General features: G+C 36.3%; 1 protein-coding gene across 2 annotated transcripts; it reads left to right on the forward strand.

Annotated features, from left to right (window-relative positions):
- The first annotated feature begins 10,528 nt into the window (after positions 1-10,528).
- Positions 10,529-45,736, forward strand: DCN (decorin). 2 transcript variants are annotated; one of them, XM_032647039.1, is made up of 8 exons: positions 10,529-10,896; positions 14,774-15,020; positions 26,796-26,908; positions 30,519-30,732; positions 31,551-31,664; positions 35,924-36,017; positions 39,357-39,495; positions 45,017-45,736. In XM_032647039.1, exons 2-8 carry the CDS (start codon positions 14,807-14,809, stop codon positions 45,209-45,211), a joined length of 1,083 nt encoding a protein of 360 aa, XP_032502930.1. In that variant the 5' UTR covers positions 10,529-10,896; positions 14,774-14,806; the 3' UTR covers positions 45,212-45,736. The 2 variants fall into 2 exon arrangements, with proteins under 2 accessions (XP_032502930.1, XP_032502931.1); XM_032647040.1 differs by lacking the exon at positions 10,529-10,896 and adding an exon at positions 13,855-13,993.
- The last annotated feature ends 26,353 nt before the right edge of the window (positions 45,737-72,089 follow it).

Raw genomic sequence — 72,089 nt, forward strand, 5'->3', positions numbered from 1 at the left:
GATGTGGGTCATTGCTCAGATCTCCTCTTCAGTATTAAGGCAATTATTTCTCTAACTGCCAGAATTTTTGTCATCTGACAGTTCACATCATGGTCCCTTGGTGAAGGGAGCTACATTGCACAAGGTTAAGTCCCTTCTCAGAGGCGACTCACACACTGTATCTGGCTGATGTTGGGGTATAGGAGTTCAGCTGTCTTGCTGAATTCGAATCAAGTCTAAAGTCCACTCATCTTCAAAGCTTTCCACCGGATTCACCAAGGTTGTAGCTGTGACCTCAACACAGTTCAACTTCTCCTTCTGTCTAACCCCTGCTTCCCTCTCTCCCTTACAAGTGTTGTCTCTGAGAGCTTTTATCAATCAACCTCCTGCAAGAAAACTTTGTCTCAGGATCTACTTTCTGATGAACCTGACCTAAGGCATCTCTGAGTATATGTATATGTAAGAGTCTTAACTGTCAAAGAAAATATTGAGGGGCAAGTCTGGAAATAGGATAAAGCAATAATAAGGGAATCTATTAGGGAAGATCTAACACTGGATTGATAGGGCGTTAGAAGGTCTGTGAGATTTGGTCTAGATACTGTTGTTCCAGGTAACTTCACCCAGCAAAAGCATTATGGGTAACCAGCCCAGGATCCATACAGAGTAGATTTAACACAAAGAAAATAAGAGTAGTGTAGCCTTTAGATTGCTGTTATTGGGAATCTCTGTGACACTTGGGAAAGAGGTTTGAATGACCTCACAGACATGGAGAACTAGGGATATGTTTCTGACCTGACCCCAGCAAAATAAAGGGGCATCAGATAGGAAGCCCTCAAATATCTACATGCCTGATATCTATTATGGATTAATCATTACTAACATTGTCAAATATAAAATATTGGAATTTGGTTTTAAGAGCATTGGGTTAAGGATTATTAAATATTTTCCAAAAAGTAAAACCTCTCTCATTGATAGTAGGCAATGAAATTTTAGGGGGTTCATTGATAAATAGTTTTATTATTATAATTATTTATTTAAACATATAATAGGAAATATAACTACTATATAGAGATATGGTTTTTCAGACTTTATTTAGAATAATAGTCATTAAGTAAATAATTATGAAGTAAAACTAATAATCATTAGGTAAGACAGAGAAGATAAAAAGTTATGATGTTGGTAATCAACGAATTTTGAAGATCACTGAGTTATGGGGGAAATGACAGCTGTGAGTGAAAGGATGCAGGGTGAATAAAACTTGGGATACGGAAATGGAAGTAAAGAGGCACATAAGGAAGTTTAGACAGATGAGGTTTTGCAATTCTATGTGTGGGTACCTGGGGATCATTTGTGGTGCTTTGAAGAGCAATTAGGGATGGTGCAGTCTGAACTTGGGAATGTGGCAGGAAAAGCTGGAAGGACTATCTTCAAAATTACCAGTCTGAAGGAGGAACTTGGACTTGATCCTGTGCCAATCTAAGAGGTCTTAACAGTGAAGATAGGTTCTTCTAGGTGTTTAAGGGATGTAACATGGAAGAATTGAATGTTGTATGCCCTGAATTTGGGGAACCTCAGACCCTAGAGGGCTAGTGCTCCACAACTATTTACATTGGCCAACCACGTGCCATGCTTGTTTAAGCACAAGAAATATAGCAGTGAAACAAAAGGCAAATATCCCCGCTTTGATGGAACTTTCATTCTGGCACCCACATCTAGGATGCCTTAGTATAAATTAAATTTGGAGGGAACTGAATTTTGATTTTTAAATTATGGATGAAAGTAACTTCACTTCTCCCAGGGTAGCTTTTGTCTGGTACTGATATCTTTTTCTAAAAATCTTTGCACGGTGCTTAAATTATTTCTGTTGTTTGGAATTAAACATTTAAGAAGTTTGTTTTTAATTTTAACATACTCAATATTTTTAAAAGAAATATTAAAAGCACTTTATAGAAATAGATGCTATTCTTTCAGGAAAATATTTTCTTTAGTACTTTCATAAAAATAGTTGGTTCAGAAAGTATTTCTCATAAGACCAAGATTAAAGGTTTTATTTGGCTATGCCACGTTAGTTTAAGTGTATTTTATAGTCACAAAACATACCCTTTTGTTCCTTATTTCACAGAACTGCTGTGACAAGACACACATACTTACTATAGCTCAGTTACCAGCACTGAGCAAAGAACTGAAAATAAATGCCTACCAGTAAGGAGTGTCAATACCCTCATTCCAAATGCATTAGCTGGCCTGAAAATTATATTCTCAATGTTTATAAACAAACATTTGGTGATAAGAAAGTTTCCTTGGTGAATTATTTTCTACAGAAAATTAATATATCTTAATTGTTACATTTTTGTTTGGTGCTGATTTTAATAAGGAATGTTAGGTGCCTTCAAATTACATCTTTGACATAAACAAGAGTGAGTGAGCGCCCAGGCCCATCTATCAGGTTTAATGACTGAGGCCAGGGTTTTCCTCCTGGAAGAAACCCTTCCCTTAGAGCAACATGGTTCCAGCTCTTTCATTGTCCGATAGTTTCTTTGCATTCCACTCTCCCTCCACTTAAATACATTCTTTTTTTAAAAAAAACTAAAAAAAAAAAAAAAAAAAGAAAGGAAAGCTTATTTTTTTCCCTAAATTAAAATTTTGTTGTATGATTCCACTTTATGTGAGGTATCTAGAATAGGCAAATTCATGGAGAGAGCAAAGTAGAGGTCACTGAGGACTGAGAGGAGAAGGAAATGTGGAGTTGTTAAATGGGTACAGAGTTCCTGTTTGAGATGATGAAAAAGTTCTGGAAATGGATAGTAGTGATGGTTGCACAACGCTGTAAATGTACTTAATGACACTAAATTGAACACAAAATGTAAAATGATAAAATATATGTTATGTATATTTTTACTACAGTGAAAACATACCCAAAAAAGCCCTTGACACCACCAGATTTGCAACAGCATCATTAAGTACTTGTTAATGTAATATTGGTGCCATTACATTTTAATTGCCAGCTAGCAACCACTGGGGTTTGCAACTACATGGATTAAAAACAAAAAAAATCTTCCCCGTATTTCCTGTCATCTCTCAGCAGCTTTCACTACGTGGTTTTACTCTTCTCAGACAAGCACATAATGTTCTTATCATTCAGAAGGCAACAAATCTTTAAGAGCTTTCTTGATAGCACCAACTTGTATGATTCTTGGCCTATGGGAAGAATTAAATACTTAATTTCTAGTTGGATTTTGTATTGTCTCAGACCATGAGGAATGCCAGAGAAATTATTGAAACTGGCCTCAAGGAATGAAGATGTTTCATGAGAAGCCAACCTTTTGATGAAAAAAGCCCCAAAGAGAGTTTAAACCTGAAGCACCATAGTGATCAGGCCTCCATTTTCTGTTTTTTCCCCAGAGACTCATAATTATAAAGTAAGCTCACACATTGGTGATTTAATGCTTTTATAAATAATATGCTCAGACATCATTCTACAAAAAAATGGGCACATAAATTATTTCTAAACAGTAATATTTCTTCAAGAAGTTAAAATGGTTTTATTCAAAATAGAGGCTTGTTTCCAAAAATAAAAACACTAATGTGATTTAAATGGGAAAACGTGGTTCACTTTGTTGTCATGTTAATATCTATCTGCATCAAAACTTTCATCTCATGAATTATTAAAGAAATAACTTAAACAAGAAAAAACTACAAGGGATGAATTACTACTATTGAAGGGACAACTTGAATCAAGTCAAATAATTCTCAGGGGGCTATAACTATCTCAGAAAAATTTCCTAAACAAAGCCATTATTTTACGGTACGGACATTAGAATCGAACTTTTCATTCATTTGCCTACTTAAATTCCGGAGGACTGTATTCTGTGGTGGAGCATTTATTTTTTCCTAGGACACAGGGTAAACTGAAAGGAGAATATTTACAGACCAAATAGGTGCCCTGCAGTAAGTACACTGCACAGACATGACCTGCATTTGCATGCTCCAAACTAAACAGGACATAACTTTCAGGCGAGAGTATGAATAAAAGGCAAGACGAAGAAGCAAATAATCGCTTAAAATTCTCAATTTGTTCTGAAACTTGCGTTACTTGACAGAAACTTACATAGGTTATCCTCCAGGACAGGTTCTGTTCTAAACCCTTTGCAAATACAGACTCATTTTATCCTTCTGTGTAGTAAAGTGTGATTATTATTCCTGTGTAGTAAGGTGTGATCGTTAATGGGGAAACTGCCCGAGGTCACACACATAATCAGCGGCAGAGCCAAGAATCAAACCTGAGCGTTCTGGCCTCAGGGTGTGTGTGCTCAACTCACAATGCAGGCATTGCACGTTATTGTGGTCTATCTCATCTGCTTGGCTTCAACTTTCATCTTCACACAGAATGTTTTTCTTCATTTGAGAAGGAAGTATAGCATTGCCAAACTTTGGTGGGTTTGTGGTAGCAGGTTTCATTTCCGGCGGCACTAGTTAGCTAATAAGTAAACAGGCAGGAGCATGGCTAGGAGGTGGTCTTTCAGATAACGTCTGGCTTTTATCTCTTTCTTTTGTAGCTTCCACTCACTTTCGATAGGCACATCTCCAAAGGTGGTCTTGTCTGTAAAATGTCAACATTTCTTCCATCACTCAAGGTGGGAAGCAAGCCTTCATGCAACCCAAGGGCTTTTCCCATGTGAGAATTCACAGAGAAAGCTTCTATGTAAATCCTTCATTTCTTTTTTTTATTCCATAATTTAGATTGCATGATTTCTCCATAATTACTCACACTAGAGTCACTATCAAGATGACTGATTGGCTTCCCTGGGGGCGCAGTGGTTGAGAGTCCGCCTGCCGATGCAGGGAACACGGGTTCGTGCCCCGCCCGGTCCGGGAAGATCCCACATGCCGCGGAGCGGCTGGGCCCGTGAGCCATGGCCACTGGGCCTGCGCGTCCAGAGCCTGTGTTCCGCAACGGGAGAGGCCACGACAGTGAGAGGCCCGCGTACCGCAAAAAAAAAAAAAAAAAAAAAAAAAAGACTGATTATTTTAGTGCCTTAAAAATTGACCTCACATAAAATAGTTAATTTCTTATGACTTTTGAAGACATCAAGAGCTTTAATGAATCATCTCTGTTTGATGCTCTTTTCCATTTAAACAATGTTCTCCTTGGAGATAGAGATGCAAACAAAGAAGTTAACTATTAATTTCTTATGACTTTTGCAGACATCAAGAGCTTTAATTAATCATCTCTGTTTGATGCTCTTTTCCACTTAAACAATGTTCTCCTTGGAGATAGAGATGCAAGCAAAGAAGTTAACTATTAATTTCTTACGACTCTTGCAGACATCAAGAGCTTTAATTAATCATGTCTGTTTGATGCTCTTTTCCATTTAAACAATGTTCTCCTTGGAGATAGAGATGCAAGCAAAGAAGTTAACTATTTTCCTGCCATTGCTTACGTGACAAACGCAGCTGGTTGGAGTGGTAAAGAGACCAGTGGGTGGGGTACAGAGCTTCTTCAAGCCTTAGTTCCAGGCTTTTAAAATTGATTACGAACATTAATTATGATAGTGCATAACTGATATGGTTAACATGAGTCTTAATTGAGATAATGAATTTCAAGAACACATCACAGTGCCTGGCACAGCATAGGTGCGCTAAACATTTATCTTTAATATATCACACCAGCTTCCTGAGCAGTGGCCCAATTTTTGGCCATGATCATCTTCTTTTTACTAAGGTATTCATACTTCAAGACTAAAGCAATAGCCTCCTAATTTCCTTGATTCCAGTTTCACCACCCTGCATATACTTGCTAGATTTGATTTGTTAAAATAAAATTGTATCATGTTATTACCTCCTTCAAGTACCTTTGATGACATCCAGATGGTAGCACGGGAACTGACACATATTAATCATCAAGTGAATATTTGCTGAACAAATGAATGAGTAAATAAGTGCCCCATGGGAGACTTTCAAGTCCTTCCACAGTCATACTCTACCCTCATCTCTTTCCTTGTCTCTAGTTATTATCATAAACATGGAACATTTATTTATTGTGTGATATCCACATGTCAGACACCACTGTAGTTGTTGAATGTTCAAGGATGAGAAAAGAGCTCACAGCTTCTTTGAAAACTGTCCTTTTATGCCAAATTTATTTATTTATTATCTCTTCCTTTCTCATTGCCAAGGTTTTGATAGTGCTGTTCTGCCAGCCTAAAAGAGCTGTCCCTCTTCTTTCACACTCTTTTTATCCTTCAGGATTCAGCTCAAACTGTACCTTGTTTTGCAAAAACACTTAGCTAACCACCCATATGTAAGGTGATCTCTCCCCTGTTCCTCTTCTGACTTGCTAAGACAATTATTTTTAATTACATCATACTTTGGCCAGGAGTTATAATTGTATAGTACATTGTAAGTTCTATGGTACTACAACTCTAAAATGTTATTTTATATAGATATATATATATAGCTTATGCCCTATCTCCTTACTGCAGTGTAAGTCCTTTGAGGTCGTGCCCTTCACTTTATATTTTCTGTTTATTAGTATCCTCCACAGGGCCTAGTATTAACATTTTCTTCCAGAGTGCTTCATCAGTCAATATTTGCTGATTGATTGATTGCTTGATAGGTTACTAGATATTCAATAAATCTTGGCTTGGTGTCCCAGTACAACCTACTGATCAATTCTGTGAAAAGAATAATAAATCTCTTGACTGCACCTGACAAAAGAGAGGCTCCTGAACATTCAAGAGTCAGAGAATTAAGGAACTGAATACCTCCTTGTCATGAAAGAGAGCCACGTATCTCCATACCTTTATCTTAATTCATAACTTACCCTGTCCTTGTTTCTATTCCCACTTCTCCTTCATTGTTCAGAGTAGAGATTCTTTACCTGGAGTCTCTGGATCCTTATAAAGTCTATGAATGGATTTCAGCAGGGCTTGGAACCCACTAAAACATCATGCATGAAGAAAGCCAGACAGTTATTTTACAAGTACAAAGTAGAGGTTTAAACACAAGCTTATCTAACTGCAAAGTCCCTGTTTTTCCAACTATATCAAAGTTTAGGTGATATTTTGCGTTGCTAGGTAGACAACACCTTAGGCTAGGACAGGGGTGCAGTCTGCTTACTGGACTGGAGTGTCCAAGGAAAGGTTTGTAACAACCACGCCCACAAGAGTGGCAGCAGCAGAAGCAACGACAAACACGTATATATTGTTTGAGATGTGTCAGGTGCAGTTCTAGATGCTTTATGTATTAATCTTTTTCTAAACCTTATCACAAAACTATAATGTAGGTAGTACTATGTTTAGACACATTTTATAGATTAGAAACCTGAAAAACAGAAGGTTACGTTACTTATGCAAGGCACAAGGACACTGAACACAGTGGCAATAGGTTGAGGGAGTAGAGGCATATGGGGAAGAAAGAAGACGGCCAAGGTAATCGTTTTCTACCAATTTTGTTTCAAACTTGCATTCTAGGCCACCCTGAATTCCACCCTAGCCTTCTTTCTTGGCTAAAGAAGAAAATCTGTCTAGGGTGGCAAAAGAAAGAGCCAAACAACCCATTCCAGCTGCTGACCTTACTTTGAAGAGTCAGTCTGAGAATAAAACAGTCACATCAGGTTTGTGAAGATAATCACTTACTTCCAGACCTCTTTGAAAATAAAAGGGTGTCAGAAGGAGACCTTCCTAAGCTCTGGCATTCTTTACATCTTAGTATGCAGGTACAATTTACATCACTTGTATTTGATGTCGGTGAGAAAGAGTGACTAGCCTTGAAATGAACTTTGATAACATGCAGAATATAGTCACCCTGTTAACTAGTGGCTTGTCAGTAGAAATCACAGTTTAAGTGGTTTTAACAGCAGATTTGGTATCTGCTCTGTATTTGAATATTTCAAATATCTATACAGCAGCCAAGATTTCAGTGAACCCTACCCCCAAACATTCCAAGCCAGGATAAATTTCAGCCTCCTTTGCACAAGCATGGCTTCTAGCCTCAAAACTGTTTCATTTCCCATTTGATTGCAAGTGACCTAGGATTCTGACAATGGTCCTTATGGCTTCTTTGTGACTTGCTGTATATGACTTTGTTGTGACTTAATTTTTTCCATCTAAAAGTGGATATGACAACATATGTAATAACATCTGATTAAAGGTACAAATTTTAAATAATATGATATTCAGTAAAATCCTTGGGATTTTGGAGGTGAGGTTCTTACTAAAACTTAAAAGATAGAAATATTTTTTCCTGCACAAAGATAAAGTTTAAAAAGAATTGTAAAACTTGGTCACAGCTTTTAAACTAGTCTGCAAAGACATGTTACCCAAGAATTTTTATTATTGATTTCCTATAACTTAAGAGTTTGATCTTTCTTAAAATGCAGTATAGTAATGGTAAACTAGATTAGGTATGAGAAGGTTTGGGTATTCATTTCTGTTGGGCTTCTTACTAGCTCTGTGAGCTTGGGTAGAGCATTGGACTTCAGTTTTCTCATCTATAAACTGGAAAGAGTAAAGATGATTTCCCTTGCCCAACTCAAAGGATTGCTATGATATACATCAGAAAACAATAAAGACTAACATTTACAGGGAGCTTAATTTATCCCAGCCATGCTCTGAATTATATGCCTTATTATACCTTTTGCCTCATTTCATCTTTATTTCAACATTATGTATTAGGTAATGCTTTTCAGGTATTTTACAGATATGGGAACTGAGACTCAGAGAGGGTAAGAATGCTGAGTTCATATAGCTTACTATCAGAGGGAAGAACCTGGATGTGAAACTTAGCCAAAATGGTTCTGCTTTATAAAAGTAAGATGATCTACATATCAAGATAATGTGTCTTCTTCTCTTCCTGTCCTACATCTTCTTCTTCTTCTTCTTCTTCTTCTTCTCCTCCTCCTTCTCCTCCCCCTCCCCTCCTCCCCCTTCCCCTCCTCCCCCTCCTCCCCCTCCTCCCCCTCCCCCTCCTCCTCCTCCTCCTCCTCCTTCTTCTTCTTCTTCTTCTTCTCCTCCTTCTCCTTCTCCTCCTCCTCCTCCTCCTCCCTCTCCTCCTCTTCCTCCTCCTCCTCCTCCTCCTCCTCCTCCTCCTTCTTCTTCTTCTTCTTCTTCTTCTTCTTCCAATCCCCCTTCCCTCTTTCTCTCTCTGGTAACAATTACTACTGTTATTCATCATATACACTATAGCACTATAGTAGATTGGGCTTTGATAAGGAGCAAACCAGACCTGAGCAAAACAATAATCATGGTATGATCCATAGCTAATGATCTATCTTCATGTAATAGTCATTCATCAAGTGTTTCTTGAGAATTTACTATATACTTTGTGCTGAGTGTGGGGACTCTTACAAATATGAAGAGGATGTGCTTTATTCCTTGGGGTAAGAGATGTACATAAAAAACCATAATATGAAGAAGTGATTGCATGTTATAAGAATGAGATAAATGCAAGAGGAGTTCAAGTGGAGAAGTTAATTGATTCCAGGTAAGGGGAGCATGGATTTTGCACCAGTGTCCAGGGAAAATATTTACCTTTTCCTAAACCATCAGACTAACTGGGCATGGGTTTATTAAATGCCAAGGAGAAAAGGAGTGGGGTAAGGTGTTAAAATTATGGAGACTGGGCTTGGAAAATAAGACAAAATAGCATGTGATAGTACCCTTCCTCCCTTCTTTAGATGCACACTCAAAATTTTAATTTCTTCACATTTCATCAAGGCAAAAGTATATTTACTGTAGAATTGTGCACTTAGATAGCTAGAGGAGGGAGGGAGGGAGGGTGGAGGATGGGAAGGTTATCCTCATGTTTCACAGATGTTGATTTCAAGTTTCTACCTGGTAACAGCCTAGGGGCCAGGACATAAAGATACAAGTCAAAACATAGAGACACACACAGAGAACTGACAGCATCCAGCAAGGGAATTACAAAAACTCAAAAAAGCTTCCACTGGCTGAATAAATATCTTTCCTTGAATTTGCACTTTCTATTTACTGAATTTGGAAAGAGCCATAGACTTTATTGCCGTTTTCAAAGTTCTGAATTATATAAAAGTGTAGCCTATGAAAATAAAATTTTTCATATACAGGTTAAATTAAATTGTGATCAACTTCTAATATCTATGTGTTTCATTTAAGAAAAACACACACACAGCTGGCAGACAACAAGAAAGGTTTTAAACTATGAGTAAGGAAAGTAATAAATGACATGCTTTTCATATAAAACCATGGCTTTCTTCCAGGACACTTTAGAAATACGTTCAAAATACATAGAAAACCTCCACAGCGTAGTACTTGAACTTGCACAAACAGCCCAAGGCAAGTAAGAATCCGAATGACTACTCATTTATTTTCACAGACCACACTTAAAATAATTTCATTCCATTTGCTGGACTTACACATCCTGAAAGCAAGAAAAACTGTCATTTCGGTAATATGATAAATGTGACTTATAAACAAGACTAGAAAGGGTGGATAAAGGAGTAGGGTTGGGGGTGGGGAAATAAACCCTTTAGTTACAATTTTAGGGAAATGAATCCACACGGTAAAACAAATTCCAAGTCAAGTTGCTCCACTGCTATACTACAGAAGAAGTTTAGAATCTTAAGCAGATGAAAAAGGAATAAAGCATTTAAATGGGGAGAAAAAAAGGCCGATAAAATTTCTGGCTACAATACAAGAGACATATCATTACCATATGATCTAATGTGGGTGTCAGCCGGATTGTGTTCATTGAGGGAAACCTTATTTTTTAACTGTGCTATGGAGTAGAAGCAGGAGGTTTTCAACCTAGTGACAGTCACAGAGCAGCACCTGCCCCCTCCTCCTTTCCACACCTGCAAACTCTTTTGCCTGGGCTGAATATTTAGTGTAATTACATCTCAGCTTTGAGGGCTCCTGTGGCAGATCCCCGGATTAAAAGGTATGGTTTTCAATAATTGTCCTGAACTCTGCTACAGACTAATAAAACTTTGATCAAGTTGAGAAAAAAGGGATTATTTGGTAAGAGGAAAAAAGCAAACAATGTGTGCTAAACTTTTAGTAACCTTTATGCAGCATTTTAAACAAGTATTGCTTGAAAACAGAAAGTAAATATTTGGTAAAATGGTTGAATGCATTGCTTTAGTTCTTTCTCTCTGTTCTTGCAAAGATCTTTCTTAAGAAACTATAACCTAACATCATGACTATCTTTATTGATATATTTTTTATTTGTGCTAATTAAATGTTTAGCTCTTTGGGAAATGTTTATAGAAAAGTATTCTAGACTGGCGTATTATTCGTAGTTGGATTATATATTTAAGGATTTATTCTCCTCCTGAATTCTTGTATATTTTAAGAACTTTAAAACCTCAGAGAAGTGAACTCTAGTGATAACTTATAGAAGTCTAATGTATACTAGAAAATAATAGAAATTATCACCAGAGAGGTGAAAATAAACGCTGAATATATTTATGCTGATTATTAAGGACTGAACTAAGATAATCTCACAGTTAGCTACATAATTTCTTAAATGTAAAGAAGAGACCCTGCCAGAATTTTCACTGCAAGTAAAATTTTACTATAAGATACATTCACTATAAAATGAAAGTGTGGGTTATTTTTCTTTCTAATTTCAAAACAGGGTAACATGATGACCACTGGTTAAATGGACTCCCAGTGATGTAAATACCTGTGGCTTTTTCTTCAAATTGCTATTTTGACCAGAAAAAGAACCAAATGCCTCCTATAGTAGCCTTTATTTATGGATGGATACCGTTTTTACTGTTTATTTTTAACTTATTTCTATTATTATTGAGGTTTTAATTCACCTAGTGCTGGGGGATTTAATTTGCTCTGCATTTACAGCTTCCCTTATCTCGTGAGGGTTAAATTTTGACTTCGAAAATCACACCAAAGGCTTAAATGACATCATACAAATGTTGATCTGAATGGTATAATGAAATGAAGTAGTTTAAGAGACCAGAAATCATTATTTTTGATAGAACACATAAATTATGGCAATGAGCTTTAGTAAAGTAGTGACATTCTTAGCAATCAGCATTTTAAAAAGAGGCATACATTCTAAGAATACTTAAAACAGTTGAAATGAAATTTTAATAGCATATCGTCTCAAGAATAGTCTCCTTGCTGTCTACATGGGCAACTGCTGGGGTTTTTTTGTTTATTTTTCTGATTTATTAAGAAAGGAAGGAAATGATTAAAGAAATCATCAGTATCAACAGCCCACATTAATTGTTTTAAGATGCTGAGTTTTTAAGTACTATGACACTAATTTAAAGAAGTTATTTCATGGAGGACTTTGTATAAAGTATCTGGACACATATTATTCTTCCCCAGGACATTCAGGGTTAAAATGCATGCACACGTGTGTGCACACACACACACACACACACACAAAATGATAGGTAATGGAAGCTTAAATGCTGTCTGAGTTCAGCTTCAACCAAAAAGAATATTGTGTAGAGAATTTGTACCATTTTAACAAGAGTAAACAAGTGTAAATGATAATATTCCTCTGAGCTAATGTTTAGCATTTCCTTTTTTTGGATTTGTGAACCAGGCATTTTCTCCTCTGGAGAAAGATCAGAAAGTGACATCTGCATTAATTCTCGTTGCTATTTATTAAATCTGCAATTAGTTTGCTTCATTTTTCTCAAAAATTGTAAGACATTAAATATGCAAGGCTAGCAAACTTGTGGCAAACCATAAACATTGCATTTTAATGTGAAACAGACAGAAAACCACTCCCTTAGATCCAGTCCCAGGGAACACTGCCAAAACAATAGGGTCTCCTTTAAAAGGCAATGCAGTAACTGAGTGGGAATGGGTTTCTAAAGGAAACCTGATACTGAATTTAAAGGGGCAGTGTGAATAATAATCTTCGTGGTATTATTTAAATGAAAAGTCACTATTCTGTATTGCATACGCGCTGCCTGAGATGTGCGTCAGTAATAAATACAAACTAAGAATAAAATTGTAAGAAATTTTAAAACATTTTTTTCGCCTCTAGTAGATCTAGGCAAACATTTCCAGAAGTTACATTAAGGTTAGAGCATACAAAGACTTTTTCTTTTCTGTATATGCTATAATTGGATAATGACTGAAAATAATTCTCTAATTCTAATTATGAATGTACAACTTTAATGTGAACCCTTATAAATGTACAATTAAAGATGATGAGACTAAAGATAATATCTACAATGTGTTCTGGGAATATTTTGAGCAGTTTCAGTGGGGTTTGAAAATACAAGAACTCAAAAATAGACTGTTCGCCCATGATCAACTACTTTTTGTTATTCAGATTTATTAAGATTTTGTTATTCAGATACATTTAGTTCACTTCAGCCAACTAAACAACCGACTTAATAACATGGATGTACATATCTATAAGGGCTTGTTGAATGAATGGATTAAAACTGTCTGGATTTGTCGAAATCATACTTTCTGTTTGTCGATTTGTTTACAAAATAGTCCTGTTGGTAAAATCAGATAACATATAAGTCATATAAAAATCAGATAGGATTTTCCATATATGTTTATTAGTTTATTAAAAATGATTAGTTTGAGAAACTAGCCAATAGATTTATTTAAAAAACTGAATCTTGCTTATACCAAGTTGAGGTTATCAATTTGATATCTTTCTTATGCTAGAAATTTGATATTGAAAAAAGATAATCATATTTTTAAAAATCAGGGTAGTTTGTTGCCTAGAACAAATTGAATAACGTGTATTGTTAATAAATTGACGGTCAATTGAGTCATTTATGTGCAAAATATTGTGCAAGGCCCTGGTACACAACAAAGATTAAGACACGCCCTGAAGGAGTACATCTTCTAGTGGGGGGGCGGGCAGGCCAAGCATGCGAAACAAATTACAATATAATGTGATAAGATCTTTAAAAGAGGTAAGCAACATGCTTTGGGAGCATAGAAGAGAGAGCAGCATCCTGCCTGAATGAGCCAGGGAATACGCAAGGGAATCCCATTATCTCATCTAGTCTTTACAACACTCTTACAAGGTAGGTATTTTAAATGGTGATTAGCTTTGAGTGTCAGGTTTGAGGTGGAGACTGGGAGTAGAGAGAAAATGGAGAGAAATATGGCTAGAAATATCAGTTGGTATCAAATTATGTATGGTCTTATATGCAACAAAGGGGATGTAGACTTTATTGGCAAGCTGTGAGAAGTCAACAAAGGGTTTGCGGTAGAAAATTAATACAATGAAATTTAATTTTTAGAAGATGACTTGGGCAGCAGAATGGAAGATGGCCTGGAGCAGAAGAAATATTCAAGGCTGAGTCCATTTGGAAGCTCTTGTTCAGGGAGTGATGAGAAGGGTCTGGACCAAGATAAATACAGTGGGGTGGAGAAATGAGATTGGCTTCCAGAGATATTTCTGAAGCAGTAATTGGAGACCTCTCATGTGTACAGACAGAACTTTATTTAACTGTGGCATGGCTTGTGTTGAGTGAGCATTGAAAATTCCAATGTGGTTTATCATCATAACAGTTTTGCAGGTGGCTTGACTATGTAACCCATGGTCTTAATTCAGACCCAAATTAAACCAAGCAGATTCAAATACTATTCAAATTTTTCTTCATAAGTAAATAGCTGTGCGAGTTAATTTCTAATGTACCTTGTTACCTTCCAAATATATTTCTAACGCTCTGCTCCTAACAATAAATAAAATATTACTTTTTATGCTTTTCTCTATGCTCATTCCACTGTCAGGTGTTACTTAAGAGTAACCACATACACTAGGCAAGGCTACTCTTCTAAACCTTTCATTTGTTTCCTAGGTTCCTTGGTTGTGAAAATACATGAGATAAATCATGAAGGCAACTTTCGTCTTCCTCTTGCTTGCACAAGTTTCCTGGGCTGGACCATTTCAGCAGAAAGGCTTATTTGACTTTATGCTGGAAGATGAGGCTTCTGGGATAGGCCCGGACGACCGCTTTCACGAAGTTCCTGAATTAGAGCCTCAGGTGCCAGTGTGCCCCTTCCGCTGTCAATGCCATCTTCGAGTTGTCCAGTGTTCTGATTTGGGTGAGTGGGGTGCAGGCTCTCTTCACCTACCTTGTCTGCTTTATTCATGGGAATGGCTTCTGTGGGAGTTTAACATTTTCAGTTTTAATTTCTGCAATTCCAAATGTGAGAGACAGTGCCACCTAATGAGGAGTAAGGGAAGCAGAGCAGGAGAGAAAATTAGCTTTGAAGTTAGGGGACTTTCTTCTAAGTCAGGGCTCCATCACTTTGCAATCTTGGAAGAGTCACTTAAAAAGAAAAATCATCTTTCTGAGCTTCATGGCTCCCATTCTGTAAAATAAAATTTTGAACAAAATAATATCTTATGTTCTATGATTCCAGGGTGATAGCTTATTTTAATTTGATGATTTGCTCTCATGAAATCTTAGATATTAAGAAAACCTGGGTGATCTCTCTACTCTTGGCTTAGCCCAGATAAAAGTTTGAACATTACTAAATTGTAAAGTATGCAGAGTTATCAAGAGCAAAACAAGTAAACTTTTAGAACAGAAATTTATCTTTCAAGTACCAAAAGACTCCCTTAATCCCTGGGTCTTAGTTTTGCCTCTGCCTTTGGCGTTTTGTAATCTAGCTGTTTATATTCTTTAGAAAGTTTCAAAGGAAATCTTTATAACTAAGTTGTGGTATAAATATTCAACATAATCGTGAAGCATATATCTTTATCCTAACACTGTAAATACAGTTTGATTTATTAGCTTTCAAGAAAAATTTGGCCTGGGAATTCCAAAAGCAATATACTCAGAAGATAAATCTCCAGAAAGTTCGAAGCCCCAGCAGATGGGCCAAAAGGGAATGAATTTAGTTTACATGGCAGCTGATTCACATTCCTCTTTTTTTTGGGTTCATTTTTCTTACTGGAAAGAAAAAAAAAATCCACACAGAATGATTCTGCCATGGTGCATTTCCTTATAGAATAAACCCCATAGCTTTGTAGAGCACTTACTTTTGAAATCCTATATTTATTCAGAATATGCTTTCCAGGAGTATTTTGCAGGAAAATTTGCTACTAACTCCTAGAATTGGAATAAACTACATACAGGAACCCAGGAAAATGTAAAACATGTTAAATAGTGACAACTGAAAAACAAACACTTTGAGATAGGTTCTTTGATGCTGGCATGTACTGTATAGCCATTTAAACCCAAATAAGACGTGTAAATAAAGGCTTTAAAAAGGCTCCAGGATACTTCCACTAGATTAATTAATTGACTCATTAACTCAGAAAATATATTGAGATCCCATAACGGGTCAGATCTGTTCTGGGCCCTGGGGAGAAAGGGATGAGGAAGACAAATATGGTCCTAGTTCTTGTGGGTCTGATATTCTACTGGTGGTGGTTATTCCTTTTTTGAATTGTGTATTAGAGACAAGGGGAATTATATTACTAGCAAATTCTACAGAAACTTTTATGGCATCTAGAGATTACCTCCATTACTGGTTTAGACAGGAAAATAATGGTGTTAAAAATATCTGAAGAAGGGAATCACCCTATGATGGATATACTAGTGGTAAAGTTTTTCAAATATTGCAAAAATGGCCGAGTTCCTAAGAAATGTGATGCAAATTGAATCTCACTTTGCCTGAGAACAAGTTTAAAAGGATCCATAACTACCCCCCACTACACATATTATCAACAATAAAGAGTTGATATTTTTCAGGAAGCCTTGTCCAGTCACTTCACTGAAGTTTTATTCTTCCAAAAATATGGTTTTACTTTGCTTTCATGATAAATAACTCATAAAGCTTGACTCTGATTAAAGCATTGGGACAGTTTTCTAATTGTCTATCACAAAAAAACTCCCAAGCCTATTGCTCAAAACGAAACAGAAAAATGTAGCCTTAGGGAACATCAAGTTCACTGATGTGGATGTCTCATGATACAGTTTTTTGGTTGTCCTTGCTATTGTTTTGCTTTGTTTATTTTATGTTGTTTTCAGATGAGAACGTTTTCCAAGTTATCTTTTTCTCTAAGAGCCCAGAGTGTACATCATTCCTTTGGGCTTACTGATCTTGTATACAGAAGTAGTAGCTAAGATTGTAATAATGATTCGTTTTGGGGAACCATGTTTAAAGGGGAGTACTGAGTTCCAATGAGCAATGGCCTCAACCAAGTTACTTTTATTTTTTTTTTCACATGTGCATATTTAAATATATTGTCCAAAAAATCAGTCAGATATTTCTGAAACAGAAAATACATTTCTTAAAAGGAAAAGCAATCCACTGCCTTTAAAGAAAACACTGTATTCACATTTTCAACTACTGCATAGCCTCTGCTCCCTTTATGATCCCAGCAAGCTGTTCAGAGCCTTGACATTTTCATCTGTAGAGAAATCACAGTCAGTCTTAGAGATTCGATTATCTGTGTAAGGTACCTGACCCATAGTAGAGCCTCCATACATTTTTTCTATATGATGATTATGTGGAGTAAAAGATGAAAGAAGCATAGGAAAAAGCAGAGAAGGGGAAACGGGCAACCTCACTCATAGTAAAGGCAATGCAGTTTATTTTATTTTTTGTTTTAAGTTCTCTAGTAATCTGAACGTGAAGCTTGAATTATTATAGCAAAGAAAAAATGCAATGCACTTTGGGGTGAGAAATGTGAATGCCTGTTTATACCAAGGACTAATATTTTCTTAAGGATTATTCTTGCTAGAGCTTTTAATGAGCAGAGCGGAGCTTCAGTGTTGAAGGACAATAGAGCTTTGTCATCTTATTATCTACATAATGTTTAATATAAGCAAACATGTCTTATTCAAATGTCTGACTATTTTTGCCAGTAAGAAGTATTTCTGACAAAGTTAAACAGCATCAAAATTTTAAACAGTTCTTTCAAACCTAAGATATAAAAACTGTGAAATTAAAATTGAATAATCAGTCCATGGGAAACTTGAGGTGTTCAAGAAGATCCATTGACTGTTTTAGTCCCTAGTTCCAACTTATCAGAATAACATTATAATATGTTTTTCTAGAGCATGGGGGATTGAAAAAGTAAACACATATTTTAGCCTGTCTAAGAAAGTAATGAATTCTCCATTGATATTGGCCAAATTATTTGGCTGAACTTGTAATTTGAACCAGAATTTTATGAGACCCATATCTTCTTGTCTTTCTTTATCTATCCTCTTAAGACATAAAAAATCCACTCATAATTATAGCATTTATAAAAATAACAATATAAAAGTCAACGTAGGATTAGCAAATTCAAAACCCTATGGGTTTCCTTAAAATAATAATCCCACGATGTTACTCATTCTTGTCTGAATGCCCTAATATTAATCCTGTGATTGGATGCTTTGTTTTATGTACTTAGTATCTTAAAGGAAGACAGTTCCCTTACTTATGTACTCTTTGGCTCAACCATTCATCTGTGGATCAAGTGTCACCAAGAAGCATTATTTGGTACCGACCTTCATCTCATTTATTAAAGGCGCATCAGCCCTGCCAGGTGCAATAAGCATAAGTATGGTTTTTTAACTGTTCTTCCAAATTAAAGCAATATTTATTGATATATTTCTTATAAACAACTTTCAAAAGAATTGAAATACTATTAAAAACATTTAATAGTGGAAAGATCTTGGGTCATGCAGTTCAACACCTCTGAACTCAAGTCCTGAGTTACCATTTATTACCTGTAACTTTGAAACTTTCAAAACCTGTTTCCTCACTGGATAAATGGGAATATCTCTTACCTTATTAGGTAAGAATAGAAAATATTTATAAAAACATTTTTCGGGCTTCCCTGGTGGCGCAGTGGTTGGGAGTCTGCCTGCCAATGCAGGGGACGCGGGTTCGCGCCCTGGTCTGGGAAGATCCCACATGCCGTGGGGCAACTGGGCCCATGTGCCACAATTACTGAGCCTGCGCGTCTGGAGCCTGTGCTCCGCAACAAGAGAGGCCGCGATAGTGAGAGGCCCACGCACTGCGATGAAGAGTGGCCCCCGCTTGCCACAACTAGAGAAGGCCCTCGCACAGAAACGAAGACCCAACGCAGCCATAAATAAATTAATTAATAAAAAAAAAAAAATTTTTCATAGTAACTGTTATATTCAGTTGACCATTTCAGACAAAGTCAGCTAATAACACGAAGTTATTTCTCATCATGTTCTTTACTTTTATGTGAAATTGAGAAACACTAAGTATATGGCTTGTCAAGCTGGATACAAAATAGTACCCTCTCTCCCCTCCCCCCAAAGAAGGCCACATCACAAAATAGACAAAAATTAGAAAACTGTATAATTATCAAAATAGTATTCTCCAAATACTATTCCTTTGAACAAAATTGGTTTGGTTGAGTAGAGAGAACAATAAAGCTTTTGGCTATTTAATAATCACAGATGATTCATAGCCTGCATAGTTAGCCCTCTAGACATGATGCCAGAAGATGAAACATTTTATTTTGCCAAGCAAAAGCATTGTAAATAACTAATGGTCCCTGAAATGTACCTCATAATGCAAAGAATGTTTTACTTTTTAAAAATCTCAGGAAAATGTACAACCCTTTAAATTGCATAAAGTTAGTTTTCTTCTTTTTAATCATTTTGCCTCAATAGGTGGAAATTTTGTTAGTGGTCACCACTTGGGACACAGATGCCAGAGCTTGTCTCTTGTTTGGGGAAACTGGTTTTCCAGAAGCAAATCTCATGCATGAAGTAAATGAACCATTAGACTTCTTCCGTGAAATCATCCTAGAAGAATAAATTAGGACTATTTGTAAAGGGGCAGAGAATGCTGGAAGCTTAGTTGCTTTCATTGTTTATATCTAGCTTTACAGCAGCAGGGATGTGGGGTGACTCTCATTCAGTGTTTCAGATGCATCAAAAGGGTATCTCTAAGATGTGGTGCAAGAAGGAGGCTGTGCACAGAGCATGCCCATGGGTTGCCTAAAATAGTTTTGGGTAGGGATAGAGTATGACAGATCTCAGATGCAGCAAGAGGAATGCTCAGGTGTGATCCAGATAACCAAAGCCCTGACTCAAGGGGCTAAAGGTGAGAAGGAGGAAGAGAGGGGTCAGAGAAGGCCAAAGGAAGCATCTGTCTCCTTGACCTGACTGACAACTGACATTTCCCTGGTTTCCTTCTTAGTCCCAGGAGGGAGAAAGAGGCAGCTGTGTGGGATCAAGGCATTTGGTTAGACTGCAGCTGCGATGTATTCTCCTCTGGAAGATCATTTCTGGCTCCAGAGGACAGGATGGGAATAGGTTAGTCAGAATATCAATTTCCTGGATGAAAGAGGAAATGCAGGAGACCCTCTAATCTTAAATTTTCTCCTTCAAAAGAGTAGCAAGAAAATTATATATTTCCTTGAAAATAAGGATAAAGAAGAATTAACCCAGTTTGCAATCTAGTCTTAACAGAAGGAAGAAGCCCTGTAGCAGCTACAGTGTAACACTCAAGATTCAATTAACCCTTGACTCAGTCTGAAGATGGTTTTGAGGCAAATTCTGAAGCTTGTCTACTTCTGTGCTTTCACTGTAATCTATATTTGCTTTGATGATTCTGCAATAATCAATTATATGTACATAGATAATAATTATTCATTATCTTTAATTACTTATTTAAATATTTACTTTCTCTACCAGAAGAAGAGCATGGTGATAATTTATCTTTTGGTCTTCCACTCCAAAAAATGCCTTATACTTGGTAGGTTCTCAAACATCAATAAATGCTTGATAAGTGAATAAATGAACATATGCATGGCTTAGTGCTTGAATGAGTGCATAGTTCTACAATATTCTTGATTCTCTCAAGCTGGAAACAGGGTGGAACATGGCTGACTGGAAATTAGGAGTCATGGAAGTGTAGCATATCCTTTCTTATTCTTTTTGAGGATGACTATAGAACCAGGAAGCTTAAACCTTCCTTAAGTTATTTGGAAAGAGAGTCGAATTAAAATGATGTTCTATTATTTCTGAATCCAACTGCCATCAGAGTCGAATTGCTATTTTTTATGAGGAAAAGGGGGAAACATTCCTGCCTTTGGAAGAAATGGTTTTTGGTGGAGCTGGGACTCCTACATATTATTTTGATCATATGCCAAAACTAAAGTGTATCACCACTGACCTAATTATTAAATTGAAGACAGAAATATAAAAACATTTTGGAAATCAACAAGAATAAATCTTGGAGTTTGGACCCCTGCCACAGGGCAGAAAACAACAAAAAAAGGCATGATGTTTTAGGACGACCTGGCCTTTGTCCAACATGATGTTTACCAGATTGATGAAATTTGCTAGCACAACAATACCATTCATTCATCACTGAGACAACTAGAAAAAAAAAGTACAATTCTTATTAGCCTTTATTTCAGAAATGACTTTTTGGTAATGTCTTAAATAGAGTTTTATTTACTTTAATTAATAACCCTATTTTAAAGAAGATAAAGTTTCCTTTACTGAATTTGGAAGAGCAACTAAATAATTCAGTCTAGCCTTGAAAATAATTGCATTTTGATGGGAGATTTAGAATTATATTAAAGAATGCTCATTGAAAAATAATTAAATTTAGGAAACCACTTTTTTTCCTGTTACTATTGCTGAATAAATATTACCTCAAAACTTAGTGACTTAAAAAATCATTTTATTTTGCTCATGATTTAAGCTACAGGGAATTTGAGCAGGGCTTAGAAGGGCTGCTCTCACTCGGGGTCTCTCACGCATTTGTAGTCAGGTGTTGGCTGAGGCCATAGCCATGGGGAGGATGGCCCAGACTGGACCTAAGACAGCTCACTCTCATGACTGGCAGTGTGTTCTGCTGTTGCCTAGGAGCTCAGCTCTTCTGTCATCTGGAGTGTCTCACATGGCCTCTCCAGCATAGTGGTCTCAGTGTAGAAAGACTTCTTACATGACCCCTCGATGCCCCCAGAGCAAGCATCCCAGAAGAACTGGGTAGCAGCTGAACAACCTTTTCTGACCTAGCTCCGGAAGTCATGCTCTGTCACCTTCACCACGTTCCATTAGGTCAGAGAGACATCATAAGGCCATGCCACATTTGAAGGGATAGGAATTTGACTCCATCTTTTGATGGGGTTGTACAAGTGTGTATTGGATAAGAACATGTAAGATGGGAGATATAATTAATGCCAAGGAAGGCAGAAAGGATGGGAGGGAGGAAGGGAGGGAGGAAAAAAGGGAGGGAGGGAGGGAGGGAGGGAGGGAGGAAAAGAAAGGAAAGAATATCCTAATATAAACAAAGACTGATACTTTACAGATTTGCAAGCCTGTAGGATTTGCCATAATTGAACTAGGGTTAAATTGACCATGAACAGCTTTTTGGGGGGTCTAATTGTTTTTTGGGAATATGTGCCTACTAAACTGAGGGGTTATCATCCAAAAGTGGGGGGCTTGGTAGACGAGTTGTCCAAAGGTCTTGAACTTCATGGGAAAAATGATGACTATAACAAGCCCACAAAATGACAAGAAAAACCAACTCAGAATCAAGTGCGTTAGGTGAAAAATCTGTGTGCGATAACAACTGAAAAATAGATTGCAGCTTTCAGGATAATATGCATTATAATTGTATTGTACAGAAAATTAAAAAAACAATCATTTGTCACAGACTTACAGACTAATAATCAGCAAGTTAGAGTTTTACCCTCTCTTCTCATTATTGATAATAATTACAGGTACCAGGAGTTGGGATCCTGCTATGCACTATAGTAGGAAATTATTTTCTAGAATAGCTTGTTGAATTCTGACCCAGTTGCATCCTAACAATTTGGGAGATTTACTATGAGAATATGTACCTTTATGAAAGAAGGATGTGAAGAGATGGTTGTAACAAAACATAGAAGAAAAGATCTTGAAGCCATGGCCATGAACTTTTCACAATGGGACAGCAGAATACACTATGATTTTAAAACTAATCAGTCAAAAATGTATTTCTGTACATAGGGCAGTAAGATCAAAGCTCTCATGAAAAATAGTCATTTGTCCTTACTTACCCAGAACTTACAGAAAAGAAAGAAAACTAAAATGTGGTCTAATACATAATAAGTTGATAGATCAGAATTTTGGAGGAGTTTGTTTTCTGGAGTGGTTATGACAAATATTATAGAGGGGGGTTGGGATAGTGGGTGCACTTTAAAGGACTGTTAGAACGGAAGTGGAAGAAAATGAGTGGGTGGAGTATTCCATAAAACAAATTATATGAACAAAATGAGTAGCTGGGAATAAGCACAGTATGTTCAGGGGACAGTGTAGATCAGCATCTTTTAAAAATATGTACATCGTTTCCATGCATCCATGGCATATCAGGTAGTTCTAGAGTGAGGACTCATGCATCTTGTTCTTGGTTTAGTTTAGCCATGAGGCACTGTGGAGAAGCCACTTAACTTCATTAGGTTTCTGTTTCTTTACCTATGAAAAGAGAGTATTAGACTGGCTTGAAAGTTCCTGATTTCTGGGACAAGTAAAATTTTTTGAATGTTGAACAAGTTACTTTCTTATGAAGGTCAAAACCAAATCCAACAAAATAACAACAACCTGGCATCTGCTATCAGAATCATTTTTTTAAAGAAGGTATATTTAAAATGGAGGCAGGAGCTAGTCTCAGAAATGTGTGTGTGTACATGTGTATGTGTGTCTAATAATTTACATTAAAACTAACCAAATTGCCCTCATAGTTTTCTGATTATGATATAGACTGATAAGAACCTCATCATAGAGTCTACCTGATCAGAATTTGGAAACCATAGATTAGCTGATACTCAATGGTCCTTCCCTTTGTGACATTCTAAGAACTCATAGCTAGGATAATTTCCCCTTTGTATTCTGCCTATACTTTTTGAGTGAGCTAGTTAATACCTCAATACCTTGTCTAGCCCTTAAATGTACAGCATGTTATTGGGTCTGATGTCAGAATAATTCTTGTTGGGGATACAAATAGGTATGATAGGAAAAAATATATCCTGTTGGAAGCCAGGACATTAGGCTTTTCATCTGCATTTTGTTGCTCCTAGCTACATGAGCTTGTTTATGTCACTGAACTTTTTCTAAAAATCATCTGAAAAAATGATATTATCATACTGCCTTACCTGTCTCATTGGATTGCTGTGAGGTAAATGAGATAACATATTTTCAATTTTCTTATAAATTTAAAGCTAAATAAAGTTTTAATAGTAAAGTGCTGATATGTGATGTCCCTCAAATGAATATGAATTTTCTAGTAATTCAGAGAAGATTGTAGGGTTATGATTTTTTTTTATCATTATAACAACTCTCTAAGAACTAAGCTGCAGGAACCACAAGCCTGGTTTTTTTTATGCTAAATCTTCAGGGAAAAGATGTAAATAATTCACCCCAAGCAGTTCCTATTACTATAAAATTCTAGGATGACATAATCAAAATTGTCAGCCATCCAGATATATCATTTTCTCTTCACATCTGAAATGTATCTTCACTTTGGCACTGAACAATTGTTAAGGGGCCACTATAATATAAGTTCAACAATGTATAAAACTAAGCATAAGTGGGAATTAAGACTTTGACAAAGAAGCCCACGAAGTAATGATGAAATGTAGGCAGTAACTTTTCTCCAAATGAAAGGAAATGTGCCTTTTCTGCGTTGAAGAACACTAATTACCAAAGATTTGGCAGAAGTCTACCACTCTTAATTGCATGAAATTAGCAAACTGACATTTCTGAAAATGGCAGTGATCATGAGTATATAGCGCAGTTAAATATCCTCCTACAAGGTAGCTGTTCTGGTGGTTTGCTGTTCATCGCTGAAAACACTTCATTTTTGTTATTTCTCTGTGAACTATTTCTGTAGTGAGTTCTTGGAATATATTTATGCATGTACAGAATTACCTGCACTTTGATATTCAAGTTTATAACCATAGCTGATCACTGAATTGGGAACTAGACTTTTTGCCATTATCAACAGAACAGTGATAATGTGAACAAAAAAATTTGGGGGGGAAAGAAATCAAAAGTTGGTATTTCAGATACATTTTGTGTAATTTTCATGGCAATATGAAAATAGGAATATGGTTAGCATGATAATTTACCTGTATGCTTACATAAGATTGAAAATTGAAAAGATATCTTCCCAACATAGCAGTTATTATATACCCTGTTTCAATTTTCCTTTTAATTGAAAACTGTAGACTGAACCCTTTTTTCCATGAGGATGTGGGCAATTTCTGTTTTGTTCCTGCTATATCCCCAGAGCCTAATAAATTAATGGTGTCTAAAAGGTATTCAATAAGATGTTATTGAATGAATGAAAGAATGATCTTCAGCACTTTAAGTCTAAGATATGATGGAGAGGTTGAAAAGCATTTTTGATTTACGTTATGCAATCTTAAAATATGAAAATGACCATAGGAATTTGAGTTAATAAAATATCAAATTTTTGCTTACATCAATATGGAACAAAGCCAATGGAAGAAAGAAAGGAAAAAGGCTATATAATTTAATATTTTCTTCGTTAACATTCATAATGATAATTTATTTTATTTACTTTTTATTTTTTAATTTTTTATTTTTTTTGCAATACGCGGGCTTCTCACTGTTGTGGCCTCTCCCGTTGCGGAGCACAGGCTTTGGATGCGCAGGCTCAGAGGCCATGGCTCACTGGCCCAGCCGCTCTGCGGCATGTGGAATCTTCCTGGACCGGGGCACGAACCCGCCTCCCCTGCATCGGCAGGCAGACTCTCAACCACTGCGCCACCAGGGAAGCCCGATAATTTATTTTAAATTCCATACCTTTTGAATAAAAGCAGTTGATCCTTATACATCTAGTTGAATGACTATTGAACTGTCTTTTTTTAATGCCATAGAGCATTTGGTTTTTCAATGTGTTTACATTTATAAACTAAAAACAATAACTCAGTTATTTATATCTAAATTTAAAGTCCAAAAGTAAAGCTTCATATAATAATTTTTTTTTTTTTTTTTTTTTTTTTTTTGCGGTACGCGGGCGTCTCACTGTTGTGGCCTCTCCCGCTGCGGAGCACAGGCTCCAGACGCAGAGGCTCAGCGGCCATGGCTCACGGGCCCAGCCGCTCCGCGTCATGTGGCATCTTCCCAGACCGGGTCACGAACTCGTGTCCCCTGCATCGGCAGGCGAACTCTCAACCACTGCGCCACCAGGGAAGCCCTCATATAATAAATTTTAGAGAAGTTATATTAACAAATTTTGTTCATTTTATTCTGATTAGCTACATATCTATTGGTCATAAAATTGATATTGTTTTAATGTTCCAATTAAAACTGAAAGAACCATTCTCCTAAAAGTTTGGATAAACTTTCAAGTTTTTGACACATCAGCGTGGTTGCATATTCACATAATTTTAATTTTATATGTAGATCTGTGACAGCGTTAGGTTTATCAAAAGGATCTTTGATGATTTGGCTAAAGCTCTTCTCTACTGAAAGGATATCTATGTAGAAAAATACAGGTTTACAAATCACTCCCACTTAACACTTATCAAAGGAATGATTTTCTAAAACAAGAACAATGAGGTAAAACACACTGTGTACTGAGACATCTGAACCATACTTTACAAAATATTAATTTTCCTATTATGCAGAAGAGTAATTACATGGGGTAAATAATGTACCTGTTTATGATTTTTTAAAAAATCATTTGACTTCGTTGGAAAAGATAGAACAGATATTTTAAACTACAGTTGATATAATTCCTAGAAGAAGAAAAATATGGTAGCAGTAAAACTATCATTGAAACATTGATTTCTCTGTAAACCATCCTTTGTGATTCTGTAGTCATGTGTCCCTTTTCACTGAGTGCACATTGCTTTTACTCTCATGCTAGGTCTGGAAAAAGTGCCAAAAGATCTTCCCCCTGACACTGCACTGCTGGACCTGCAAAACAACAAAATAACTGAAATCAAAGATGGAGACTTTAAGAACCTGAAGAACCTTCACGTAAGAATTATTATTTATTTGAGTTATAACAAGATCTTACTCAAAGTATTTTTGAAAACAAAACTTAGGTAAGGCCAAGATTACCATACGGTAATAAATAAGCACGTAAGTGTTTATTAAATTCTCTTTTTAGGGGGTGATAAAGGAGCAAAGCACTATATTCATTAACCCCTAAAAAAACATCCAATTTTCTTACATATACCTCATATAACTTTAGTATTGGCTTTCTAAAAGATATGTTATATCTTAATCTTCTCACACATTTTATCAATAAAAATCTTTATCTTCCCAATCAGAATGTACTTCAATAGTGGAACAAAACACAAAATGGACTGATCTTAGTATTATTTTATTTCATTGTTTTTTTTGTTTTCTTTCATTCATTTTCTAGGACATGCAAATGGCTTTGTAAAGGCTCAAAGACTGGCACCAAGAGAAAAAAAATAAATGTCTATATAGCTATATATTTTGCTTTGTATTTAAGATTATGCATGCTGCATCCTTATCTGTATCTGTGTTTTTATTCTGCTTTTTCACTTACTTCTACTCTATTGTAATGTAACACATCCAGTCTACCAGTCAGGATTCCAGTAGAAAAGAGATGGCATGATCAAGGCAAGATTTAGTTATCAACTTTCTGACAGCCAAGATGAGAAAAGCAATAAACATTTATCCATTAGGAGAAAATTTACCAGATTTTTTCCCGTTGCGGAGCACAGTCTCCGGATGCGCAGGCTCAGCAGCCATAGCTCACTGGCCCAGCCGCTCCGCGGCATGTGGGATCCTCCCGGACCGGGCCACGAACCCATGTCCCCTGCATCAGCAGGCGGACTGTCAACCACTGTGCCACCAGGGAAGCCCAATTTACCAGATTTTTAAAAGGAAGCAAAGAATTTTTCCTTGAGATTTTAAGATTGCCCATGGAACAATTAACAAAAATAATAGCAAGTAATAAAATGGCATCATCAAATTACTGAAGTATCCAACAATATAAGCACATTACGATATAAGTAGTGAATATTTCAGGCACTAAGTAAGAGAAGAAAAAGACATGCTCTCATATCAGGTTACCCAGTTAATGTTATTGGAGAATATGGAACAAAGGCGACATAGAGGATTAGCAGAATTTTGAAAGGAAGGGAAGAGAGTTTTCTGTGCAAGAGGAAAGGAAAGGCAGAAGAAAATGAGCAGCAGACAAAAAGAGAAGATGGCTAAAGTGAAAGATACAGGCTCCAAAGTAGTGGAAGGTAAGGCTTGTGCTGGAGATCTCGAGCCCTGGACCAATGAGATCCTTCTCCACTGATAGGCTACTGGACATGGGCCCCTACTCACCTTCTCTCTGCTTTCATGTTATGATTTCACTGGGAGTGAAATGCTGGAGGTACCAACAAAGTTTGTCAGTGAGTATTTAAACTATCATTGGAATAAGTTAAAAGAGGTGATAATAAAAAATGAATATATTAGTTTCAATAAACTAAAATATGAAAAAGCTTCATTTTTTGGCATAACTTTAGCCTAAAGCTACTTTTTTAAGGAAGGAAAGTTCTCTTATACCCAACTTCCTGTATGTTTAAGTATAATCTCAATAATTTTTTTAAACTCCTCATACCTTAAATAAGAGATACCTAGTTTCTGTGACATTCTCACTAAATCTGGTGTTTGTAACAATGTGTTCTTTCTTTTCCCCGTCTCCTGCTAAGTATGTTTTTAGGCAACTTATCATCTTGGCAATCTCTTTCTTTCTGCTTTAAAGTATACACTGGAGGAAGACAGAGTTCATTAGAGTTTCTAACCATTTAGAGGGTGTTAAACAGCTATTTTTCTCTTACTCTTTCATTCATGACCATTTCTATCCCTGTTATTATGCAAGTAAACATCATAATTTCAGCCAGGAAAGCCACCCTTGAATGAGAAGGGAGAGAAATAAAAATTTACCAAGGATTAAAGTAGAAAGGATTTCTTTGCCTTTATAATTAAACATCCACCATTTTGGCTGCCTTTTAATGATGCAAGTTCTCTCTTCTCTCCTCTAGCTCTGGCTTTTACTGATTTTCTGGACATTTTGCTTGTTAATATCAATTTCCTATGACTTTAACCCTCATGGGTTTTTGAACTTTCTGTAATAGTCTTTGAAATTTCCTAGGATTTTGTTTTAATCAACCAATGTACCTGTTAGGATTAGTTAAAAGATTATGTTACTTGTAATAAGTTTTAATTAGTCAAATAATGTGAACTATATGAGGATGTACATGGGTCATTAAACCAGCTGTTACCTTCAGAAAGTAGTCCTGCATTTCTGAGACAGAAAGTTCTCACTGTTCTATTACTCTAGTTCCTATTTTGCCTCTCTCCATTTTCATATGCTCCTAAAAATGTACTACAATTGAAAATACAAGTTTCTTAAACCTTGATAAAATTATCCTAAATTCCTTAGGATTAGTTGATAAATTGACTTAAAATAATATCAGTGTTGTTCTGTATACATATAGATCATTGGAAGAGAATGAGGTAGTCCAAAAGTAGGTGTAGCAATATCTATAGTATAACAATAATGGATACAAGTAACTTCCTATATGAATGGAACTCAGAAACATTTTTAAATTACCCCAAAAATAACATATTTGACTACATAAAGCCCTTATATGTAAAAAGGGCAAAAACAGAAGAAAAATATATTGTCTCTGCATATCCTATTATCTATACCTTTATTCTGTAAACCAGTTATTAAAATACATTAAAACTTAAGAAAATGGGCTTCCCTGGTGGCGCAGTGGTTGGGAGTCCGCCTGCCGATGCAGGGGACGCGGGTTCGTGCCCTGGTCTGGGAGGGTCCCACATGCCGCGGAGCGGCTGGGCCCGTGAGCCATGGCCGCTGGGCCTGTGCATCCGGAGTCTGTGCTCCGCAACGGGAGAGGCCACAATGGTGAGAGGCCTGCGTACTGCAAAAAAAAAAAAAAAAAAAAAAAAACTTAAGAAAAATGTGAAGTTTTGTGAGCAAGCAATCCTTCTCCTCCAAACAATAAACGGTAGCAAAATAAAAAAGGAAATTTGTTTAACCTCTCAAGTGACAAGGAAATGCAAAGTAAAGCAATGAGCTGCAACATAATGTGCTAATTTGGCAAACTTTTAGAAGACGATTATATCTAACTCTGTGAGGCTGCAAGAAAATGTTACTCTCTTGCATTGTTTGTGATGTTATAAATTAGCGCCACCCCTTTGTAGTGGAATCCATGACAACAACCAATGAAGATGGACTTTTAGGTTGAAAAGCTGACTGGAGAATGGATGCCTGTGGCACACGATTCTTTACAGGTCACTCTAGTAATTTCAATATTTTGGAGTATTTATTGTTTAAAAATTAAGTATCTCTATCTATCTATAATCTGTATTTTATCAAATTTCTCTCCCCTTTACTCCTGATGTTCAGGTCCACATATGTTTTCAAGTAAAGGAAGCAGATCAGTTTAATTTTTTTCTGATTTCTTCCAATTTTGCAGATTTCTCTGCTAGTCCCATGAATGGAATGAATAAACCACACACTTGCTTTACATACATATTTATGTGTGGAAGGTTTTGGAATTAAGATGTTGCTTTTGTTCACTGCCTACAGACGTTGATTCTTATCAACAACAAAATTAGCAAAATCAGCCCTGGGGCATTTGCACCTTTGGTGAAATTGGAACGACTTTATCTGTCCAAGAATCAACTGAAGGAATTGCCAGAGAAAATGCCCAAAACTCTTCAGGAGCTGCGTGTCCATGAGAACGAGATCACCAAAGTGCGAAAGTCTGTGCTCAATGGATTGAACCAGTTGATTGTCGTAGGTACAGATATTCTTATAACTCTAAGACCAGGCAGGATTCAAGGTTCACCTTAAGAGATTACAAGTAAGCTTTAGCTACAGGAAGGTAAATTAGCTAGAACTTACATGTCTTAATACTATAAAAATAACAGTAGCCGGGCCAGGAGAAATGGGATTTTGAATCTGTGCCTTAAGACGTTTTTATTCTTGTCCTTGAGGATCTGAGAATGTGGAAGAAAGCTCTAGGGCAGATGCTACACTAGCTGCCGCATGCCCAAGGTACAGGATGGAATTAAGTAGTGCTTATTAGAGATATTTGGAGGATACCTTTCTGTTGTGGGAATTTGTTCTAGTCTGAACATCTATAAATCATTTGCTTTAAAAAAATGTGTTCTAAAGCTTTTCTCTATGTGTGGTAAAATATTTGTAATTTTATAATTGGCTTAAAAAATCCTAGATTCAAATTATTTTAACAACATTTTAATATATCTTAGTAAAGTAATTGCCCCGTAATAAGTGTGATTTGTAAACACTTACTTTTATTGATTTCTAGGCAGACCTGTGTATGGACCTTAAATAATTTTGTTGTTATCATTTTTGCTACTATTGCTTTCTCATACATCTTTGGGGTTTTTTGTTGTTGTTCGTTTTCTGATTGTTTTAATAAGGGAAATTTTTACCCTATTTGCCATTCCTTTGAGAAGCATGTCCTTTAATTTCTCTTTTGTTTTTCAGGCAAGTTGTTATTAACCCAAATTTCTTCTTGTTGAACAGACAGTACTCTGACTTGCAATATCCTCAAATTGTCCTCTAAAGGCTTTGCACTTATTGCATTTGTAGAACTTGGCACCAACCCTCTGAAGAGCTCAGGCATTGAAAATGGAGCCTTCCAGGGAATGAAGAAGCTCTCCTACATCCGCATTGCTGACACCAACATAACCACCATCCCTCAAGGTGACGAAAATTCTCCAAAGCAATTTGAATATCTAAATCCAAAGGCTTTGGCACTGAAAAATGGTTTTGGAAATTTGAATGGTGACTCAAGCGGCCATTCTCTATCCCTCGAAGTGTTTCTACTGAACCTAGCTGACCACTGGGCTCTCTAGGCTCACAGTAGAGCTGCCTACTCTTTCACCTATAAAGTCTCTTAAATCTAACATAAAATGTAGGTTAACACACAATGATTTTATATTATGGAATTGTGATATCACAGGGAAAAAGTACAGTTATTTAAAAAATAGAGTGCTTTAGTGGTACTTTGTTAAAAAAAAATGATATGTGGAAGTACCTCTGATATTGAGCCAATTTTTACTTTGAGTCTCTAATCCCTTAGTGAAATCCTTTCCATCTTAGGACATTCTAGTCATTACTATCTGAATAACAGGACTCACAGTGGTCACATTCTTATTTAAGAGTGGTGGTGTGTGCTGTAAAGAGTGTGGATTTTGGGTGTCATTTGCATGAGTTCAGACTGTAACTAATTGGCTCTACGATCTTGGACCAGTTATTCAACATGTATGGCACATTTTTTAAATCTGTAAAGTGGTAATAATATTAACATCCACTTCATTGGGTTGTTTTAAAACTAAATAAATAGAGAAATATCTGGCCTGTAGATAAGTAGTGGATTAATATTACCTTCTATTATTCATTAAAAGTGTTTTAAACACTCCTTTTGCCTAGGCAAAGTACAAACACTGGAGACAGGGCAGTGAATAGGATGTAGACCTGCCTTCAAGGATCTTATTGCATAGAACAAAGACAGGCAAATAAACAGCAATCATCATACAGTCACAGGGGTAAGCTCATCATGCTAAGGCTTAGCCAGGAGAGGCGCATAAGCCAATCCTTGTGACAGAAAAGGCATCAAATCACCAAAAATAAGTTTCTCTAAGTTTTACATTTTTCTGGTCCCAGGTTTTTCAGTCTCACAAAACTGCCTCTGTATTCTCAAATTTTCCCCTTAGTCTGGCCCTTCCTCAACTTGGATGTCTTGTTCTTGAATTGGGTAGAAAATATAGGTACTTGCCCACAGAAAACAACTTCCCTTTACTGTGCTTCCACAGAAACTTCAAGTCTAGAGAGTACGGAGTCCATAGAATGCTTCCTTACTACCCCTTGCCCTCTCCACAGTCTTTTTGCTACAAAGTATGTTTTTGATGCCCATTAATAGCAAGTACTGGTGCAGATGATAGATAGATAGATAGATAGATGGAGATTGATTTATAGTTCACAAAGTACTTTCATATTGAGTCTCTGACTTGTTACATGTAACAAGTAATTTTTTAATCCCAAGTACAAGGATTTTATATTTGTAAATATATTTTTAATTTATATTCACAATAGTATATTTTATTATATATATATACATATACATATAATTTTCTATATTATCTTGCCTAAAGCCTTAGAGCTGTAGGAGGTGAAGTAAAGTAGCTAGAAGTTAAAGTCCAGGTATTTTTCACTACTTGATGCTGCCAGATGACTTGCATTAAGTACAATCTTTGATTTTACTGTCCTTCTAATTACATCTCCTAAATATACCTCAGTAACACATTTCATCACTTAGTGATCAGTTTTCCTTGATTTCTTATATGTGTCTATCCCTATGCTAGGTGCTCTTTTCTCATCTTCTCTAGCTTGCTTTTATTTACTAAACTCTTAATAATATTAAAATCATAGTAAGTTTTATTAAGCACTTGTGCCCAATGCTTTTCATAGCTTCTGTTATATGAATCTCAAAACAATCCTTTATAGTAATATTATCACACCTGTCTTATAAATGAGGAAAATAAGTCTTAAAGAGATAGTAAATTGTGACCAAGGCCTTAGAGCTAGGAAGTGGCACAGCTGGGTTGTGCTGGGCTGACATCAGAGCTCATGTGTTTGACCATTTCACTCTGCTGCCATCTTAAGTCCTTCTTCCTGTGAATATTTATGCCTGTGTCATGTATGAGTCTACCTTTCCTAGGCTGGGACCCTTATGCCTGGATGCCACCACTTTCCAGGAGTCTTAATTTCCATATATTATGTCCCATCACTGAGGGACATGAAAAGACCATGGAGGAGTAGAGAGATTATAAATTCACACTCTGGAGTTAGACCAACCTGGGTGAGAGGCTTGACTCAATCATTTAGCTGTTTTGTGACTTCAGGCTAGTTATTCCACATCTCTAAAACCTCAGTTTTGTTACCTATAAAATGAAGGTATTAGTGACTCCTATCTTCTAGGATATTTGTGAGGATTAATAGATGTGTCAATAAATAAGACTTGTAATATATATAGAGTACTTGGCCCAAAGTAAGCTCTCAATATATTTTATCTTAAACATGGAAAAGGAAAAGAAAAAAAAAGTAATTTGGCTAAATGCTATAGTGGCAAAGGCTAATGATATTCTTTATAAATTTGCCTCTCTCCATCCCATTGCAAAATTTCCTTCCACAGTCAAACTTCCCATAACTTTTTTTTTGGAAACTGATGTCCCACAAGGGAAGACACTTAGAAACAAGGTAAGAATGATGGATGAGATGATAATTGGTGTTCCAGAGACACTACATTTTTTTTAATGTCTTTTCATAGTGATAGGGAAAAAAGGACATACACTCATTGCTTTGTTATATATTCACTTGCTTTCTTTACAGAAGTATTTTAAAAATCCACGTTTATTTATTCTAAGGAGACTCAAGTGGTTGAAATCCCTTATTCCGAGAGTGACTGATTTCCTGACATTTACTCATAAGAATAATGCCATTGTTATTCCATTTCCTCCATTTAAGAACATGTTATTTTAACTCTCTTTGGCCATCTGGGAGCATATTACTTTCCCCACTTAGTAGCTAGATAGCCTACAAAATGGGTAATTGTGAATCTCTGTTTCCTCATCAATGAAACGAGGTTAATGAAAAATAATTTATACATTGAAAAAAATTACATGAGCTAAGTTACGAAAATGCTAATCTCAGTGTTCAGCACATAACAGACATTTAGTAAGTAGAAGTTCCTTTCCTTAGTATCTCCCACACAAATCATACTACTATTGAGAAACTAATAGTCATTTTCAAATCAAATAGGGAATAAACTTTTACATTAAATAGACGATCTTGACAGAATTCAGTGGGTTGCAATGAAAATTTCAGACCAAACATAACCTGTGATTTTCCAGTTTTATTCTTTATGGACAACCAACCAATACTATTGGGTTGGCCAAAAAGTTCTTTCGGATTTTCCTGAAACATCTTATGGAAGAACCCGAACGAACTTTTTGGCCAACCCGATATCTGCTAAGCAGATGTTAGTTCTACATGTGACCCATTTGCTATTTTCTTTGTAGTTATTGCTGTTCTTGTAAATGGAACAATATGCCATTTAAAAAGCTGTATAAAAACCTAATAGAGCCACAGATGGCAGGATGAAATGAAAATAAAAGATTTAAACTTTTAAATTTACATTACTAAATTTTTAGAAGTCGTAGCCATTCACGAAGTACTATCCAGAGGTTTAGTGGATACTTTGGATTTAAAATATTTTCCCCAGGTGCCCCACATATGGCAGATCACTTGATTATAGGTCTCTGTACTCGTCTTGTATAAAGAAACAGTTTTGATTTTAAAGAAACAAGTCAGTGTTAGCTCTTGCTACACACTGTATTACAGAGGCATTTGATGTTTTCATGGAAAACTTGATTAAAACTAAAGGCAGCACAGTATATAAGTGTTAGTTATTAATTATGCTCATTAATAAAATACCTGGTTAAGTTTGTTTATAGGTTGAACTTATACATAATCGCTTTATTGTAGTGCAAATGCCCATCTCCTCAGTTTACAGTTATTATCCTTTGTCAATGGCAGTGCTAGCCCATTAACAAAGCTGTAAGAAACTAATGAGATTCAGGGTTTTTCTTCAGTTCTACAACTGTATCCTGGCAGTAGCTAAGACAAAAATCTACTACATGATAAACCCAGTCCATGTTTTTGTCATAATAAATCTAGGAGAAAAGCAGAAAGGGCTTGTACTACTTCCCAAAAGATATAGTATTGTATAAAAGGGATGAAGGAAAAAGATGAAAAGCAAAACTGATGAATCAGATGCAAAGAAAATCCTTTGAAACTGTATGTCTTTTGGAAAATTGATGGCACATGTTCTCATTAAGTCTTCGTACATTCTCTAATTACATTTATCTGCTAATTTAACTTCTTATATTTCCATATTGCAGGTCTTCCTCCTTCCCTTACTGAATTACATCTTGATGGCAACAAAATCACCAAAGTTGATGCAGCTAGCCTGAAAGGACTGAATAATTTGGCTAAGTAATAATATTCTTTCATAACATTCTATCAGTAAAATGGCTAGGTATATTGTGCCTATATGCTCAGAATTAGAAACGTGATGATTGATTCTTTTGCCTAAACCACATTTTTTATTGTTGTTTCTACAAACCTCAAACTTCAGCTTGCCCAATTATTAATATTAAAAAAAACTAATGAAATAGTGTTCTTATCATAACCCCGCCAAAATCACCCTTATTTTTTATGAATACCATATTGTTTTTAGATTAATTTAGATATATGTACAAGATATTTGATTAAATCAGTATATTCATTCAATCTGTTCTAACTTGACTGTATGAAACAGAAGGCTAAGTAAATTATAACATAGTATTCAGAATTTGAAAATGTATTAAAATGAAAGCTACCGGACATGGGAATATTGGGCATCTCACACTACAGTACAGAATAGTTATCATGAGATTCTCTAATTCCTGTTCTCTAAAGAGTTTAAAATGTCTCTGGACATTTAATGTACTCTAAAAAAACTTTTTTTCTGAGCCTTCTTAACTTTTTCTTTCCTTATAGATGATCACTAGTGCCCATCCTGCTTTCTAACCTAACTTCAGTCTTTCTGTATTTGCAATGTGGTGAAGCAATAAAAAACGAGTGCTGGCAGACCCTTTCAGCTGTCTTCAAGGAACACTCTGCTCTTCATCCACACGTATTGCTGAATGTCCTTACCGAGAAGCACAGGGTTGTACCAAATTGGCTCACTCCTTTTTTTGCATATACATTTCATAGTGGATAAATAAATATAAAGCATATCATTTGTCTCTGAGGAATACCTAAGAGCAGATGGATATATAATGCAGTTTTTCCCATTTCTGTGGGTATCCCCCAGTGACCCAGTGGAGCGTGAGGCCTGAAGGTGTCATATGCATGTGACTGTAGCTGCAATATATAACCCTGGTGTCTCAAATGATAAGAAATCCTTTATCTAAAGCTATTTTAATTACACTCTCTAATGAAGAAGATATTTTTCAAAATACTGTTATGCATTACCTACCTTTCTATGTTGATTAGGTCTCTCTAGCTGGAGAAAACTGTAGGAAGATAAGTTGCATTGTTTATTGTGTAGAACAATTGCATTGTTTAGTCTGCATTGTGTAGAGCTGTCTTTTGGACAGCTATTATTATTGGATTATTATTATTATTAGGAGGAGGAAGAGGAAGAGTAGAAGTTGGGATTGACCATAGTATAAAATTCAAAATATGGTAAATCAGTCGTAATATTTGTGCCATTTTAGAAAAGTAAGTTTTTTTGTACTGAAAGTGGTATGGAGATTTTGAGTTTCCTCTCTTTAATATACAATCATATGCTTTGTATCAAATAGAAGCGTAGAAGTATAAAGAGCTAATAAACTTTGAAAAGGTCAATAGAAATGAAGATTTCTGTTTAAATGGATTTTGAATTCCATTCATTAAATCAGAGGAAAATACCTCATTGGCCAACAAACTTTCCCAACTCTTGAATTGACTAAATACATTTCTCTTTGAAATCAAGTCCAGAAAAATCCATCTATTAAACCATCAAATCCTTATGTTTTTTGCTTCTCACTGATTTTGGAACATGAAGGGTATTTTGGTGATGAAAATCAAAACTGAGGAAAGGAGAAAAAAGCAGCCACTGATCTCAGAATATTGTTGCAGTGCAAATATTCTGATTAGTTACTAAGAACAAGTGAAGAGAAAATACTGTATGTCCCTCTGCAAAAAAATAAAGTGTTTTAATCAGGCAAACTTCCCTTTTCTTATTAAGCATATATATCATCATCTCCCCTAATAGGTGGAATATTCTTCGATAGAAAGAATCATGGTGGTTTTTGAGCCATGTCTCCTCTGCCCTCACAAGCCTAAGATAAAAGTCTTTAACAAAATAGGTTCTCAAAACATTTGATGAGTGAATATAAATTAATCATTGAAAATGTAGTTTACTTCAATAGATAATTAAGATTATTATATTCTAAGAAATGTGTTAGCCCAAATTGGATGTGGGATTTAGAGTGCTATAAGAAATAGAGACATGATTCTGAAATAGAAAAGGAAAGACCAGAAACAAGAGATGGAAGTTTAAGACTGGGAAAAAACAAAAGATTATGAGTCAAGATGCCAGGTTGATAATCAATAGGTAAGACAAACCAACTGTGCTATTAATAGCCTAAAATCAGTACACTTTAATCTCAGTTATTTCAAATACCAAGTCATGATTAAAATTGGAAGACTTTGGTTACCTAAACCAACATCTAAATCCCAAAAGGGCTCAAAGATCTCAACTAGCTGAAAGCAAGCAGGAATCATCCTACAAAAAGGACCCAAGTCTTTTCCACTAAATTTGAAGGAATCCAATAGTTTCTTCCCCTTTCTCTTCCTTGGAACTTTCTGGTTCTCTTCCACAGCCTTGTTGCCTCATCTCTCTCTGCCCTTTTGGATTGACAGAACCCAGTTCTGACGGAGATTTATTCCTAGAATGTTTGGTACACAAGTTTTGTCTTCAAGTCAACTTCTCCTGACTTTTGAATCCCATTTACTGTGAGGGGACATCACAGCTGCAGACTCTCACTTGTTAAACATCTAATTTAAAAAAAATACAACCCAAAACCTTGAGTGGCATTGTATAAGAAATGTCAGAGGGGCCAAGATCAGGGTCAGAGATCAGGGCTCTAGAGGCCAAGAATGTTGGCACCAGGCATATTCTGACAGTTAACAGATGGTCACTGATAAACTCAAACAAATGTAAAATGCTAATTCTGTTAACCTTTGTGGCAGGTAGGTTTATTGACTCATTAGAACCTTTCACTTTTTATTTACAACAAATAAATTTGCGTAATAAATATACAATTGCTTGGTTTAGAAAGTGCCAGAAATGATAACGTTCCTTTCATTTTTCTCTCAAATGAATTCACTGTATTCATTATGCAGTCAATTCAGCAGCTATTCATCGATCATATCAAGCTCTGTGTTAGTACTGGATATACCACAAGACAGTCACTTTTCTCAAGGCAAGATGCACAAGTACACAATCCTTAGAGTTTTACAAGAGGGTAATAACAGGATGCTACATGAGCATTCACTAGGGGTACACCGTATCCAGTCTGGTACTGTCAGAGGAGTTTTAAAGAGGGTAACTCTGAGCTGAAACCTTAAGAACCAATGGGCTCTATCCAACTCAGAAAGTTTGGAAAAATCACATTAGGCAGAGGTAACAGTAAGTACAAAAGCAAAACAAAATTCTTTTCCTATTGACTTGATTAATCACACAATGCCTGTAAGAAGGCATCCACGTGTAGTGTATCCATTCGTTTCTGTTTTCTGTTGCAGGTTGGGACTGGGTTTCAACAGCATCTCTGCTGTCGACAATGACTCTCTGGCCAACACTCCTCACTTGAGGGAACTTCATTTGAACAACAACAAGCTTATCAAAGTGCCTGGTGGGCTGGCGGATCATAAGTACATCCAGGTAATGCAATGCCACTAACTATTGTGAGGAATATCTAGGGAGAAAATCCTCCCTACTGGGATGCTAGGAGGCAGGAAGCTCTGCTTAGAAATTCTTTTGCAGAGATATTTTTAATGTTTCTACATATTCATTCTGGTTTTGTGAAATCTATAGGTTTAAATTAGTATTACTTTTTTAAAATTAGGACTACTGCCTTGAACGTACTATAATGCTTGCTTCCAGAATGTAATATTTTTTTTTTATAAAGCAGGGTAGTTTCAAGTCACAGATCAGTGTAACAAATACATACTTGTTGGAAAAGATGATATCATCTGTAGTGCGTAGATATGGAATAAAATAGTAATTATAACCTTTAGCTTCAGCAGATGTCATATAGGTCAAAAGACAGTGTTTATCTATTGATAGTAGTGTGACTGACTGAATTAACTTTATATAAATTATCAAGTTATAGTGTATTCTTAAAGATAAGAAGATATGGTTCAGTGGCCTACTACGGTAATATAGCTTTACAGTCCATAAATCTATAAATGTAAAGCGTGCTTATTACCTTAAATAATCATAGTAATTTCATATATAACAATATAAGATTTCCATTGTTACCTTGAGGAAATTAAACAAACTCATTATTTAAATTATATATTTTTAAAAGATCAATAATGTGGTCATCGACAGATTTTACATATTTGTATATTTCTTCTAATTTTTCAGTTTTTTTAAAGATTGTATTTAAATTGTTTCTTTCAGAAATTTCAGTAGGTACTTAGTGAAATTATGGTGATTCCGAAACTGTGTCTTAAACTGACACTCTTTTACAGATAAAACCATTATATAAAGTTGAACTTTTGGTAATCTAGTATCTCAACTTCTTTGTTTGGGATTCAAAATGGGTTTTTCCTTTACTCTGCTGTCAACAGTGTCAATAAACTTCTGATCTCTTTTATTTTATTGAGTTGTGCCAAAAACTCCAAAGTAAGTTTACAGATCAAAATTTACATTTGCTAGCTTTCAGTAAAGTGTAAGAATTCTACATATGAAGATGAAATTAAAGACGTTTTATTTCATGCTGGTTCATTTTCAGTGGGTCTTTGGTGGTGGTGGTAGAGTGGTGAGTATGCATAGCTTGGAGCCACAAGTAAAACCAAGATGCTTGGAAGACCTAATAAAAATAACTAATGTTGTCATTATTAAGGTTTTTGTTGGTGGTGGGCTTTCTTGTTTGGTTGGTTTGGGTTTTGTTTTTAGATTTCACAATAATAATTTTCATCTTCTTGATTACTGTTTTTCAAATTTTAGTCTGGACATATTACTGAGTTCATAAAATCAGTTTAATAGTTTCATTTGGAACATCCCATGGGATGGGATGGAATAAGTTGAATAGAATAGAAAATGTCACTGTAATTGCAAGTATTTTATAAAATTTTTGTTTCATATGCATAGATCCATATATACTAAAGCTCAATATATAGTGTGTGTCTTACTGTGGATCACAGAGAAAAAATTCTAAAACATGCCATTTTGAAATCTTTGTTGAATATCAGCAAATCTCATGGGCATTCACACAGAGCCCCACATTCAGAAGGACCTCACTCTTGGTTTTCCATCTCTAATTGGCATCCATGTACCCATTTTACCTGCACTTCTAGAGGGTCCCAGGGGTTTCACCTACTCTACTTTCTTTTCTATATCTATATAGTCCAATTATTTTTAGCAAAATCATGTAATTATTCAACCATCACCACAATCCAGTTTTAGAACATTTTGATTACCTCCAAAATATCCCTTTTATATATTTCTACTTGTTCTTAATCTCATCCCCAGCCACAGGGAACCATTAATCTACTTTCTGTCTCTATGGATTTGCCTTTTCTAGACATTTCATATAAATGTAATCATACAATGTATGGCTTTTGTGGCTGGCTTCTTTCACTTATCATAGTAATTTTAGGTCACCCATATCATAGCGTGTGTCAGTAATTCATTCATTTTTATTGATGAATCGCATTTCATTGTATGGATATACCACATTTTGTTTGCTAGTACTACACCTTTTGATAACTGTAGGTCTTGATTATGTTTAGAAATTAGAAATGAAGGCCCTCTAACGTTGTTCTTATTTTTCAAAATTTTGGCTATTCTTGTTTCTTTGCATTCCATTTAGATTTTAGAACCAGCTTGTTCATTTCTTCTCAGATAGATTGCTAGGGCTTTGATAGGAGTTGTGTTGAATCTGTAGATCAATTAGGGGAGAATTTTCCTTGTAATAACATTGAGTCTTCCAATGCACAAGCATGGGATATCTCTCTATTTTGTCTTTATTTTCTCACGGCAGTATTTTGGCATTTTTAGTGTGCAAGTTTTACAATTTTTTATTGTTTGTTCCTAAATTTTGTATTATTTTTGATGCTGTTGTGAATGAATTGTTTACCATAATTTTATTTTTGAATTTTTTGTTGTTAGTTTATAGAAATTCAGTTGATTTCTGTGTATCTTTCTTCTACCCTAGTGCTGTGCTGAAATTGTTTTTAGTTGCAGTAATTTTTTGTGAATTCTTTTGGATATTCTACATTCAGGATCATGTAATTTGTAAATAAAGAGAATTTTAAGTATTCTTTTTTATCTGAATTCCTTTAATTTCTTTTCCTTACTTCATTGCATTGGCTAGAATCTCCAGTACAAGGTTGAATAGAAGTGATAAAATTAGATATCTTTGCCTGGTCCCTAGTTTTAAAGGGCAACCAACCTTTTGCCATTCAGCATGATGCTAGCTATAGGTCTTTTGTAGATGCTCTTTATCAAGTTAAAAACATTCCCTTTGATTTCTAGTTTACTGAAATTTTTTATCATGAAAGCGTTTTTTCAAATGCTTTCTCTTTTCTATTGAGATTATCATGTGATTTTGTCCTTTATTCCTTTAATATGCTATATTAAATTAATTGATTTCCAGTTAAATAAGTTTTTACACCCTTGAGATAAATCATGCTTGGTCTTGGCCATGGTGAATAGTCCTTTTATAATGTTGTGAGATACAGACAGTTTCCTAATATTTTGTTAATTTTTTTGTCTATATAGGAGATATTTAATTGTAGTTTTCTTTTTTGTGATGATTTTTGTTTGGCTTTAAGAAAATATTGACCTCATAGAACAGGTTGGAAATTTACTTTCCTTTTTACACAGACTAATACTTTCTTTATGTCTTGATATTTCCTTCTCTCGTTTTCACTATTAGCCATAAACTCTCACCAAACACCTCTCTCCTTTCTTGTTAATCACTTCTGAGAAATGGAGAATGGTCAATGACAAGAAGAAATTTTCAAAGTTTGAGAATCACACACACACACACACGAACCTCAAAGATACTGTTTTGATTTTAATATTCCTTGTTTCTATTTTTGTAATACATCTATTGTTCTCCTTCTAAACCCTTTCTTAATCAAGACCCTTTTCACCAGCATATGAGTGCAAGTGTTCTGGTAGGTGGAACAATATTTCAAGTCAATTATTATTATTATTTTTTTTTGCGGTACGTGAGCCTTTCACTGTTGTGGCCTCTCCTGTTGCAGAGCACAGGCTCCGGACGCACAGGCTCAGTGGCCATGGCTCACGGGCCCAGCTGCTCCGCAGCATGTGGGATCTTCCCGGACCGGGGCACGAACCCGTGTCCCCTGCATCGGCAGGCGGACTCTCAACCACTGCACCACCAGGGAAGCCGTCAAATCAATTATTTTAAGGGAGTACCTCATAGGTTTTATAGCTTGCTTTAGAAATTATTGCCTTAGCATTATATTTTAGCCTTGGTTTTATGATCAATTCACTTCTTATTCTTCAGAATTCACATATAAATAATGGGAGTAAAAACTCATTTCTATAATTCTTTTTAAGTCTGATATTAATTTCCCTAAGAAAATCTATGAACAAATTACCATTATCTTAAACATAACCATAAAATATATTTCAGAAAAAATTTCTGATGAACTATAACATTATATTCATTGAGCTGAGTTTGTAACATAGAATACATTTTTGTTAAAAATTTCTTGGTCTATATATTCCAAATGCAGTGACATTCAAGCTTTTCTTAGAGTTTGTGATTTTTAATTTTGATTCTAATACTCTATACCCTCTCTTACTTCACTATATATTACTTCCTTATTTTATATAATTCATTAAAAGGTCTACCATTTTATCTTTGCCCTGAAAACATAACATTCCATGTAGACACAATTTATGAAATAACCATGAATTCATTCATTTATTCATTCAACATATATTTGTTGAACACCTACTCTGTTCTAGTAGACACTGGAGATACAGTCACGAACAAAACTGAACAGGTTTCCTACCTCATAGAGCTTTTATTCTAGAGGAGGAAAACAGACAAAAAGCAAATATGTGTTATATAGTGATCATTACACTGAATAAAAATAAATAAATATAATTGGAACAGAAAATGGCAGAATGGGATAGTCAAGAAAGACTTCTTTGGTAAGGATAAATGAATTACATGAGTCAGTAAGACTTGGAGACATCTTGGAGAAGTTTATGCCAGAAGGAGGAAACAGTGTGTGTCAACCTGAGGAGGGACCATCCTCTAGAGAAGAGAAACAAGTAGGTTAGGGTGGTTGGATTGAACAGTGAGGAGAGATGAGCTCAGAGTAGAAGGATGCCAGATCATGTAGGATTTGTCAGCCACTGTGAGAACTTTGGATTTTACTCTGCATAAGATGGGAAGCTGCCAGGGTATTGAGGCAAAGATGATATAACTTGCTTACATTTTAAAATAATTGGTGAAAGGAAGGAAGGAAGGGAGGGAGGCAGGCAGGAGGGAAGGAAGGAAGGGAGAAAAAGAGAAAGAAAGAAAGAACAGATTTCCAGAAGGCAAAAGAGGAAGCAGGAAGAACAATAAGGGCAACTTCAATAATCCAGAAGGAAATAATGGTGGCTTTGGATAAGGCTGTAGGAGTAGATATGGGGCAGAACTAGATTATATGTGCATTTTGAAGGTTGCACTAGCGGGATTTGTTGATGGTTGGGCAGAGAGTATAAGAGACAGGGAGAGTCAAAGATAATGTCAATGTTTTTAGCCTGAGTCATCTGGAAAGACTGAAATGTCATATACTGAGATGAGGAAGAATAAGGGAGGGAAAAGCAAGATTAAAGAGAGAGAGAGGGCTTCCCTGGTGGCGCAGTGGTTGTCACCTGCCGATGCAGGGAACACGGGTTCGTGCCCCAGTCCGGGAAGATCCCACATGCCGCAGAGTGGCTGGGCCCATGAGCCATGGCCGCTGAGCCTGCATGTCTGGAGCCTGTGCTCCGCAACGGGAGAGGCCACAATGGTGAGAGGCCCGCGTACCGCAAAAAAAAAAAAAAAAAAAAAGAGAGAGAGAAATCAAAAGTTTGGTTTGAGAAGTATTAAGGTATTTAAAGTGAAGGATGAGTGTACTAAAAAAGAATAAAGTATATACGTGTATGGTCTCAATATATTTAGAGGAAAATAACCATGTGCCATTATTTTGGGTTGTAGGTTGTCTACCTTCATAACAACAACATCTCTGCAATCGGCCCTAACGACTTCTGCCCACCTGGATACAACACCAAAAAGGCTTCTTATTCCGGGGTGAGCCTTTTCAGCAACCCAGTCCAGTACTGGGAGATCCAGCCATCCACCTTCCGATGTGTCTATGTGCGCTCTGCCATTCAGCTCGGAAACTACAAGTAGTTCCGAAGAAAACCCTCGTTTTTATAACCTGGCAAAATCCCGTTAACGTCACTACTCAAAAAAAAAAAAAAAAAAAAAAAAGAAAGCTAGATACTGGAAACCTAACTGCAATGTGGATGTTTTCCCCACATGACTTATTATGCGTAAAGCCAAATATGCAGTTTAAATAATGCCTACAATAAAAAAAAAATATTTTGCCTGCCATTTTCAGAATCCTGTTTTGAAGTTTATTATTGATGTTAACTGAGCTATTGCAGATATTCTTATTTCACTAAATGTAAAATTTGGAGTAAACAATTTAGTAGAGCTTTTAATTTCCAGAAGAAATCAATAAAAATGGTATCAATCTTCTGTAACTCATAGGGGGGGTTAGCGCCTTTAACATAGTCTAGCAATAATGTATTCATCCCCATTATTACTGATTAAGCCTCATTTGAGTGTGTAAATTCAATACAGGCTATGTAAAATTTTTGCTAATGTCATTATTTTGAAAAAAAAATAAATTCACAAGTACATTTTAAATTACTATTGTATAAAAGCGTAATTGTAAATCTTCCCTAACCTCAATTTTCTGAAGAGAGTAAACATCGCTTTCTTGATAAAAACAGCACACCTTTTCAAGTTCTTAGGTATGTATTCTACCTCTGTCCTTTGACATTTGTGCATTATAACTTACTTTATCTATATTCAGTATTAAGCTGATAAGGCACAAAACTGACTTTCTCTTATTGGTCTAAAAAACCAATATTTTTAGTTACTAAATACTAAACCAATTTTAAAACTATTATGTGTGTAATCAGGCTGAGCATTTCTGTACTTACTAGATGTATTAGAAATATTTCCTGCATTTAGTTAAACCTTCAATTTAAAATTTTTTTTCTGCAGGATTTAGAAATAGCTATCAAAGAAGACCATTCAATAAGCCTGGGGAATGGGCTGATTTACCAAGAGTAAATATTTATCAAAAAATACATTTATGCTATCACCATCTAATAAGTAAACATGAGAAAACAGTTTATTTCTTTTATAACCTTGGGTGTTTTCTGATTGTAAATACTGAGACCCAGATCCAAACTGGTAACGATAAAGGGAAATACAAAACAGTCCTGCTATTAGATGAGCCTCTAGTGGAGTTTCTCTGCAATTCTTTCAGCTTTGCCTTCCTTCATTACATTTTCAGGCTGGCTTCCTGTATGGTTGGAAAATATGAATCTCCTCCCTCATTTACCCACATACAAAAGCATATTAACACAAAATTTCAGGAAAAGTCATGAGATTCTCTCTCATCATTACATACAAATTTCATAACCCTATAGAGTAAATGAGTAGATACTATTGTTATTCCCATTTTGTAGAAAAGTAAACTGAAGTTAGGAGAAGTTTAATAACTTTCTTATAGTTAAATACCTGGTAAATACCTGGCAATAGAGCTTTCTCTTTTAACTTTTGTACAAGTCAGGGTCTGGTAGAAAACAGAATTTACCCCAGAAAATTTAAATGAGGATAATTTAATGAAGGGACTATTTTAGAGTGTGTGCAGAGTTTATGGCATGAAATTAGGGATGGTGAGGCACCTAGGAATGGGCAATGGAGGAAAGGCATTCTCACCCATGTGGCTAAATGGACAGCAGAAGAAATGGAGTTTTTGGGACTAAGTGAGAGGACAGCCATGGAAGGTTTCCATGCCCAGGCAGCCATGTCCCTGGAAGGATTGCAACATCTACCAGAGGTGAAGTACTGAAGCAGGGTATCAACCTTTCTTTCCTTCTACTTAACATCCTTTCACTGATCAAACCTAAAGGGAAGATAACCATCAAGGAAACCAGGAAGATTAAGCCTCTTCCTGGGGCAGAGCAGAGAAGGGAGGGGAATGGATCTGGTCAGGACACTCAAAGAGTAACTAGCCCAAACACTATAACAGTATCCGTAGGATGATTGAACAAATTCCACCAGCCTCAGCTAAGCATTACATTTACATTGTTTGTCATCCCAGGCACTTTTTATGACCCCAATTATTTTACACTTTTCTGCATTGATCAGAGGTGCTAATAAATACAAAAACAGTTGATGAAATTTTGTCAAATGATTAGCTAAATCTGGTTTTCCATTATGAAACAGCAGACTGTTTTTATAATGGCTCTGACTAAAACAGAGTTCACTTATTGAAAGAAATACGGTTAGTATTAAAAATCGAAGAGTAAACAGAAGATGCACACTGTCAATATTAATGGGCAGTCAATTATGTTTTGTACATAAATTTGGCAGAAAACCAAGATAATATTTGGATAATTATAAGAATCATGAGGGGGCTTCCCTGGTAGTGCAGTGGTTAAGAATCCGCCTGCCAATGCAAGGGACACGGGTTCAAGCCCTGGTCCGGGAAGATCCCATGTGCCGTGGAGCACCTAAGCCCTTGCGCCACAACTACTGAGCCCGCGTGCATGCCTAGAACCAGAGCTCCGCAACAAGAGAAGCCACGGCAGTGAGAACCGCGCGCACCGCAACAAAGACACAATACAGCCAAAAATAAAATAAATTAATTAAAAAATAAATTTAAAAAACAAGAATCATGAGAGTCAGAACACAGGGCTCTAAACTGTTGCAGTTAAAGTCATATTCTCCTCATACCAGTTACTGCCTGGAATGTACAAAGCTCTGTACGAGCTATTTAATTATCAAGTGATCATGTTAGTGATATTTATTCATAGTCTATTATCAGCCAATAAATGGAAAATGCTATTTATTGCTTTAGCATACTCCATTCATTTGTTCATTCATTCAATAAACTAGCACTGAATATATTGCAGACATGAGATAATTCCTGGTAGAAAGATAAAAACAACAACAGCAACAGTAGCAACAATAGATATTTATTTCTAGAGTTTATTCAATGCATACAACAAATTACCAGCTTCTGTGTTTGGCTCTTTTTGGACCATGTCTACTTATCACAAAAATTCCATAAGAATGTCCTATTTCCATTTCACAGATGATGAAATTGAGATATAGGAAATGCAGACTCAGAATCATAGCCCTGATCCAGTTAGGGTCAGCCCTTGCTTATGCAACAGTTTATGCAATTCATGGCATGTCAAGACCAAAGGTGATAGTCTTAAAAATTATGAAGGGAGTCTATCCATGGTTCTCAGCAGTTCCTCCACATAGTGTTAATAGGTTAGAGTGTTGAGGTGCAGGTGCCATAAAGATAATCACTATTATTTATTGAATACTATGTCTTAACTGTATATAAAGTATCTTATTTAATGTTTACAACAGCCCTGTGGGCTCTGTGTGGTTATTTCTTTTTTTTTTTTAATATTTATTTATTATTTGGTTGCACCAGGTCTTAGTTGCGGCAGGCAGGCTCCTTAGTTGCAGCTCGCCGGCTCCTTAGTTGTGGCATGCTAACTCTCAGTTGCGGCATGCATGTGGGATCTAGTTCCTTGGCCAGGGATCGAACCCAGGCCCCTTGCACTGGGAACGCAGAGTCTCATCCACTGAGCCACCAGGGAAGTCCCTGTGTGGTTATTTAATATCCCTTTTACAGATGAGCAGATGGAGCTGCAGAGAGGTCAAGTAATTTTCCCATGGATACACAGCCTGTAAGTAAGAAAGGCAAACTTTCTGTCACTTCAATGTGTTGCTTTCTGCTGCTTTAGAAAAGAATGTGCCCAACAATGAAGAATCACTGAGCATCCATAGCATCTTCCATCTTCTTTGCAATAGTGTGCAGGGCTATAAAATAATGGGCATCCCACCAGTCCAAATTAGTGTTTTCACATTTCAAAAAAGATAAATTTGCTCATAAAAATGGAAAATATTGTACAAAAACTGTTCAACTTTGAAAATGTTCTATATCGATACTGTTCAGTACTGTATCCACTAGCCAAATATGGCTATGGAGTACTAGAAATGTGATAGAATTGAAGAACTTTTAAATTTTATTTAATTTTAATGAATTTTAAGTTAATAGCCGTATGTAACTGGTGGGTATCATATTCTAAATACTCCCAATGACTTTAAATATGATTTTCATGGTACAGAGTGGATTTTTATTCATGGAAAAGTATTTACTAGGTCTGTGCCAGGCACTGGGGATATAAGAATGAATAAGATGCCAACTTTGACTTTAAGGTGATCAGAGTTTAACAAAGGACACAATCATTTAACCCAACAATAGAAATACAGAGGGATAAATTTTATCATAGGAGTATATACAAGTTACAGCAGTAATTCAGAGGATCTTCCAAGGGTAGGAGAATAAGCACAGAGGAACATGGAAGACTTCACTGAGCAGATAAGTGTTGAAGTGGATTTTGATGAATGTGTGAAGGTTCAACAGGGAGATTTGGTGGGGACTAAGTTCGACCACTCAGAAGTGTACATAAGGGCTTCCCTGGTGGCGCAGTGGTTGGGGGTCCACCTGCCGACGCATGGGACACGGGTTCGTGCCTCAGTCCGGAAAGATCCCACATGCTAAGGAGCGGCTGGGCCCGTGAGCCACGGCCGCTGAGCCTGCGCGTCTGGAGCCTGTGCTCCACAACGGGAGAGGCCACAGCAGTGAGAGGCCCACGTACCGCAAAAAAAAAAAAAGAAAGAAAGAAAAAAGAAGTGTACATAGCACGTCATCTCTGATCCACTGGCATAAAGGAGGATTTGCTCCTTTACTTTCTTCTGAAGCAGAAGCAGTGGTTTATATGTACATTTGATATACACGGAGCTGAGGATAACATTAGCAGAAGTGGCCTTTTTTCTCTTTCCACAGTCTTGCTGGCCCACAAAATATCAATTTCCCAGAATGTTCAATAGGAAGGAGGAAACGTGTATCTTCTCTCTCACACCTCTCAAGAGATCCCACTCTCATGACTACAGTGAAATGGTAACCTCTATGGGAAGGCATTTGGTGTTCAAGGTCTACGTCATCTCTAGACAATCTTTTCAGAGCTGGACCTTGAATGCTGCATTCTCCCCTCTAGTCTTGCCTCCTTCATGCTGTAGCTTCCTCTTGTAGGGGAAAAAGTGCAGCTACCCTGCTGCTTAATCTACAGCTGGGTGAGGAATGGATAGAGATAGAATGATGGGGAAGATTTTGGAGTTTCCTCTGCAAGGTAGATATGCCAGCACACCTTTTCCAGCAGTAAAACGGTTTCTAATTTTGTTCAGATCCATAGGAGAGAGAGGACTAACCCTTCAGCATCCCACTCTTAGGTATCAGCACAACTTTTTCTTGTATATTTTCTTTTGAAATAAAGATAAATGCGGCTCATTTCCTTGACTTCAACATTCGATATTCACATACTTAGGAGAGTTACTTTACCTTTCTGTGACGCATTTCCCTGTCTGTGAAATGGGAATAATAATAGTGCATACCTTATAGATTGGTGTGTGAATTAAGTGGGTTAACTTAGAGTGTAACTCTCAGATCAGAGCCTAATACATGAAATGGGTTTAAATATGTCGATTGCTGTTGCTGTTTTTCCCCAGGCTGCATAGTTTGGGCTGCAATCATCTCAAGGGAAATTATGTCTCAAGTCTAGGGTGGGGTCTGAGATTGTTCATTTCAAAAAAGCTCCCAGGAATGTTGCTGTTCCTCGGTCTGTACTTTGAGGGACAAAGCAATAGGGTCCTCTCATTTCCTATTGGACCATGTCTGTCTCTTGTCTCCCACTGCTTGGCTCCTGTGAACAACCCCCCCTGCCCCCTTGCCACACACTGTATTAGTGTCCTAGTGCTGCTGTAACAAAGTACCACAAACTGGCTGGCTTAAAATAACAGAAACTTATTCTCTCACAGTTCTGGAGGCTAGAAGTCCAAGATCAAGGTGTTGGCAGGGCCATGCTCCCTCCGAAGGCTCCAAGGGAGACACCTCCATGCTGCTTCTAGGTCCCAGGTAGCTCCAGATGTTTTTGGTTTGAGTCAGCATAACTCTAATCTCTGCCTCCGTCTCCAGATGGCCTCCTTCTCTTGTGTGTCTATCTTTTCTCCTCTTTTATAAGGACAGCAGTTATATTGGATTAAGCCCTACTCCAATTCAGTATGACCTCGTCTTAACTTGATTACATCGGCCAAGGTCACACTCACAGGTACTAGGGGTTAGATCTTGAACCTATCTTTTGAGGGGACATAATTCAACCATTAACACTCACTTCTTTCTATCTTTATTAGAATGCTTATTTATTTTTTGTTTTCCTTTTTATTAACACTTTTGTTTGACTGTATGTGGTTTACATAACGGGTTGGAAAGTATGAATTTGGCCCTGACCCTTTGTGGCTGGGTAAGACCCTTTCATACATTCAAGCTAGCCTAGGCTGTACACATTTTGGTCTTAAGAGCTATCATCTTACCATATTCAAGTGACCCAAATTTTCCAGAACACAGTATTTATGTTCTTTTCATGCATTCCTCTTCAATGACCTTGACCTGGCAATGAAAGTTACTATGTCATTCTCATCACATAAATCAGGCGTAACCTGGGTGTACGCTTTTTCTCCTGGTTCACTCATTTTACTGAATCATCTCCATACCTTCCTTTTCTTTTTTCCTTCCTCCTTCTCCATAATACAATTCCTCATTCCACGGTTTATTGCAGCTGCTGATGCAGGATCTCATTCCCTTATCTTCCAGGCAAACAAAGAGATGCCTGATCCTTAAGTAAACTAAAAACTGAAAACATATACAGAACACTTTCTCATTCATCCAGAGTTCCAGCGAGGCCTGTTCTAAGACTGCCCCTCAATGCACACTATTAACTCTTTTCTTTAAATTTATTATTATTATTTTTTTTGCGGTACACGGGCCTCTCACTGCTGTGGCCTCTCCCGTTGCGGAGCACAGGCTCCAGACGCGCAGGCTCAGCGGCCATGGCTCACAGGCCCAGCCGCTCTGCGGCATATGGGATTTTCCCGGACCGGGGCACGAACCCATGTCCCCTGCATCCGCAGGTGGATTTTTAACCATGGCACCACCAGGGAAGCCCACACTGTTAACTCTTTAGAAGGCTTCATCGCCCTTCAGACTCTCATCTCCTGCAGAACAAGTGTTACAGGTGGCTGAGTTATTTCATTTCTGATTTTGCTGCTCATTTTTTAATTCCCACACTTATTGCTAAGTAATTTCTTTTAAGAGATCTGTTTATATATTCTAGTGCACCATCTGTCACAGTTACTTCAAGTCACAGGTCTGTGACAGACTGTCAGTTTCACACTACAAACTGTAACGGTGGAAAACAAAGGAAAATCAAGAGAGGGAAAACACTAAACTTATTAAAATCAAACATAAACGTCCAGGAATGTAAAACAACCTGCAAATGGAGTTAAATTTGAAGTAAGAGAAAGTCCATATTTCCCCCCCAGGGCACAATAGCCAGAGAAGGACTAGATGAAATGCCCCCCTGAGTACATGACTCCCAACCATTGATTAGCCATCGATGGTTAGGAGACTTGCCCTCCAGGCTCCTTATTCCAGTAAGGATTATGAGAGCTAAATTCATGCTCCCAGGCCTTCACAGACAAACGTAGGAACACAAATCAAGTTTTAAATCTACTCAAACATCAAAATAATCTAACCCTCCTATCTAGGCCTGACATATCTACTAGCACATATCACTTTCTTCATTCAACACATATTTATTAAAGACCTACTGTGTGTCGGACGTTGCCCTGGTGGCGGAGATAGAGCAATGAAGTGTCTCACCCTCGTGCAGCAGACATCACAGTGGGAGGAGACCTTCTGGGGCATGATAAAACAGAGGAAAGAAAGGGATAAGGGAATAAGGCAAATGAGAGGATGGGACTTGCTATTTTATATAGGATGGTCAGAAAAAGACCTTCAGATAAAGTGACATTTGAGCAGAGATATGAAGGATGGAAGGAAGCAAGCCAAAAAAGGAGCCCACTGTCAGGAAGATGCATGGCAGGTTCTCATAAGAAAGAGATCAAATGTGAACAGGTAAAATGAATAAAGAAGAGGGAAGATATGGCATGAGGTCAGAGAGGTAATGGGAACCTAAATCCTGTAGGACTTTTTTAGGCAATTTTAAAGACTATCTTTTCCCCTGAGCAAGACAGGAAGCTATTGAAGGGTTTTCAGCAGAGGAATGACTTGATTAAACTGTCTATGAAAGGGTACCTCAGGTTGCATGGACCCAGAAACAGAAATGGACCCAGGAGGGGTATTTAGGTTGCGATTGTAATAAACAATAGATGATGATTTTTTTTGACCTGGTTAGTGACAGAGAAGATGGTGAGAATGGGTCACAGTATGGAAGTGTTTTGAAAATACAGAGGGCAAGGATGGCTGAGAGATCAAATGGGGTGTGAGAGAGAAAGAAGAGGGACAGAGACAACTCGACAAATTTTAGTCTGAGCCACTGGGAGGATGAAGTCACCCTTGACTGAGTTGGGAAGCGCTGAGGAGGCTGTGGTGGAGAGCGCTGAAATCAAAAGTCTGGTTTTGGATTTGTTCCTTTTAAGATGCCTATTCAGGGCTTCCCTGGTGGTGCAGTGGTTGAGAGTCCGCCTGCCGATGCAGGGAACACGGGTTCGTGCCCCGGTCCGGGAAGATCCCACATGCCGCAGAGCGGCTGGGCCCGTGAGCCATGGCCGCTGAGCCTGCACGTCCGGAGTCTGTGCTCCGCAATGGGAGAGGCCACAGCAGTGAGAGGCCCGCGTACCGCAAAATAAATAAATAAATAAATAAATAAAATAAGATGCTTATTCAGTTTCTATAAAGAGGTATACAAGAGGCTCTCGATCTAGGAGTCTGGAGCTCAGGGAGAGGGTTGGGCTGTAGACATAAGTTTGGGAGATGTCAGAGTATAGATTGCCCTTCTTTATCAGCACAGAAATGGCTTGACTTTATCAAAACTAAGCAGTCATACCGTAATGCTAGCAACACATTTTACAGGGCCAATTCTGGCCTTTTGCAATGTTCTTGTGGTTTCTTAGATAAATAAACATATGTTTCCCTCTGGATGCCTTTGCTAAGATCCTGTCAGCATTTCCAAAACAGTCCTTGCTTGAACAATACCAGGAAAAGAAACCTCTTGAGGAGAAAGCATTTTATGGTTTTTGAAAAAATCCCTGTGTTTTCTCTTATGAGTTAAAAATTATATAAAAACACAGTCTAGTTTCTGTTTCTCTCAAGAGTTCACATTAACAAAAATACAGCTTGGTGTCTGCCTTGAATGTGGATTGATAACTTGCTGGTGGTTTGACAGTTATGAATAAACAGTCCTGTACCATAAAGAAAGCATATTCCTCAAACTGCAGGAGGTCTCGGTGGGCCTCAGGCACTGTACCAACACATTTAACTAGAAAACCACGGAAACACGTATAAATTCCATAGCTGATCATTATTTCATGGAATTCCAGCATAGCCAATTCTGTTATAACTTCTATTGATCACCAGTTTATGAAGAATCCATGAGGCCACCTGATCTGGCATCGATATGTAAAAAAATATAAAACATTTCTCTTGAAATAATTTACTTTTTCTTATCTTCTCACAAAACCATGTATGTGGGGGTTGTGTATGGAGGGGGTATCTTCTTGTAATCTTAACATGCTCATAAGAGAAAAAGTAAAATTCTAATTAATTTGATCATTCATTCACGTATTTATTTAATTCACACATTGATTGAAGACATAGAATATGACAGGAGCTATGCTAGGTCTGGAGAAAATAAAAACAAAAAAATGTATATTTGATTTCCTGTAGTTAATAACAGTGGGATGTGAAAGTGAGATATTATTTCAATCAACTTTAAAAATGAATGAAATGGTAATACCTGAGAAGATTCTGAGAGGAAATGAAAGTCAAAAGTATTGTGTCCCTGTTCCTGATTAAAAATTATAATGCTAAACAAATTTCCTGTGGCTGTCTTTGACTTCAGGAAAAACATCTGGAACACTGTGAGAAATACCAGGCCACCTACAACTCACAAAGCTTTTTCTGAGGTCTAGGAAATGATAAATAAAGCTTATGAGACCAGCTGTTCATGAATGCTGTTATTTTGATTAAGACCCTTTTCATAACATCTGGACTGATAGATGGATTTTTTTCCTCTGGTATAGCTTCCTAGCTTCAGCAACTCTCATTGATAAATATACTAGAAATCTATTTACCTAAGATGAGTGATGATAGAGTTCGTAGTTTCTGAAAGGGAAAGTTAGTGCAGAAAACTCAGCTACTCATGAGTGGGCTGTAGAACACAGCTGGGATATAAAAGTTGCTGTCACATTCACAAAGCCTACATTTTCTCAGATATCTAGGGTCCACTTTAAACTCCTTTCTGAGAAAGAATGCCTTTGGCCCTAGTGGGCAAAAACAGGAAACCAGGTAATAATGTAAACAGAGTCTTTTCATAGGTTGCTAGGACTCCTTGACCTTGGTCCTTTTTGACTCTGAAAACAGCAAATTGATTTGAAGTTGTTTTGGCTTATTTTTTCACATGGGCAAGCACGTATTTTTTCCCAGTTTTACTGAGATATAATTACAAATATTATTACAAATACTATAAATAATAACATTATCTTTAAGGTGTACAATTAGCCCTTGAACAACACCAGTCTGAACTGTGCAGGTCCACTTATACACGTATGTTTTTCAATGAACACATGTAGTGATACGCAGTTAATGGAATCCATGGGTGCAGATCCACAGATACAGAGGACTGACTGGGACTTGAGCATCCATGGATTTTGGTATCTGTGGGAAGTCCTGGAACCAATCTGCAATGGATACCGAGGGACGACTATACAACATAATAATTTGGTGTTTACACACATACTATATATATAGTGGTGAAACGATCACCACAATAAGTTTAGTTAACATCCCTCAGTTTATATCCTTTCACTGGGTTTTCTTTCAGTAGTAATAATAACAATAGCAGTACTTTGCATTGATATGACAGCTTTTGGTTGACAAGTGTATTCACTGATATAATCTCATTGCTGTTTTAGGACCAACAGTGGAATTGTTTATATTCTGAAAGAGACAAGGTATAAGTAATTTTAAAAGGCTTTGATAGAGAAATGAAATTAAACATAGGCCTAATCCATTAGCTAGGGGACAAGGAGTTACATTGCTAACAGACTGGGGAAGAAAAATATCTTTTTTCCTTCAATATTCTTATTGGTATCTCCTCCACCTCTTCCCTGGCTTACTTCCTCATTCTCTCATTTATCCATTCCCTTTCTGTTATGGCCTGGATGTCTGTGACATTCCAAAATTCATCTGTTGAAACCCTATCCCTCAATATGACGGTATTAGAAAGTGGGGCATTTTTCCCTAAGATCAGGAAAAAACAAAAATGACTAATCTTACCACTTCTATTAAACATTGTACAGAAAGTGCTAGATAATGCAGTAGACAGGAAACATAAATGAAAAGAATGAAGATTAGAAGATGTAAAACCATCTTCATTTGAAAATGACATGGATATAGTCATAAAAATACCAAGATAACAATAAAAGATACCTACTAAAATTAATAAGTCAGTTTAGCAAGACCACAGAATGCAAGGTTAATATACAAGAATCAGGTTTGTTTTTGCTTACCAGTAGCAAAAACCTGGATTTATTTTTATTCCGTTTATCTTAGAATTATAAAATGCATGTTTGAAAACTTATGAATAAATTTAACAGGAGACATGTAAGACATATACATAAAAAACTATAAAATATCCCTTATAGAAATCAAAGGATAGCTAGTGGGAAGCAGCCACATAGCACAGGGAGATCAGCTCGGTGCTTTGTGACCACCTAGAGGGGTGGGATAGGGAGGGTGGGAGGGAGATGCAAAAGGGAGGAGATATGGGGATATATGTATATGTATAGCTGATTCACTTTGTTATAAAGCAGAAACTAACACACCATTGTAAAGCAATTATACTCCAATAAAGATATTAAAAAAAAAAGAAGTCAAAGGAGACCTTAACAGTGGAGACATATACAGTGCTCATCATTTGACAATTCATTATTGTAAGATAATTGACCTATAGATTCATCACAATTTCAATCATATTTCTAATAAGACTTTATATAGAAATTGACAAGCTGATTCTAAATTTTACATGAAAATGCAAACAACTGAGTAGATACAAAGCTCTTTTTCCAAGAAAAAAATTGATCATTTACACTTTTAAAAAAGTTCTGTGAAGATAGTGTGGCATTAGTCAAGGGATAGATATAAAAATCAATTGAACAAAAGAGAGATGAGCCCAGAAATGAGCCCATACATATACAGTCAAGTGATTTTCAATGACAGTGACAAGGCAATTGAAACGGGACAGAAAGGCACTTTAACAAATGGTCCTGGAACAACTAGATATTGGTATGAAAAACAATTCAAATTGACCATTACCTTATACTCTACATAAAAATTAAATTAATTCAAAAGGGATCATAAATATAATGTAAAAATTAAAACTATAAAATTTCTAGAAGAAAACATAGGAGAAAGTCTTTGTGAACTTGAGGTAAGCAAAAATTTCCTAGATATGATACATAAAACATGAACCGTAATAAAAAAGTTTCTAAGTTGGACTTTAATAAAATTAAAATTTTTACTCTTCAAAAGACATTTTAAGAAAAATAAAGAATGCTACAGACTGAGAGATAACACTTCCAATACATATATTTAACAAAGAACTTCTATCTAGAGTGTGTGTGTGTGTGTTTGTGTGTGTATACACACATAAACTTAACTTCAGTAAGACCAAACAACCTTCAAAAAATGGACAAACTTTTGAACAGACATTTCATGAAAGAAAATATGTAAATAACCCAAAAAATGTATGGTAAGATCAACGATGTACAACATGTACAGATCACGTAGTCCTCATGGAAATGCTGTTTAAAAGCTCATGATGACTATTGTTAATAATACTGTTTTGAATACTGGAAATTTGCTAAGAGAGTAGATTTCAGATGCTTTTACCACAAAGGAAAGAAAATGGTGACTCTGTGAGAAGATACATTAGTTAGCTTGACTGTAGTAATCATTTCACTATTTACATGTCTATCTAATCATCATGTTGTACACTTTTAATATATATATATATATATATAAAATTTTTATTTAAAGAACAGAAAGCAAAACAAAACAAACAAAACACAATAAGATGCTACCCTATACCTATGACAATGGCTAAAAGTAAAAAGACTTCTAATACAAACTCTTCAAATATGGAATGGTCATATTTGGTTGGTGGCAAGGTATAATTATCCTACCAAAAAATACTGGTTCTTTGTCGGTCAGAGTAAGGAAACCAACACTACTATTTTTGGGGGGGCAGGTTGTTCTTATTAAGACATAATTGATATATAACATTGTTTAAGTTTAAGGTGTACAATGTATTGGTTTGGTAGTTCTTTAACTGAAGTATAGTTGACTTACAGTACATGTAGGTATCAGGTTACAACATAGCAATTTGATACTTTTACAGATTATACTCCACATAAAGTTACTATAAAATATTGGTTATATTCCCTGTGCTGTATATTACATCCTTGTGTCTTTTTTATTTTATACCTAGTAGTTTATACCTCTTAATCCCCTTCACCTATCTTGCCCTTCCCCCATTCCTCTTACTACTGGTAACCACTAGTTTGTTCACTGTATCTGTGAATCTGTTTCTTTTTTTTTTTTAATATTCATTCATTTGTCTTATCTTTTAGTTTCCACATATAAGTGTTAACGTACGGTATTTGTCTTTCTCTGTTGGCCTTATTTCACTAAGCATAATATCCTCCAGGTCCATCCAGGTTGTTGCAAGTGGCAATTTTTAATTCTTTTTTATGGCTGAGTAATATTCCATCACACACACACACACACACACACACACACACACACACACACATGCACACACACACGTCTTCTTTATTTATTCATTTGTTGATAGACACTTAGATTTCTTCCATATCTTAGCTATTGTAAATAATGGCACTATGAACACTGAGGTGCATATATCTTTTCAAATTAGTGTTTTCATTTTCTTTGAATATATATGCAGGAGTAGAATTGCTAGATCATATGGTAGTTTTATTTTTAATTTTTTGAGGACCCTCCATACTGTTTTCCATAGTTGCTATACCAATTTACTTCCCACCAACAGTGTACAAGTTTCCCATTTCTTCACATCCTTGCCAACGCTTCTTATTTGTTATCTTTTTGATGATAGCCATTCTGATAGGTGTGAAGTGATATCTTATCGTGGTTTTGATTTGTATTTGCCTGATGATTAGTGATGTTGAGCATCTTTTCAGGTGTCTGATGGCCATCTCTATGTCTCTGGAAAAATGTCTTTTCAGATCCTTTGCTCATTTTTTAATTGGGCTGTGTTTTTTTTTTATATGAGTGGTATGAGTTATTTATATATCTTGGATATTAACCCCTTATCAGACATATCATCTGCAAATATTTCTTCCCATTCCGTAGGTAACCTTTTAATTTTGTTGACAGTTTCCTTCACTGTGCAAAAGCTTTTAAGTGTGATCAGATCTCATTTCTTTATTTTTGCTCTTGTTTCCTTTGCCTGAGGAGACAGATCTAAAAAAAATATTGCTGAGACCATTGTCAAAGAGCCAACACTACTATTTATCTAGAGTCAATTTCTGAAAGAACAAGAGCTTTTATATTCTTTAATCTTATGCCTTAATTAATATTTTTTGCACTAATTTTGGGATTGGAGTTTCAATAAGTTACATGCAAAATGGACACAAATGGTATTCCAAAAAAAATAAAATGGTATTCCATGTGCAACAGCGTAAGTTTGGAAATAGGCAATTCATTTTTATAACATCTTATACAGGCTTTTTGTTTTTATGTTTCTTGGCAGAGCCACAGAAATGATGCACTTTTGCTTTTCTATGCTATTTTTGAAACTTTCCTCTTTTCATTGTATCTGGAAAGATAAGATGACCAGGTGATAGAACCAGGAATTTCCTCCTTAGCTCAGCAAATTCACAGTCTAAAAATCATTGTGGAAGACCAGAATGCTGCACACCACTTAGTTTCCTTGCTTAATATATAAAAGGATTATTTTTTAAAAATCGAAAGAGAGAAAAAGACAAGAAGAATCTGAAGTGTTTGTTGATGGGCAAAATGCCAGCCTGAGTAGAGCTCGCTCAAGGATGAGAAAACATTGTTAAAACAGCTAGAACTTTAGGAAAATATTCTGCAACATACAATAAAAAGGAGAACTGAACTGGCATTGGGGGGGGGGCGAAATCACTGCTTTGAAAATCATTTATCTAGAAAACAGAAATTTTGAAAAGTTCTAAATACATATTGAAAAAGTAGCATTTATGACACAAGAGATACTGAGATAGAGGGAAAGAGAGATCTGGGTGATAGGCAGAGTTTAAAGAAATGAAAATACATTATGAGAAAAATAAGGTCGTTTCAGAAACAATAAAGAGGTAAATCAACACTGCAGAGAGAAGGCAAAGGAAAAAGACAAAGGTGTGAATACTTCAATGTGATGACAAATAAAAACAGAAGGAGAAAACCATCCCATGGGTAATTGGTGTTCTTTAAAAAGAAACTAATTCAAATTGTGCGAAACAAATAATCAAAGGCAAAATAGGAGAAACATTCTGAGTTGAAGACTGGAATCTGCAGCTTACAAGGGGGCTCATGAAGTATTAATGGAAAGAAAACAGTCTTAATGAAACCTGGTAATGTACTTGGATATCAAAAATGAACATAACACCAACCACAAAAACATCACACAGGTATAATGTGGGACAAACAATAATAAATAAAAGAGTCTATCCACAGGAGGAAAATAATTACACCTGCCTTGGACTTCTCTACAGCACTAAACTCCAGAAGAACATGGAGCAAACGTTTCAGTATTTTGACAGAAAGTTTTGTGACTATGTCCATGCACTCTTTTGTGTTATTTCCCTAAGACCTGGCTTATAGTAAGCAATTAATAAATATTTGTTAATTGAATTAAGAGGCAATATCAGAAAAACAAACAACCCAATCCAAAAATGGGTAGAAGACCTAAATAGACATTTCTCCGAAGAAGATATACAGATTGCCAACAAACACATGAAAGAATGCTCAACATCATTAACCATTAGAGAAACTCAAATCAAAACTACAATGAGATATCATTTTACACCGGTCAGAATGGCCATCATCAAAAAATCTACAAACAATAAATGCTGGAGAGGGTATGGAGAAAAGGGTACCCTCTTGCACTGTTGGTGGGAATGTAAATTGACACAGCCACTATGGAGAACATTATGGAGGTTCCTTAAAACACTAAAAATAGAACTACCATACAACCCAGCAATCCTACTACTGGGCATATACCCTGAGAAAACCATAATTCAAAAAGACACATGCACCCCAATGTTCATTGCAGCTCTATTTACCATAGCAAGGACATGGAAGCAACCTAAGTGTCCATCAACAGATGAATGGATAAAGAAGGTGTGGCACATATATACAATGGAGTATTATTGAGCCATAAAAAGAAATGAAATTGAGTTATTTGTAGTGAGGTGGGTGGACCTATAGTCTGTCAAACAGAGTGAAGTAAGTCAGAAAGAGAAAAACAAATACTGCATGCTAACACATATATATGGAATCTAAAAAAAAAAAAAAATGGTCATGAAGAACCTAGGGGCAAGGTGGAAATAAAGATGCAGACCTACCAGATAAGGACTTGAGGATACAGGGAGGGGGAAGGGGAAGCTGGGACAAAGAGAGAGAGTGGCATGGACATATATACACTACCAAATGTAAAATAGATAGCTAGTGGGAAGCAGCCGCATAGCACAAGGAGATCAGCTTGGTGCTTTGTGACCACCTAGAGGGGTGGGATAGGGAGGGTGGGAGGGAGACGCAAGAGGGAAGAGATATGGGGATATATGTATATGTATAACTGACTCACTTTTTTATAAAGCAGAAACTAACCCACCATTGTAAAGCAATTATACTGCAATAAAGATGTTAAAAAGAAATCTATAAGTTTTAGAAAGCCAAAAAAGAAAGAAGGAATAGTAGAGAAAGCCTTTTCAAATCACTAGTGTACTGTAATAAACCCACTGAATTTTAAACAAGAAATATGAGTTTTACTATTAGGTAGTAATTAGTGCACCTGTTTTTCAACTAATCGTTATTAATATTCTTAGCTTTTTGTTGTCCAAAAGAATGTAATATGATTTTCATTCCATTCATGTTATTGAAATAATCAAACGTTGTTTCTTGTCAGTATGCTACAGTCATTGATTAGTTCACCCAAAATCTGGGAAGTTTTTTGATAACCCATCAGTTAAATACTACTAACATAACATCCAAAGTATATCCTCAATAAGTTCCCTTTTCATCAACTCTGCTATCAACCAATTCAACACCATCATCTCTCACCTGGGATGTGAAATATTCTGAGTGATTTTCCTGCTTCCACTCACCCTCTCTCTTTACCCCACTCCTACACAACCCCACATCACAATCTATAAGGCTTTACACAAACACTTCCTTGCCCATACCTCTGCACTTAACTCTCACCTGTAACATGCTAATTTGGTCCTACCTCAGGACATTTACATTTGCTCTTTCCTCTGTCTGGGACACTTTGATCTATGCTCAAATTCCATTTCCATGACCACCATTTATAAAACAGCATATATTCCCATCACTTTCCATCCCTTTACCTTATTTTATTTTTCATAGTACTTAAACTATTTTTGGACAGTGTCTTGTTTATTATCTTTCCCCCAAAAAAACTCCTTGAGAGCAGGGGCCTTGTCCATCTTATCCACTGCTATCTGTCAAGAACAAAGGCTAATTCTAAACACACAGTTGGACATTCCATATATCTTGAGTGAATGAATGAAGGACTAAATGAATGAACGAATGTCAGAGCAAAGGAGACCATTTGGTTAGACTCTATACTCATACTCACAGCCAGCTACTCAGAAGGTTTGAAAGTATTATTCAAAAATGCAAACTAGCTTCTTTTATTTACCTTCTTTTTCTTAATTTTTAGTGTTCAGGGGTTATAACAGGGGTTCTGCCAGAAGAACCTGAAGGAGTAACTTGGATTCTAGAAGGCGGAGGCAGGGGATAGGTTCAAGGTGACACAAGATGAGCACATTTAGTAAAGTCTTCATTACTTCTCGTATCTGCCTTATGAAACAGGTGTGTGCTGGTAGCATTTGTGATGCTGAAAATTCACTTCTTTTTAACAATGTTACTTCCATTTAGCCATAAGTTTCCAAAGAATAATTGACTGGAGAGAGAGAGAGAGAGGAAGAAAGAGGAGAGGAGAAGTAGAAGAAGAAAGGAAAGGAAGGAAGGAAGGAAAGAAGGGAGGTGAGAAGAGAAGAGAAGGAGAAAAGAGAAAAGAAAAGTTCTATTTCAACAGCTGGATCAAATTAGAAAACCAAATGAAATTCTATGGGTTGGGTTCTGAAACCAGAAAACTGCAGTTGTGGTAAAACACCACATTATTTTCAGCAAGCAAAATGAGGGAAAATCACATCTGTTGTACTGGGTTCTATAGATGTTGGTGAGTTAGACCTATACCTTAGGGGACAGGCCTCAGGAATTCTGATCGTTACTGATGAAACAGAAAATTAGAGTTAATGAAGTTTAAGAACAGTCACCTAAAAGATTCCTTTTTGCAAACTGAGCCAGGGTTTTTTTTGAGGTTGGCTTGTGTTTACATGAAGCATAATGTCTGAAAAGCCTCCTTTGGTCGTCAGACGGTACATTTATTTAAAACTATATTTTTGAGGTGAGGCAATGCTTTCTGAGTACCCAGAGTACTTTCTTCAAAACAAATACGGGGGGCTTCCCTGGTGGTGCAGTGGTTGAGAGTCCGCCTGCCGATGCAGGGGACATGGGTTCGTGCCCCGGTCCAGGAGGATCCCGCATGCCGCGGAGCGGCTGGGCCCGTGAGCCATGGCCGCTGGGCCTGCGCGTCCGGAGCCTGTGCTCCACGGTGGGAGAGGCCACAACAGTGAGAGGCCCGCGTACCGCAAAACAAATACGGGCATAAAATGAGGGAAGATGTTCTTGACAAAATGTATCATAATATTTTTCACATTATTTATAATAAAAATGTGAATAAATTCATAACATATATAATTTAAATTTTTATTTTATCTTTTCTCAAATTTGAAATACAAATTTCATTTCAAAAAGCTATTATAATTGTCAAAGTATAAAAATTAAACGAAAAGTTTTCAAGCTTTTATCCAAAATGCCCACATATGTTTGACAGTCAAACTCTTCACTTTATTTCTGGTTGGGATAAGAATACATAAATAAGATCATAATTACAAAAAATACCCATAAAATAATGAATTCTGCATCTGCATTTAGGAATTATTCATTATTAGGAATTGCTTCTTAGTAAGATGATTATTTTGATATTAAGTTGTGTAAAATTATGAGACTAGAGATAAAGATATCTTTGTTCAAGGAGATAATTGTGTCAGTGATTTCACTTTAATATTTCATTGTTAGGTATGTATGCTGATGCAAGACCATACAGCTCTATATCACTGCAAAGAGAGATTAGGAAATTATATATTGCACTTTTACTGATTTATCTGAATAAAAGTGTTTCCTCTTTATTACATAATATTGGTATAATTTTAGTAATGTATTATATTTCATTACATGAGTTTACCATATAATCACTTACACATGCTTTTTGCTCCTCTAATTTAGAATTTTGTCCAACTTTCTATGACTCTAAAATAATACATAACATTGAAAAAATTATGTAGGGTTGAAAAACTTATTGTTCTGATTATAAATCACTTAATATTTTGATATCTAGATATGGGGATTACTGGATCAATGGCTTTGAACATTTCTATGGGGATTACTGGATCAATGGCTTTGAACAGTTCATTACATTTGCCAATGAAAAAAATTTTCTTAATGTTATTTCATAGGTCTAAAATGGTAACTGATTTTCTCTGCTTACTATTACTTTTGTTGTTGTTTTTTTACCTAGTTATACTTTACTGACTTCATTATAATGATAAAGATTGTAAAGTCCAAAGAAGTTAAAAAACTGCCCCAGGGAGAAAAAAAAACAGCAAATCAGTGAAAGAACTAATCCCACCACCTGTCCACAAGTTCTGTATTCTTTATCATTTGCACGCCAACTTAGTGTTGATGGCATGTTTTAAATTGGCAGTGAGAGACTGTTAAATCTGTGAGACTCATAGTATGAATATTTCTGAAGCACAAATTGATTGAGAAGTGAAAGTTTAAAGACTCTACTGTGAGGCAAAAGGAACAAACTTAAATGCTTTCATGACACAGCCTAAGAAGTGTGGGGAGATTCGGATATCTCCCAGACTTTTGGAAGACCTCACATAATCCCGGAACTACCTCCATTATGGTTTAATTCTTAAACGATATTCATCAGACTCCAAATCGAATTCAGAATCCTTTGGCATATATAATATTTTAGCTGTGAGTAGATTAAACCATGATCTTCATGTATTTGTTCATTCATTCAACAAATATTTAAACTCTTACTCTGTGCAGAACTTTGTGATAGATGCTGGAGATTTTACGGTGAAAAAAACAACATAAAAAGCAAGTATGATCTCACTCCATTGAGGAATACACACACACACACACACACACACACTCACACACACACACACAGAGTAAGCAGAAAAATAAATAAAAGGCAAATTGTAATAGGTGCTATTGAAGCAGAGCAGGACACTATGGTCTTTGTCTGCAGAAAAACTTTAATAAGTTTAATCAGAAAAATGAGAAAATGCAGAACAGAAGCAAAGGAAAGCAGTCAAAGAAGACCAAATATTAATAGTTTAGTCATTAAGCATAGTCAAAGACTTTTAGTTCCTCCTCAAGGGCTATAGATAATATTCTGAGCCATGTCCTGTGAGCTGTCTTATAGATACTAAAACCCCCACCAGGAGGAAGTTAACTACATGATGACCAGACTATAGCCATGACATAAGCTGCCACAATTCCGAGAGCTGGCCTCAAAGAAATGGGAACAAATAGATCCTGGAACTGAAGATTAACGGTACTTAAAACAATCAAGATGACACTGATCTGAACACTGCATGACCAACATCAAGAGGACTGTCAGAGCTGACTGTGCCGTTTCTGCATGTAGACACTGCCTCTGCCTACAAAACCTCTTGCCCACTGATTGTCATTGGGGGAGTTGGCCTTTGGACAGGAGTCTGCCCTCCCTCCTGGTTGCTGGCCTCCAAAGTAAAGCAAACTTTCCTTTTGACCAACTTTGCCGCTGTATTGGCTTTAGAACAATGAGCAGCCAAATCCCACTTTCAATAACATTATGACAGAAACAAAAGAGTAACTGAGACAGACAGCCTGCTGAGAGAAAAGCCCTAGGGCTTACATGTACCATGTACAGTGGAAGAATCCAAATTGAGTTGGGGGTGGTCGTGAGGGGTGGTGAGAGAATGAGTATCCAAAGGGAAATGGAAAACATGAGACAGTATCTCCTCTTTCAGGGATGGTGGAGCTGAAAAGTCAAGGAATTTGGAGGCAGATGTCCTGTTTCTGAGGCCTGATTTTCTTCATCTTTAACACAGACTTAATAATTTGTATTTCACTGAGTTTTAACAAGGATCAGTTCAAATAATATACATGAAAGGGCTCTCTATATTGTAAATAACTAAAACGTTAATGATCTTTATTACCTTTGTCAAGAATGGTAAATGGTGAATTTCTCTAGATACCACTACCATGAAAGACTCTTTTAAGAAATAAGGAATTAAAACAAACTGCTTATGGAGCTCTGCATATATAACGAGATGTATTTAGAGAGACCTGATTAGATCTGGTGTTTTAGAGTGACCGTCTTCAAACACATAATAATGTCTTAGACATATTTCACCACTTCAGTTGTAAAGATTCCTATATTAGTGGAAGAGGGAGACCTTGGAATTTCATTTAGGAAGAAAGTAACATTTGGAATTGAGGAAGGGAAGCAGAGGGCTCAAATTCAACCACATGTTAGCCCTATTTGAAAAATGCTTACTCTGCCTTTCTTTTCTTTTTCTAAGGAATGTTCTCCAAATATATACTATAATGGTATTCCTTAAGAAGTATCGTATATAAAAGCTAATAAAATTGAAGTAGTGAATCTAAAAGTAATGGTACACTCCCTTCCTTTGTTTACTTTCTTGTTCTATTTAGTCTTCTTCTGTGTGGAAACCATATTAATTAAATGTATATACAGTAAGTCCCCTACATGCCAATGAGTTCCATTCTGAGAACTCGTTTGTAAGTCCAATTTATTTGTAAGTCCAACAAAGTTAGCCTAGATACCCAACTAACACAATTGGCTATACAGTACTATACTGTAATATTATAATATTTTTCACACAAATAATACATAAAAAACAAACAAAAAATAAAGAAAACATTTTTAATCTTACAGTACAGTACCTTGAAAAGTGCAGTAGTACAGCACAACAGCTGGCATACAGGGGCATACAGGGACATCTTTGAAAGTTCACAACTTGAAGGTCCGTATGTAGGGGAATTACTGAACATGTTTTTATATATACATACATTACATATATACATATACACATTTACTTTACATTATTTATATTTATATATGTAAAATAACATAATTATAAGATATGTAAATATATATTAATATATATTCACATTATGTATATATTTACGTTATATATAAAACAAAAGCAGGTGTTGCGTTTATCACAAAGTAATCATAGGAGAAGTAAAGGGAAATATAACTGGGAAGTAGGCAGGAAAATGGGGAAGGAAGGAGTCGGTGTTAGGAAGGATTCTGATAAAATTCATGGACAAAATGATATTAGAAATTTGGTACTCATATTGGGATTAGTATTTTCAGTGGTTGTGATCCATGATCCAGCACAACCACATAACTGTTTTTTTCTTAGATATTCATCTTTTTTTTTCCAAAGTGGCAAAGTGAGATATGACTCATTTAGGGACTCTACTCTGAGTCATGACTGTGGTGATCACAGAAATAAATGCAGACTTGTGAGTCCTCACACCCTCCTTTCTGAGACTGGTCGCCCAGACTAGTATACAACAACACTTCTGGGAAGAACAACCCACATGCCCACAAGGAAATGTCTCAGTGTACTTTTTAAGTTACTCCCAAGTCTATTCCCAGAAAGGACATTAAGCAGACCAGGAATAAATTTATTATAATTTTATTTTCCCTGATTCCAAGGGAGTATTAAATACACAATTTGGCAATGTATAACAGCTGAATCATGCTACTAAAAGTCATATCTCAACTCACCTTCCTAGCTGGATAATAAAAGCTAAAAAATAAAAAGTCTAATTGTCTAATGTTAGAGTATAAATTAGGAGATACTACGTGATGTGGCTATAATTGATTTTTTAAAAATTATGATCAAACATATTAGAAGTCATGGATCTAAAGAGCACAAATTTCTTCTAATCAAACATCCTTGGAGATTTAATTTAAATGAACCCATAGTTCCCCAAAATGTTTTAGAAGCTGTTGTAGGCAAAATAGTGGTTTCTCAAGGATGTAGACATCCTCATTCCCAGAAACTGTGAACATATTCCTTTCCATGGAATGGCAATGAGGATTTAAGGTAGTTGACAGAATTAAGAACACTACTCAGTTGACCTTAAAATAGAAGATTGCCCTTGTTTATCTGGGTGGGCCTCATGGAATCACAGGGTCCTTAAAAGTGGAAGAAGGAGTCAGAAAAGTTAATGTCAGAGTGATGTAACATGATGTGACTGTGATGTGATGTGAGAAAGACACAACTGACCACTGCCGGCTTTGAAGATGGTGGACTTAAGAGACCAAAAAAAGTGATGTCTCCAGAAGCTGGAAAAGGCAAGGAAATGAATTCTCTCTTAGAGCCCCCCCAAAATGTAGTCTTGCTGACGCCTTGATTTTAACCCAGTGAAACTCATTTTGGATTTCTGAGCTTCAGAACTGAAAGATAATATATTTGTGCTGTTTTAAGGCACAGAGTGTGTGATCATTTATTACAGCAGCAACAGGAAAACGGATTCTGAAACTCATCTAAGTCCCTTCTTGACCGCCCTCACTCTTCTCTGGCCTTGGTTCTATTACTGCAGTGATTGCAGAGACAACCACCCAAGCAGGGATTTGTTTGGGAGTCATAGCCAAACATCAGGAAGTTACTCAAAGCCAGCCAGAGATGGTAAGAGATGAGCATCATAGAGGATTGATGGGCACACAATCCACCCCAGAGATAAGAGGCCACAAACTCAGGAGCCACAATCTCCAGTGCAGGAGTTCATCAGTGAAGATACCAAGGAACAAAAGAACCACCATACCAATCCTAGTAGCTGCTCCTTCCCTTCATCAGCCCCTGTAACCAGGAAGATATATTAAGTTCCACACCCAGATTCCATCCTGTAGAAGATAATGTTGAGGGAGTTAAACTCTGGAAAGCTAAAGAGACAATCTAAATTGAAAGAGACTATTTAAATAGATAGAGACTAACAAAATGTCAACTACTAAGCTCAGATGTCCTACCATCTAGTGTTGGTGGAAGGGAGATTAAACAAAAAATTTAAAAAATAAGTATTGTAATTTTCTTTGTCCATCTGAATTCCATGCGTCAATTTTCAATCAACACAAAATGAATAAATATTCCATGACTAACTAGCTTCTAGATTTGCCAGGGCCTATGTCTGGACCAATAGGAATATTCCTGAAGACCCTGAGTCTTTTAACATCTTCTCTCCTCAAATTTGCATTATTAATAGACTGAATAGATAGTCATGAAGAAAGCTATGATGACGTCTTCGCTTCCTCTATGGGTCTTTCTGATTAACTAATCCTGAACTTCCTCCATTGGAGTCACACGTTTTTCACTTAAAAAAAAAAAAAAGGCAGAGACATTCTCTCCCTAAGACAACTGATAAGGCACAGGAATTTCGAAGGGGCTGTTTAATTAGCACAGGGGAATATAAGAAATCAGGCTTTTGGAATCTAAGGTCCTGAGGAGAAGATCATTTCAATGGTACAAAGTACAAATAATACAATCAGAATATTTATAACTGTCCTACACTTATTGTACAATAGCACAAAATAGTACAAATGCCTGATATTAGCCTAAGGCCTCCAAACTTAGGGTGATGGTATCTTCCACTATACAGAGAAGCAAACATAGAGAAGCAAAAATAGAGGAATGAATAGAACATAACTTACTTTCATCTGATTATCGTAATTACTTTCGATGTTTGTTAAAAATGTAAATGTCATAGTACACACATTCAATTAGGATCTCCAAGAGACATTTCTTGGGAATCTGTATTTTTTTTTAAAGTTCCTTGAATGATTTCAATCAACAACCAACTTTGGAAATCATTAATTTATTTCAAAATTTGAGTTATGGACAAATCTAACTAGAGAAGGCAAAAAACATGATTTTTTTAATACAGAAATATTTAAATCAACAAATCATTGCCAAGATTACTGTAATGGATCTGCCCCATTTTCTTCTTGGAAACTTTAGAAAGACTTTTATTAACATGGTAATTTCATTGTTGTGCAAAGGAAGAAATTGGGCATCGGTTGGAATATAATAGGTTTGGATGAGTATCTAAAAATATATATTCTGCAGATGGGAAGCTTAGAAGTACACTAGAGTTTTCAATATTGAAGTAATTATCCTAAAAAACTTTGTGGTTTATGAATAAGTCAACTACAACTTATATTTTAAAACCCCAGAGCTATTTTCTAAAATTCTCTTCTGAATCTTAGGGGAAACCATATAGCCTTGGAAAATGTGTATCATCTGAAAGTCTATTAACTACTTAATCTTACAGGTCAACCATTTCCTTGCACATGTAATAGAGGAAGGATATTTGGAATGAAGGGTAGATATTAAATTTCATGACCAAAGCTTTCAACATTAAAATAATGAGTACTTATACCATCTGCTGTTAGAAGTCAATTTGTTTTTAGTGGAACCTGTTTTATAATGAGTCAATATGATGTCATTTTCAAAACATGACTTTGGTACTAAAAATACACTTCAGGATTATTTAAGTTTTCAAAAACTTTATAGTCATACAATATGCCTCTCATACAATATGCCTCCTGGACTCCTAGGAAAGTGTTCATTTTTAAAAAGGTTAAGACAAAAATATTTTTAATCTTTTATGCTATTTGTGCATAGTTAAACCCTTGTTTAATTTAGCTCCTTGGAAAACGATATGTTCTGAACCATCATAGAGTTAATCAGAAGAAAAAGGAATTTATTTTGAACTTTCAGTGTATATACAGACCTTCTATTCATGAATTCCGTCATGGGAAAGCAGTTGATTCCCAAAATTATAGGCTTCTTCCACCCTTCATACCTTTCAAAAGCTTTCCCTCTGTCCGGAATTATGTGAACTATTCTCCCCTTGGCTAACCCCAGCTCATCCTTCACTGTAAAGGTTCATCTTGATTTTCACTTCCCAATGTAAAATCTTCTTCAATCAATCAGGCCTGGTTCAGCTGCTGCTACTCTCTCTTATTCTTCCCTCTGTAGAAGCATTTGCCATACAGCGTCATAACTGCATGCTTATTTGCGTCTTTTCCACCTCGACTCTGTGCTTCTTGAGGACAGGGGGCTGGTCTGTAGTGCAATATGGTGCCTAAGTCTTTATAGATATTTATGTGTGGACCAATACATTAATAATTTGGTTGGTATTTATGTGTGGACCAATAAATGAATAATTTGGTTTTCCCTCAAGAGGCAAATCAGAATTTTTCTGTCTTACACTCATTGTATAGGTTTGTATTGATTTTAATTTGAATTGCATATTGAAGAGTAGCTCCATAAGATTTTTTTTCAGTGCTTACAGTCT

Source organism: Phocoena sinus, chromosome 10, assembly GCF_008692025.1.
Source record: "Phocoena sinus isolate mPhoSin1 chromosome 10, mPhoSin1.pri, whole genome shotgun sequence".
In the NCBI taxonomy this organism is placed as follows: Eukaryota; Metazoa; Chordata; class Mammalia; order Artiodactyla; family Phocoenidae; genus Phocoena; species Phocoena sinus.

Excerpts from the sequence above, each read along its gene's own strand:
- DCN (XM_032647039.1), top strand. The coding sequence starts at position 14,807 with ATGAAGGCAACTTTCGTCTTCCTCTTGCTTGCACAAGTTTCCTGGGCT. Across the intron at positions 31,665-35,923 it reads CATAACCACCATCCCTCAAG|GTCTTCCTCCTTCCCTTACT; the intron begins GTGACGAAAATT and ends TCCATATTGCAG. Across the intron at positions 36,018-39,356 it reads GGACTGAATAATTTGGCTAA|GTTGGGACTGGGTTTCAACA; the intron begins GTAATAATATTC and ends TTTCTGTTGCAG.